This window comes from Lygodium microphyllum, chromosome 13, assembly GCF_053477565.2.
Source record: "Lygodium microphyllum isolate KBCC chromosome 13, Lygodium_microphyllum_v1.1.10, whole genome shotgun sequence".
NCBI lineage: Eukaryota > Viridiplantae > Streptophyta > Polypodiopsida > Schizaeales > Lygodiaceae > Lygodium > Lygodium microphyllum.
In genome coordinates this window covers 62887371-62959459 of record NC_141147.1, presented here as the reverse complement: position 1 = coordinate 62959459, position 72089 = coordinate 62887371, and the positions used below count along the sequence as shown (strand labels likewise).

At 40.5% G+C, this 72089-nt stretch overlaps 1 pseudogene; it reads left to right on the top strand.

Annotated features, from left to right (window-relative positions):
- Window positions 1-65433: 65433 nt before the first annotated feature.
- On the top strand, window positions 65434-67022 carry LOC148026695 (trans-cinnamate 4-monooxygenase-like; annotated as a pseudogene).
- The last annotated feature ends 5067 nt before the right edge of the window (window positions 67023-72089 follow it).

The window sequence follows — 72089 nt, the reverse complement described above, 5'->3', positions numbered from 1 at the left end:
GACTAGCAAAAGCAATCGGGTGGTACCACTTCTCTTCCCAAATTTGGGCTAAACAGCAGCTGATACTATACATGGTGGCTGCTGAGAATATATAAAACACCTCACCTCTCTTAGGTGCTTTTAAAACGGGCGCTCTGGCTAGCTCTTGTTTCACATCCTCAAATGCTACCTTACAAGGGTCACCCCATACAAACGAACAGCTAAAGGACAATAAATTTGTAAGTGGCAACGTTCTTTCTGCTAAGGCGTTAATGAATCTACGGTAGTAACCAACCGAAGACAGAAAGCTATGAACTTCTTTCGGAGTGCGTGGTGGACCCATGGCAATTATAACTTTGACCTTTTCGGGGTCTGTCGCAATTCCTACCGAACTAACCACATGACCCAACAATAGCCCATAAGGTACTCCAAAAACGCACTTCCGTGGGTTTAGGGCGATGCAAAATTGTCGACAGCGCTCAAAGCATTTTCTCAAAATGATCAACTGCCTTTCTCTCACGGTGGCGGCCCCTAAGTCATCAATAAACACCCTCAACTCTTCAGGGGATATGTCACCGAATGTCTTATCGGCTGTTCGTTGCCACGAACCAGGCGCATTGCATAAACCAAAGGCCATCACATGGTACGCAAAAGTGCCAAATACAGTGATGAAAGTTGTTTTCAACTTGTCCTCTTCTGCAATTGCCATTTGGTTGTATCCTGCAAAGCAATCCATAAACGAATATATCTCCCTACCCGCTAATTGATCCAAAATCTGGTCAATAAATGGCAATGGGTAGTAGTCCTTAACTGTCTGCTTATTCAGCTCTCTAAAGTCTACACATAAACGGATCTGATTATTCTTCTTCTTTCTAATCACAACTGGCGAACACCATTCCGTGTGTTGTACAGGGAAAATCAAACCCGCTTTTCGAAGCTTCTGTAACTCTTCAAACAACCCGTCCCTTAATTCGAAAGGCATACGCCTGACTTTCTGCCGTACAGGACGACTGCCCTCTTTCAACGGAATTGTATGAACAGCAAGACTGGGAGGGATGCCTCTCAACTCATCATAACTCCAGGCAAAGATATCACGGAATTCCTGGATCAAGGCCACATAGTCCTCCCTTTCTGCTGAGCTGAGCATAGAGCCTAATTTGATTGGCCGCGAATCATCAAGCGTACCAAGGTCTAGCTCGATAACATCTGCATCTCTTATACGATCTTGGGCCTCTATCGGCTCGTTCAAAGTGATCTGATAGATGTCCTCCGTGGTGGATCCCTCTTTGGACTCATCACTCGATGATGTCTCACTAGCAGATAAATCTTCTAATGTCTCCAATTCTGTAGAAGATAGAGGAGCTCTCTCACTCTGCGGGGACTCAGGATAAGCATCAACCACCACACGCTGGGCACCTCTGCCGAATAACAATCGACCGGCGGGTATATCCACTTGGCAATCCGCTTGCAAGATCCAAGGTCGTCCAAGTAATACTTGGTAACTTGGCCGCCCTGCAAAACGAATCACCCTAAAGTCCAACAGGCATTCTACATTTGCAACAGTGACATGGACCTTAGTAATGCAGCCTTCCGGCTGTCTCAAACTGTCATCTGCCATTCTGAGAATTGTGGAAGTATCTTTCTGAATCGCAAGACCCAACCTTTCCATCAGTTCAGAACTCATAATGTTAACAGATGATCCCGTGTCGACAATGGCATAATCTACTAATATCCCATCGACATAGGCTGCAACCCTTGGGCAATGCTTCTCAGCATGCTCGAACCAGTCATCACCAACTCGCGCAATACCCAAAGGTTCTACAATATACCCGGTACGTAGGATCTTTCTAAATTCCTTACGTACTCCTGGGGAAAGCTTAATAAGCTGCAAAAGGTTCACATCCGGCTTGACTTCGCAAAGAGAGCCCGCCAAATCGAATTCATGATAGTTCGATAGGGCTCGCTTTTCACGCCAAACCATCCGCTCTTTAGGTCGCTGAACTGGCTTCATTGCCTCTTTCCTAACTTTCACCTTCTTCTTTGGTGCTTCCTTATCGGCTTTACTCTCTACGGGCTTCAAAGGTCCCCCTTCTAGGGCAGGATCCAAAACTTGCGTTCCTTTGTCGCCTTGTTTAGGGTTTCCGTCGACAGGCTTATCCATGTCGGCTTCTCTACCCTTTTTACCTCTTGTAAGGACAGCTCGTAGATTAGAGGTTTCAGTATCATTAACGCGTACAGCCTCAATCAAACTAACCCCACTTCCACTTGGTAGCTCTTCCACTGTAGTCTTTGGTCGTTGAAGTATTTGTTTAGGCCCATCCTCTCGCTGGGAATCATTTCCTTGGGCACGATGATTAACAGGCCCTGGTTGCCGACTACCCCGCTGGAGGGAACTGATCTTACTCCAGCAAGTAGCTGCTAGATGGCCGGATTTTCCACAAATGTCGCACTTAACATTTGGGCAATTTCTTGGATAGTGCTGCCCGCCACACCATTTGCAACTAAACCTCGACGGTGCACCCTCCTCCGGGTATCTACTTCCTATCAAATTTTGTTGTTTTTTAAGGAAGTTGACATCAACAGCTATTTGTCGATACTGCTCCGTAATCATGTCGGTATAATGCTTCATCATGTCCTTAACCTCGCCAAGAACATTGGAAGAACTCGACTCATAGCCTTGGTCATTACCATGTCGCTCCATCGGCCTAACAATTCGATTAGGCACTGGTTGTTGAACCACAGGCATGGGATTAGAATTGACCGCCTGGCCTCCACCACTTGGAGCCATTTGACTGCCCGTAGGCATCGACATGCTAGGGGGAGCTGGTAATAAAGGCACATTCTGCATCATGTTCCCTCTCCCATTAGGGTTAGCCATCGCTATCCCTTGGCCACTACTGCCATTGGCTATTGCCATATTGTTTCCCAATACTAGACCCATGTTCGAATTGCCTCTAGAAGCATAGGCTGCTTGTAGTCGGGATTCCACCTCTTGTGCTCGTGTAATGGCAGTATCTATATCCCCCAAGGGAACACTACTCAACTGCAATTGGATATTAAAGTCCAAACCATGTAGGAAATATTGCAATTGGGCAGCTGCGGGGATAGGAATAGAGGTGTCCAACTTACGGAAGACCTCTTTTATCTTCTTCGCATAAGCACGAATATCCTCGTGTGGATCTTGGCGGGTCACGTTGAGTACACGCAACCAATATTGCCCACCCCTTTCAGGGGCAAACTCCCTTCGAAAAGCTCCATAAAATGCATCAATGTTCAATATGGTTCCGGCTTCTAAACCATGATACCATATAGCGGCTCTTCCTTTGAGAGTCATGTTGAAGAACATCATTAAATGCCCTTCTTCTTGAATGCGACAGTTAAACATCAGCTTTTGAAACTCCCTAATGTGGAGTTCCGCATCTTCCTCAACTAACCCATTAAAAATGGGTAGCGGGTAGCCTAGAGCCGGCAAATCCGTCGTTCCTGCTGGAATTGCAATAGGCTGCGCCATGACGAGGATTGGATTTGCACTAGGAATAGGGAACGGTGGGGTTACACCTCCCGCAATTGACGTGGATTGGCTTATGGCAGGAAGGGGAGCACTAGAGCTTCCACCTTCTCCTAACTTACTGCTTGGGGTCCTAAGACCACTAGATCCACTCCCTCGTAAGGGTTCAGCACCGCTCCGCTTAGGGGAATATCTCCTAAAGATTTCAGCACGTCGCCTAGCTCTTTCGTCTCTTTCTTGCTTTTGGATTTCTGCTACACGATGCTTATCACTAAATAACGGATCAAGCTCAGTATCCTTTGGCATAAACTGCTAGTTGGTCCCTAGAAAACCAGGATTCGAGAACCGCCACTTTTAAGCAGCTCCCGGCAGACGCACCACTGATGGACCTAAAAACGGGCCGGCACTGGCTCATGCACTAGCCGGACCTCGTCACTATGCACAAGACAACCCCTCGGCCTCGCGGCCAGGAGCGTCTATCAAAATCTCTGCCTTCCTAATCATTGCGTTTGTAATACGTTGTAGTCCAACTGATCCTAACCCAATATTGCTCCTCAGAGGGAGTCCCTTTCACATAGCCAAAAGGCTCGAATCACACACACATGGGGTTCCTCCTACGGCTGAATGCCGTCAACCCTCTGCGACTCTCCTACACCTTGGGGATTGGCCCCTCGATGCGCCGCTCAACATTTAGACATTTCGCACAAACGTCACTCAAGGTACCAAATAAACGTATCCAGGAATGTACCATTGTCCTTACTTAATTTCCCCTTTAGGATCCCACGACTAGCCTACAGCATAGGAACCTCACACTCTCAACGGTGGGTCACGGGCCTACTGAAAACAATTGCTATGCGTATCCAGGAGCTAACTCTGATACTTTTAATTTCCTCTAAATGATCATGCAAAGAGGTGGATGCCTAGTGCTCAAACATTTTAAAAACCACCAGCGTGCAAGTGCAAAACATCTCTTTCATGCTTTTCTTTCTAACCGCTTTGTGCTTCGCTGCAACACCTAGCACCGAAGTGATCTTCGTGCTACTAGGTTTTAATTTTTATCATTATTATTCCGTCCTAGTTGCAATGCATATAAAATCAGCAAATTATTCCTCATGCTCAACGGCATTTAACCATTTTTCCACAACTCTACCCTTCCCCGTTGATAGTGCATCATTATATTCATTTCTTTTAGGGTTTCCTTGTCATTTTATGTGGAGAAAGGAATGAAACACGCACCAAAACATATAAACAAGGCTGAACTGAAGCATAACTTCATGCCCCAACCTTGCTATACATCAACAAACATAAATCCTATTTTTCTATATTTTTCGTAGCCCCAAATGTATTTTTCCCCTATTTTTCATGGTGTTTTTATCATTTTTCCCCATTTTCTTCATTTTCTTGTATTTTTTAAATTGCTGAAAATGAAAACCAGTTTGTGGGCTGTGGCCCTTAGTTCATTTGCAACAAAATTGAAAGATTAGTTGATGTGTATCGACGGTTTTCCCCATTTATATGCCCAAAACCCTTGTTTTTCCCCATTTTTCATGGTGTTTCGTGTCTCGGTTCCCTATTTTCTGCTATCCCACACATGTTTTCCAGATTTTTAAATGATGAACAGCTAGAAACCAACTCAAAGCACGACATACTCAAAACTCAATCCATATGAACACATTTTTATCAACCAAATTTGCATCAAAAGACCATTTTCCTTGAAAAAACAATTATTACCGTGTCTTGCGGGTTTTTCCATTAAATTTGGCACGTCCCACGATTGATTTCCAGCCATGAATTCTGCTTGGAATCAGCAATCTACAATGGTTTTGCATTGCTCTTTCATCCCGTCAAGAATCGGCATCCATCCGGCCGTCCATCTTCATCCTATTCCTTCAAGCACGAACGGGGGCTAAGAGGAGAGAGAGAGAGGAGAGAGAAAGACTGGTTTTCTCTCTCTTCAACCAGTCCACCATTGCGGGAGCGGAGACCGGCGAATTGATCGGCACATCATCTTCATCAGGCCTGGAGGTCCATAACCATGGCTTCTTTGTGAGCCAGCAATCGATTGTGGGGGGGGGGGTCGCGTTTTTTTCGGCGGCTGTTTTCAGCCGCCGCCCCCCCTCCATATCCACGATTTTTTGAGGGGGGGGTGCCAAAGGTCACCCCCCCTCCTTCACACCTTTTCAAATTTCCATTTTGGACCCCCTCTTGGGCACCCCGGCCGGTTTCGGGCCATCTTCCGCACCCGGACTCGGAACTTCGATCTGAAAATTCCTATGAGCTCGTCTCAACATCCCGGACAGGCCTGCAGCTTCACTGACTGGCACAGGCGCACGGAAAAATTATGAAAATTCACGGAGTGTCGCACGGGCGCCCGTCAAGCACTTAATGCTTAAAATCGTCCTAGGTCGAGCTGCCGCCTTCGTGGTTGAGCATTTTCCCCCGCATTTCCATATTTTTCCCCTATTTTTAGGCATGTTCCGGGGCCTAAAATCCATCCTTCATCTAACACCGTAGCCTTGTCCACCAACTTTTTGCAATTGTTAGGAACCACACACTCCATGGCATCTTTTGCCTTCTTGTCAGCCCTATGTTGCCTTCCTTCACCCCATCAATAACTCCCTCTCCACTTTTGGTATCAATAGCATTTGGATCCCCCTCAATCCCAACGACATGTGGCACCACCTCATCAATCAAAGAGTCTTTCTCAGCCCTAGTGTGCCTCACATTTGGCATGTCATCCTCAATGTTCTTAGGTTTAGCAACACCAACTCTTGGGTCTAGGTCATGCGAGATATCTCTCACCTTCTCCGTGCTGTACAACTCCTCAAATATGGGACTAGTAGCAGATTTTGTAGGCCCTAGCCCATCATATTTCACATTATCTATAATCTTCCCATCTTCGACAAACTCAGCCACATGTTCCTCCTCTGTGCACTAACCACATGCAATCCCAAATACATGAGTACATCGAATCAACATTGTAATCTACATGTAAAATAATCATGATGGATAAATGTGTCAACTTACTCTTCACACTGCAATGCCCAGTGATCCATGCCTTTTCCATGGCAAGTACTTCAATGTTGCACCCTTCTTTCACACAAAATCCACCACTATATAGAACTATGTTGAAGCAAAGGAGGCAGTATTGATGTTGGCACTCCAGCATGAAGCTACCCACACAACATTTATGGGTTCACCCTCTTCCATAGGCCACTCTTCCTCTTCTTCACGTTAGTGATCATCTCGTTGACAAAGTCCATGTGGACCTACCCTTCCTTGCAAACGGCCTCTAGCTTTTCATACTGTGATTGCCAAGTGAAATAAATTAAGGGGATCAAACTTACAAAAATAAAACATCTTAGGAAGCAAGAAACAAGTACCAAAAATTTCAACCATTATACCATTACCAACCATTGTTTCAATGACCACCAATTTATCAAATGTAATAAAGGGCACCCCAAATGAATACCAATATTACCTACAAACAACACCAAAGTGAACCTTTGTACAAAAAGTAGCATGAGAAGTATCAATAAAAATCAAAGGTATAAGAAAACATTTAGTACCAAAGGAACCAAAAGGTACCAAATGTGCCAAATTCAATAGCTTGCTTAATGTACTATAGATCTTTAAGTACATTGAGTAAAAAACCATCAAAATATATCTAAAAGAGACTAAGATAGTATCAATTAGCTTTTTAGTAAAATGAAAACAACTAAAGGGTACCTAGAAGCTCTAGATGGCATTGAAATGGTTTCAAAAGTAACACATGTATCCAAAAATACAAAATGCTACAAAAGCATTAAGAGGAAGTTCCAAAAAGCACCAATTACACCAAAGGTTCAAATACCACCAAAAGTTCTACAAAGCACCAATTGCACCAAAAGTTCCAAAAAGCACAAATACCACTAAAAGTTCTAAAAAGTACCAATTGCACCAAAGGTTCAAAAAGAATGTACCAAGTTAAACCAAATGCTTCAAGTATCAAAGAGCTTAAAATATACCAAAGAGTGCAAGAACCACCAAAATATCCCAAAAAAAGCATGAGACAATAAAAACAAGCTTTTCAAAGTGATGATTACAACCAAAGAAAGCATTAAGAAGCACCAAATGGTACCAAAAGGGTTTCAAGGATTTCAAATGTATCCAAAATAACCAAGTGCTCCAAAACTATTAAGAAGCAATAAAGCACCGATTCTATCAAAGGTTCAATAACCTCAGAGTACCAAAAACCACCAAATGCACCTTATATTTTCATGTGTACCAAATGCAACCCCTAAACTAATGCATAAAAGAGAGCCAAATGTATCAAACAAGACCAAATGTACCAAAGAGTACAATAAATACCAAAATATATAAAAGAGGAAAATTTTGTACCGAGAAGCTTTTTTGTAAAGGAGATCAACCATAGAGTTCCAAGGAGCACCAAATGGTACTCAAAGGATTTCAAGAGTACCAAATGTATCCAAACCACCAAGTGCTCCCATAGTATTAAGAGGTAGTACCAAAGACAAACCAAGACAAAGTACATTGAGTATACTTGCTCAAGCTCAACCTTATAACCTAGCCATTCTATGTTCTCATTGACATCGAGACAATGTAGCATTCATTGGCTCGCTCCTAGGTCACCCTTCACCTCCTTTATCTCTGCAGCATTATTACACAGAATTCATTATTGGAGCTCTTGGAGGCATGCTTCATACACTTTAATGTCGTCCTTAATGTGCTCAGCCACTACATTCAATTCCTCATACCTAAGAAACATCTCCTTCTTTTGCTAGATTGAAGCCTTTGGCTCCGACAACTTATTCAGTGTACTCTTGGTCTTGCCAAACATCCTCTTCATCAATAATTTCTCCAAGTCAACAATGTAATCACAGATTGGCCACCCTACATACCCAAGCCCTAGCTCTATATAAATCTTGCTTGCAAAATTTGTGAAGTAAGGCTTCTTTTAGGAGGGACACCAGCATGAGAGGCACCACTTGCTCTTCACCATGTCTCAATCTTCTTTTCCAACCCCCTTGGCCTACTCTTGCACATTTGAATAACACTTTTCCTAAACTTAGCCCATGCCAGTTTGTGGCCTATGGGGCCTTCCATCCCATCATGGCATTGCTCAAATCCATAGCACCATGCAAACATGTCTATGATCTGACCATAAGATGGAGGTGCTTGATACACCTTGTGGAAAAGCAACATGCAATCTTCCGCCAAGTGAGGATGCACATGGCTCACATAGATCTTTGCACCTTTTTGGTGCTTGTGCTTGAAGACAATTAACCACTGGTCTTTATGGAGGACATATTTGCCTAAGTCCTTTGGAGGCACCCCTTCTAGAGACTCAAGCCATATTCCTGGTGCAATTCCTCTATTGTATATCAAAAATTTCTCTCTTATGGATATTCTTTCAATTGATTTTTCCTTACGAGATGTCAATCGATACTGAGGTTAGACATACCATGGTCCTCTTTTGAAAGTAAAACAATACTTATTGTATATAAATTTGGGACGATGATAGACACACCTCCTTGCCATTATTATTAGCTACTACTGCTCATCATCAGTGAGATTGGTAGCAGTGGCAATGTAGCTCATTTTCTTTATTAGAATTTGGTAAAGATGACTACTAGTCTAGTCAACACTAGTTTCGACTATTTATAATCAAGTGTGTAGAGAACGTTAGATTCTTAAAACCTTTCTACAACTTGTGAACAAACACTTATAACACCATTGGTTGTAGTGCTAGTTATAATGCTACCCACTCTCTATAAGATAATTTTGACTAGAAAAATGGCCAAAATATAGAATAAATAACAAACAAACATTTAGAAAATAAATATGGATCTTCTATTTGATCAATACAACTTTTTGTAAATCCAAGGTGTAAATTAGCAAACTCAACATTGATCCATTTGCAAAGAGTTTTGCAAGAAGTCACATGGCACTACTATGTTCTTAATTAAAAGCATTTTTAGTGATGGATTGACCTACTTTGAATCTCAAGGAACAAATTTTGATGTGCACTATAATAGCCTTGCTACAGTTCACTGCCCTTCAGAAAGTGAACCTTGCACTGCTTGATTCTTACAGGAACATTTTTCATGTTCAAAGATATGAGCACAATTAACATCTTTGACCATATGTGCCAGTATGGCAAAGTACATGAAGTCCTAGCTAAATGTGGAATAACATAGAACAAACAAAGTGAATCATAAACAAAGTAATACCATGGAGGCTCACCTCTAGGTTTGGTTTAGGATTTGTCCCTATCATTAAATCGGATTGCAGAGTGCTCTGTGGAGTAGCTATCCTTGCTTGCATCAGTGGTTGGGGTCCATGTCTCCTTGGACATGGATCATGGTGTCTTGTTGATGTTGGAATAGGGGATTTTGTCCCCTCATTGTGCTTTGTCATTAGGGGCTTCACTGGTTTAATGGCCCCCTTCCTTGATGGAGTCCTCGTGGCAACATGCAAACATGCAAACTAGATGCAAAGCACTAAGAAGAGAGTTTGAGAAGCACAACAAAGACCCTTGGGGGTTGCATTGAAAGTGCAACAAAGACTCTTGTGTTGAGAATTAGGCAATCACACCTAGTGTAGCCGCTTTGTATAGAGTAGTTGGGCCAAGGAAAATGCAAGAAATCTAGAAGAAGGTATTGAATCCCATAAGCATAGTGTTGAAAGGTGCTACCTACCCAAAATACTATAAAGCATTGTACTTGCCTATCATTTGAATGCAATGTCATTGTACTTTTTGTCCTTTTAGTCAGTGTTATTGTATACACACACAAGATTGTGTGTATGAGTCCAAGCTTCCATCTTGGAACATTATTCAATTGTGTGATAGTCATTTTCTCTAAGTCAATGTTATCATGAGTCTTGCCTTTCTCTTTCATCTACCATAGCCATGCTCTAGATCCATGCATTCCAACATGGCATCAGAGCTATGGTGAACATGGCTAAGCTCATCAAAATCTTTCCTCAACTCCTCTTCATCTTTGTCCATCTTAGTCCAAGTTGTTGACTTCATTTCCAACTTCATCTACACTCCCTACCTTCATGGCAACCATAGCCTACAGGACCCTACCTACTTGGAGTTCTCATATCTCTCATTAGAGGCCAAATCTATTGAAGCTTTCTTCTGGAGATTTCTTGTTGGACTCAGGGCGCACCATCCTACTATTTTACTTCCTTCAAAAGCTCAAGCTTGTTAATGCCACTCTAATCTCACTCAGTATCTAGTAAGATTTTCCCATCAAACCAGCAAGGAGGGGAAGATTTATAAAGATTTGAAGGATTCAAGCTCATCAATTTAGTTCAACTAGTATCTCTTGAAATTATTTATCACTACCATTGCTTGTATCTCTTGATACAACCAAAGTCGACACATTTCTGAGAATTTTGGTGCTGATTTGCTATTGTTCCAGTCATTCTAGCATGGGAAAAGACTCTCTAATATGTTGTTTCAAAGGAGTTGGGTTTCATACCTGGCAAACATGCATAAAGCTTGTCTTGATGAAGGAGGGCCTATAGGCCATCACTAGTGGACAAGAGAAGAAGCCCCATGATGCAACTCTTGTAGTTTCATGGCAGAAAAGTGATGACAAGGATCAAGACATCATAAATCTTGAACTGGATGATAGTTATATCCACTATGTGGATACCTATGACACGTCCCATGACACTTGGAAAAGATTGGATATTCTGTTTGGTGCACAGTCAAAAACCTCAAAGTATGGTTTATTAATTGAATTTTTTAGAATGGACATGAAACCTAACACATCTCTTGGAACATATTTGAATTACATGGGAAGTCTCTTAACCTAGCTTGCAGGGATTAACATTAAAATGGATGAAGATGTATGAATTGGTGTCTTGTTAAAAAGCATGCCTCAAGATTATGATAATGTTTCCACCACTTCAATCAACATGCCAAATCCTAAACTTGTGGACATTCAAGCCTCTTTGTTAGAAGAAGAAAAGAATATCAAAAATAAAGAAAAGCCAAGTACCTCTAAGGATGAACAAGTGTTGTATATCAGTAACAAATACAAAGGCAAAAAGGATGAGCTAGTTTGTGATTTTTGCAAAAGGATCAGATATACTAAAAAGTTTTATCATGCAATAAAAAGGCATCAAAAGACCTAACATAAAATTGTGAAAGAAGAAGAAGACCATGGACATGAAGAAGCAGAAGAAAAATAAGAACATCATCAGGATCAGAAGGACAAGCCTCACCAATCCTATTCACACTTCTCTGATAGAAATTTTTGAAGCCTTTTATAGCCTTGCCCTAATATTCCTTTCATATGCTTATGAAATTCTCATGTAACTTTGCATTACAGCCTTTGTACACTTTGCGAACCCCCTGTTATAGCCTTTGGATGTCTACCATGTTTTTGGTACCCACACTTAGATTTGGTTGCGATAGGCTCTAGATGATTACCATGTTTGTGGTGTGCCCACACTTTGCAGGTGAATGCTCACTAAAGCCTCTACATACTTTGTGCCTTTCTAGTTGTGATTGAGGAGGGGTGTTGAGAATTAGGCAATCACATCCAGTGTAGCCTCTTTGTTTACCAACTCCAGGGAGAAAAGGTATTTTCAAATATCGATCTCATATCAAGATATTATCAAATAAGAATTAGGGAGGAAGATATCTCTAAAATTGCTTTTAACACAAGGTACGGTCATTATGAGCTTATTGTGATGTCATTTGGGTTAACAAATGCTCCTACCACCTTCAATGGGTTGATGCAAGACATTTTCTAGCCCTACCTTGATTACTTTGTTCTCCTCTTCTTTGATGATATCTTAACATATTCTAAGAATGAAGAACACCATGAACCACAACTACAAACAGTTCTTGAAACAATGAGAGCCCACAAATTGTATGCTAAAAAGGGGAATGTGCTTTCTTCATGAAGCACATTGAATATCTAGGATTCATAGTATTGACAAATGGCATTTCAATGGATCTTGCCAAGGTCCAAGATGTACAAGACTGGCCACCCCCAATAACGGTCAAGGAAGTGCAAAGCTTTCTAGGGCTAACGGGTTGGTATAGAGTCTTCATTAAAGACTATGCCTCAATTGCCACACCTCTTATTGACCTTCTCAAAAAGCACATTTCCATTACATGGGCATCCACCAAAGAATCTTTCTTTGAGAAGCTTAAGCATAGTTTAGTAAGTGGCCCTATCCTAAGGCTACTTGACCTTGTCAAAGAATTTGAAGTTATAACTGATGCAAGCTCTCTTGCTTTGGGCCGTATGCTTATGCAAGAAGGACATGCAGTAGCCTATGCTTCAAGAAAATTAAAGAATCATGAAAGAAACTATGCCACACATGATCTAGAACTACTTGATGTAATTCATGCCTTTAAACTATGGAGACATTACTTGGTAATAGGTTTTCTCTAATCAGTGATCATAAGAGCCTAAAATGGATTTTTACTCAACCAGATCTCAACATGAGACAACGCTGATGGATTTAGACATTATAAGAATTTGACTTTAAAATCAAGTATCGACCATGCAAGAAGAATGTGATTGTAGATGCCCTAAGCCATAAATCATTCCTTAATGCTCTAATCCTAGAAGAACCCTCTAGATCTGGAACTCTTATTACAATGATTTCAATGCCCAATAACCCTCTCCTAGAAATGGCTAAAAAGAAGAGCCGGCAAAGGAGCCAAGCTATCAGGACTTGTTAAGACAAATTTTTATCAAGGATTCAAAATCCAAAACTCAAGACTAAGTATCAAGATTTTTCCATAAATTAGGACCTTGCCTATTATAGGACAAGACTATGCATTCCTGCAAGTCAGGAACTCGAAATGAAAATACTATGGGAAGCTCACAATTCCCCATTTTCAAGTCATCTTGGTTATGCTAAGAATCTTAATAGAGTCAGAAAAAGCTTCTACTTGGAAAGACTCAAGGGTGATGTACTCAAGTATGTCACCGAATGCTCAAACTGCCAACGAATTAAGGCCAAGCATGTCAAAATGCCGAGAAATCTCTAGCCACTTGACATCCCTTAAATGAAATGGAAGTATATCAACATGGACTTCATAGTTGGATTACCTCGGTAAAAGGAGAATATTATAACTCCATAATGGTAGTCATGGATATGCTGACAAAAGTTGCACATCTTATTCCTATAAAAACAAATTACAAGGCTTTTGATATTTCCAGGCTTTTCATTAAGGAAAATTTTAGGTTACATGGATTACCCCAAAGAATCATCAACGACCGCGATTCTCTCTTCACCTCAAACTTTTGGAAGAGTTTGTTTGAAGCTTTAGGAACCCAGCTTTGCTTTAGTACTGCTTACCATCCCCAAACCGATTGTCAAATAGAGTGGGTCAACCAAGTTATTGAGGACATATTGAGGGCTTATTGTAATAGGAAACCCAAACGGTGGATCCAATACCTACTCTTAATTGAAATTGCCTACAATGCATCATACCATTAAAATATTCAAATGACTCCTTTCCAGACACTATATGGGCAAGATTTTCTTACCGCATTAAAATTTTCCAATCCTACCCTATGGGTGGAAGCATCTAGGTAAATGCTAGAAGAAATGGATCAACAAGTGAAAGCTATAAGGCAAGATATTCAAGCCGCCAAGGATTGACAGAAGGAATATGTTGATCAACGAAGGCAAGAACGCATCTTCAAAGAAGGTGACATGGTTTTCCTACGAGTTCACCCAAAGAAAAGCTCATTATCTTTGGGGGAATTCAAGAAGCTAAGTCCTAGGTATTGTGGGCCATATAAGGTGCTAAAGTGTATAGGGCCAAATGCCTACAAGTGAAAAGACTACCCTGAAGAGGATGCCACTTGGATTGATCATGAATTGCTATATAACCAATATCCCCAGTTTCATTCAAGATGAGGACATCTAGATTCCTCTAAGGGGGAGAGGATGTGATATCCTGACTTTAATTTAAAATTTTTCCAACTTCTCACAGAATGGACTTTAAGAACTTAAAAATCATTAAATAGAGAGGATCTTGAACAAAAAGACTCGAGGATCATTTCTGGATTGACAAAGATTGTAGCCACCCATCACAGAAGTTACCACACCACGTGAATGAGAGTTATGAGCCATATTAGTCCTTAGTGTCAATGTGTATAATATGGATGGTCTAAAAATATTAGATTTTTGGACAAGACTAGCATATTTTAGATATTTTAAATATTTTTTCTTGCAAATATCCTAAAAATATATAAAAAGTTATAGAACAAGATGTCATGTTTAAAAAAAGCAATTTGTTTTTTTAGTCAATTTTGGAGATTTAATGCAAAAAAAAGAATTGACAAAAGCGCGCACGTTGCGATTGCAGCAAACAACAATTTGAATAGGGAGAAGAAGGAGTGATCTAGAAGATTTCTAATCAAGTGTCCTGGGGTTTTACTCCCCTTTCGGAGTCAATGGACCCATCAGATTTGAGATCTGAGCATCAGATTGTTGGTTTTGCCAAGATCCCCTCCATAAAGAACTCTTTTTCTTAGCCACAATCCTTCCTCTCTAATTTAGATATAAATAAGAGACATGGGGACCCATTGAGAGTAATTTGAGGAAGAGGGGAGAGGCCATTCTCATGAGTATAGAGCAAGAGGGAGTGAAGCAAGAGAAGCAAGGGCATGGGAATTTCTCGTCAAGAAACAAGGAGGATGCTCCACGAGCTTTCAAATTCAATTCCTCCATCCCTTCTATCATATTTCTTCCTATGGATCAAGACTCTTCTCGATTTCTCAAAATCTTTGGTGATCTCTTTCCCCCCCCCCCCCCCCTCCCCAATCAATTAAAAAAATCCATCAATCTAATTACCCCAAAGATCCTTCACCAAATTTCCTTTTTTTGCGGTCTTGCGATAAAGACCATGGCCCCGAAGAAGAAAGCTATGAAGGTCGTGGAGGTAAGAGTTTCCAATAACATTGCAAATATGATTACTACAAATGGAATGGCAAGTATAGGGATTACAAATGAAGCCGTGGATGCCATCAACCAAGAACCCATCACGTATCTTCAGGTACTAATTTTCATAAATAAAGGAAGTAACATGCCTTTATTCCATGAATAGGGAACAAAAGCTGCATGCAAAAAATAAGATTTTATTCCATTCATGCATATAATTTCTTTGAGGAATTCTTAACCATGAATTCCAAGGGTTAACTTGGGTCTATACAAGATGAACCTATGTGAAGAAAGATACTATGTCTCAAGCAGATTTAATATTTCTAATTTTTGTGTTGATCAAATGAAATCTCCAAATCACAAATGCTAATCCTTGGTATATAAGAGACCTTGAGATGCAATTGCCAAATGATACTGTTTGTAATTAAATTAATCAAGATTTTCTTTTATTGCAATCAAAGACCAACGAAACTCCAAGGGAGTTATCCTCAAGTATGAAATTCTTGCTTAAATTTAATCCAAAATAATCCCCAAGGAAGAGGGATCCAAGAAGACTATTGGAAAGTATTGCCACTTATGCTAATTTTTCTCGAAGTTATATTGCCACTTATGCTGATTTGTCTCGAAGTTATATTTCCACTTATGCTGATTTGTCTCAAAGGTATTTTGCTATTTATGCTAAATTGCCTCGATGTTATTATTTTTGGAAAGAAAAGATTTGTCTTGGAAATAAACTTATTAAGAGTTTATGTATAATGCATTTGAAATAAGATGTTTGTGATTGTAAGCTAGGTACTGATCTTTTCTTGGGGGGTTCACTATATATATATTCTCTATATAACGTGCATTCATGGCCTATTTATAAATATCCTAATCTGTGGATTTCTCTTGAATAAAAAACAACCCTTTTCTATTCAATCTGTAAGTAACCCCTTTATATGGCACCCTTCTGTATGTAAAAAAAATAACCCCTTTATATGACACCCTTCTGTATGTAAAAAATGAATAAAAATGGTGTTTTAAAAACCCCTTATTTTGAACTCACGTTATATATACTTATATTCATGAGTGACCACCCTCCCCCCCCCCCTGCCGAGGATCTTTTAAAAAATCATCAGGCTAAAAGATGGATGACTGAGTATAGATCACCGATTGAGGCAATATTTTGGTGAACATAGAATGTCGATTGAGGTAGTGTTCTTGATGGCAAGTCTCGATCTCCCCAAGGCCAACGTGAATAAAGCCTACTCCAAAGGGTTTTTCTTTCTTTTTTTTGCGTTAATGAGATTAGACCAATCATGACACGAAAGGTCTTGTCGTAGCAAGAAACGCTAGTCGGCAAGAGAAGGTGAGGATACCAAGGGGCTCTGGTCATAAACTACTTAGGCTCTAATGAACTGCCAACTACCCTTCGATTTCTAGACTGTGTTCTAGAAGTTCCAATACTAGTTGGGGAATGGAACTTGGAGAAAATAATACTTCGAAAGAACAGAAGACATTGTAAAAGTCATTTTTCTGAAAGGAACTATTAAGAAGGAATTGCTTTACTCTGTTCTTGTGTCATAAATTAAAGGAGTGTAACGAATTTGTATCAGGAGATAATTCAAGGAATTTGATTTTCCTAAGGTGGTAGATAATTAAATAACTAAAACTACTCTCTCGAGGAAAGTGGAAGGATGGTATCCAAACCTATGGCTGGGTGGTCTCGGTAAGCTGAGAGGCTTCCTAAGAAGGAATAAAAATTGCACTTGATGAACCATTAGAAACCAAAAATACTGACTCACATCACTTTAGAATCCACTAATATTAATTAGTCACTAGTAATAGATTAGACAAAAAACCTTAAGTTGATCCTCGTGGGAGCGGCCGGAACTTCCACTATAGGGTAGACTCAAGCGAGCCTAGTTAGCACTTCGAGGATTTTATCAAAATCCTGGACATGATGCTTCCTAGGACATCTCTTGATTGGCTACTAAGATCATACCGCCAAGGAATAGCTTGGACGACACATTATAGTTGGTTTTTGTATAATCATTCCTTTTAAAATAATTTTCTAGTAATTCAAATATTAATAAAAATAACTTCTCATTTGTTTGAACATGTTTTTATTTTCATCTATATGAACATACTATATTGTCTATTTTTTCATTCATGAAAATAAGTAAAGTATTTCAATGCATGTGACACACTCGAATGAAATAAAGAAAAGTAAATTAATTTTTCTTTGTAAAAGAGCATTAATTTTTAATAATTTGAGTATTTAACCTAATTTATGGAAGAAAATTAAATAATATAAAAAAAAGTAACATTTCTTAACAAAAAATATATTTTTTACATAGCTAAATTTTTTATACAAAAGAAAAAAGTAAATACATGATTTGATAACTCAATAAATCGTCTAATTTAGGTGTTAAATAGGGGTTTTCTACAAATTCACATCAATTCTAAGTATTTATAATAAATTTGAACAAACATTTAGCTATTTATCAACAATAAAAAATAAAATAATAACCTTGACTATAAAATTTGGCCTCCTGGTTGCTTGAGGGTTGCGCTATGTTGTCGCACTTGCAAGGGGCCATCGTGGATGGGAAGTATGAGGAAAAGAAAGGTTTTCAAGGTAGAGGGATATTGGAAACTAGCACTAGCTCCTTTTACAGAGTTCCCTCTCCTCTAACTTTTGATTATCACCTCCTTTTTCATTCTTAAGAGTTGACTCGTCATCATCGAGTCTTCAAAATGAGAAGAGGGGCCTTACTTTAAGTAATTTTAGATGGGGTTGGGGGGATAGGGAGGTTTTGCCTTTTAGTGAGGCTTTGGCACGAGGGAACTATTTTTGTTTTATTACTTAAGGATTTTCTTTGTTTAATAGAAAAAGAGGATTGCACGGGATAGCTAACTACAAAGACATCACCTCCTTACCACTTATTAACTCTCTTAGCATTCTCTATTAAGGCTTAAGCCTTAGCTCTCTTTTTTTCTTCTTGAATTATATATATATATATATATATATATATATATAGAGAGAGAGAGAGAGAGAGAGATTCAATTACAAGATTGTTATAAATATTAAAAATAGCCTAAAGAGTTTATACGAATTTGTAAAAATATCAAGAAATTGTATTAACTTTCAAAAATTCATTAACAATTAAGAATATTTTTTAAAAAATAATGATAATTAAAAAATTAACATATAAAGTAATTTGAGAAATTAGTTTTGGATTTATGAAAATTTGAAAATAAATCTTTAAATTTTAAAATAATTTATTTTAACATAAAATTTTTAAATAATTGATTAAAATTTACTTTTATAAAAAAATTTAAGTAATCCATTTTGAGTAAAAATAGATGGCGAAAAAAGTTGAATTTGATTATGGAGTTTTTGGGTATATTGCATCCACCCTAGGAGTGCTATCTTTGGTGAAGTCTAATACCATATTATTAGCATGGAAGTTTAAATGTATGACACTGCATGAATGCAAGTCTAAATGTATGACACGAGCATGATGCATGGCCTTCATTCCATCCACCAATGCATGAATAATATTTGGCATATTATTGATGGCACCCATGATCCTAGCCCTCTCCTTTGCCTAAGGCACCATGTCAGGATCAAGTCTGCTCAATGCTATTGATGGCTTATGTAGACACTCAATTGTTCTTTTATATTTACATTCTTGAAAAGAACCCCACACCAATATATCATTTAGCATACCGCCATTGAAGAGGGGAAAGACTTTGACCCAAGGGGACTCAAAAGTAAGGGCAATGCATTGCACAATCAAAGCATTAACCTTTTGCATTCCATGTTGTACTTGATATTGTTGGAGTCCCTATATATTTTGGTGCAATATTTCAAATTTGAATAAGAATAACTAATATTCTCTATGGTGTCTTCCACAGACTGTTCAAAGAAACTTGATTGATAGCTTTTCTTGGCTTGATGGCATCAAAGAGAATGCCAATTATTGGCACACCTAGTGATTTCTCAATGTGCTCAACATAGTTCCTACCCCTGCTAGATCATCTTGCTACCTTTTGGGACCGGAACTAATATTCACACCTATAGTGGTCTTCAATTGCTTTGGCAAAGAGGTTGCACTAGATAAGTCCTTTTCCCACTTTGAGTGTGCCACCTCCTCTCTCCACTTTGTGTTTCACAATGCTAACTTCTCCTTCGCGATGTAGACATTGGTGCTAAGTCCCTAAGATCTTCATGTATCCTAGGTGCATTCCCGAGTAGTATGCAACAAAGATGCAAGTTTTCTTAGGATGCCAAAGCTCATCAGTTGATGAAGTGCAAAAGCCCTTGAAGTTACGACATGGCACAAATAGGTCTATATGCCTAATTGCAAAAGTTAACAAATGCAATAGCATTGTTTTTCATGAGTGATATCCACTCTTCTATGCTACATAATATAGATTCTTTCAAGTAAATGTGGAGTGCTTTGGCAATGTTGAGGTTATCTCCACAAATCCCAAACTCTCTACAATAAAGAAAATCAAGTGTATAAGCATGGCACCCAAAGTTCAACTTACTAATTATAAGTTGTTACATCACTTAAATATAAAGTTGTAATATATGATCTTTCATTAAAAAACACAATTGTATGATATCAATCTTGAGTTAAACTGGTATTTAAATAGAAACCTCAATTGAATTAAACTTTTTAAAAACTATACATATGTTGGGGGTAAAGACACATGTGCCTAGCCGCCCATGCATTAGTTACACTTGCAATACCTACACACCTGTACACTGTAGGTGGTGGGTGCCCATCACTGTCACTTCATTCTTTATTCTTTCAATGATATTTAAATAAGGCAGGTTACACATTGTGACTATTGGAGTTCCCACATCTTGTGTCTCTTGCTCCTTCCACCTTACTCAGAACTCACTCCCTTCAAGTAGTATCAAAGTTGAGATCGAGGACCTTTTCCCTTTAGTTTTGCTTCAGCCCATGAATATCTATAGTAGTCATTTCAGGGAAACCATGGTTCTTTCATCTTGGGGTATACATTGAGCTTCACCTTCTATCCCGACTTCTCCCTACGACTTCTTCTCGACAATTGAGGCTTGCTCCAGGGCTTCTCTAGGACCTAATGGATCTCCCTTGTGCCACATTCAACTTAGCAAGACTAGCAGATGTGATCAACAAATCAACATGATTTGCATCTATTTACAAGACCCTATTCCTGATGAGCCTGATCATCATCTTCAGCTCCTAAAGCTCATAAGCACCCTTGGGCATTAGCTTAGCAATGTACTCAACACTTTGGGCATGAGTTTGGGCACCATTTGAGGCTCCCGGAATCAACCATTGTCTCACAGTTTATGACAATTTGTTGTAATAACATTTGGGACAACATATTTCAAAGTTTGGAGCTCCCATTTATGTCTACAAATGCTCATATGGTACCCCATGCTTGAGGGATGTTATGAATTGTATTGGATGCTTCTTGGCTAATTTGAGCTCTCATTTGGGTCAATTTTTAGATATGTTTTCATTGATGTTATAATAGGGCAAGGAGCTTTTATCAGGGAAAAATAAATACCTATTTCTCTTGATGGCATCCTGGTGCCTCATATAGATGTATTGATGCTTAGTATTGGTCTATGCACTTGAATATGCAATGGGATGATGCTCTTGAGCTTTGATTTTGAGCTTGGAAACATTCATCTTGATTGTGGTGGTTATATACCTTGGTTGCTTTAGTGGCTTATGCAATTAGGCGCTTGAAGAATACATTGGATTTTATGCTTTCGGCTTATGCTTCATGTAACTTGGATGCTTGGAAATCATGTCCTTAGTGAATTGAGATTGCATTGCTCATTTGGCATTTGATTTTTGTTCCAGTGGGAGTTGCTACTTGACACCTATATGTTACATAGAGCACTTGATATTTGCAGTTGAGCTTGAGTGTATTACAGTGAAACAGTGGGATTCATTGTGCCATGCATATCTTCTCTTCATATGTATCAAATGTAGTTATCCTATCGTGGGCTGATTTGATCTCTTTGCCACTTAGAATGGACACTTATGTTTGTTAGGGTGTTATTAGTGGTATTTATATGCTTTTAGGTTATGTATTGAGCTTTACTCTCACAATGGATTATGCATTTGGTAGTTCTCTTCATTTATCCTTAAGACCCACCCTGTGCATGATGTCTATGCCTATTTCATATATGGTTATTAACACACTACAATTGTGACATTATTTAATATCTGTTATTCCTAGCTTCTTTATCTTGATTGCTCATAGTGGATTGTTGACCTATTGCTCTAGTTTATTACATCAACTTGTCATTTTTTATCTATACATTCTTTATGAGAGCAATCACTTGTACATTAATAGTTTCTTGATTGTAGTTTTTGGATAGCTCATTACCTTGGTAGTCTCTCTTGTTTAAAGCTTGATTTGGTAGTGGTTTTGGGGTTGATTTGCATGAAATTACAATAGCCTATTTTTCCTTCTGTGCACTTGCTTGGTCTCATTATGGTTGGTGGTTTTGAAGATAGTGTTATCTTCAATATTGAAAAATTGGATGGGACCAACTATAGCTATTGGAAGACACAGATTTGGTAGGTTCTAGTGTAAAAATTGTAAGTTAAACCACTAAAAAATGAGGATGTCAAACCTAAAAATTTTGATATCAAGGATTAGGCTGAAGTGGATGAGCTATGTAGGTCCACAATTTTTTTGTCACTCTCTAAGCAGGTTCACTATAATGTTATGACTGACAATCAGTCTGCATATCAGCTTTGGACACAGATTAAGAATCTTTATGACAACTTGAGTCCTATATCTAAAATGTATTGGCTAAAATAGTTTATGGACCTTTGCACGAAGGGAAGGACTTCTATGTCTACACATTTGAATGAGTTTCATTGCATTATCAGCCATCTTGCTTCGTAGGAGATTGAGTTCAAGGATCCTTTGCACCCTAGTTTTGCTTGGTACTTTACTTGAGTCGTGGGACACTTTCTGTCCACAATGCCATAAAATACATGAAGACAAATGCAAGGAAAAGGGTAAAGAGAAAGTGCAGGAGAAGAAGAATCATGACCACAGCATTGTGCCTAGCAAGTCTAGCATCAAGATTGAGGAGATTAATGTGGTGCAGCCTGATGTGTTTGATGATCTTATATTGGTAGTCTCTTCCTTGGATGCTTCACAGCTAATAGATGCTTTGTTAGGACATACTTTGTTGGTTGATAGATCCAATAGATTCCTTTCATGTGACTCCTCATAGTAGAGAGTGGTTTCACTCCTATTGTAGTATGATTGGATTTGTCCATTTGGATAATGACCTCACCTTGGAGATAGTTGGTATTAGTGATATCTAGCTAGCCTTGGAGATAGTTGGTATTGGTGATGTCTAGCTCAGGTAGCATGTTCACTCTTCCTCATGAGGTACGTCATTTACTAGCTCTCATGAAAAGCCTTATCTCTGCTAGCACCTTGGATGATGCATGTTATTTTATTCTTTTGGTGATTCTTTATGGTGGATTATCTATGGGAATCTTGTTATTGTACATGGTTCTAAGTCTGCTACCCTCTATCCCTTGCTTATATCTAGGTCAACTGACCATATGTTGGTTGTAGTTTCACATGTATCTCTTTGGTAGGCATGTCTTTAAAAGGAATGAAAATGCTTACCAATTTGCACAGTATCTTTCCACTCCTAGACTAAAAGTGTTTTGAGTCTTGTGATCATTGTTTATATGGCAAGCAGATGTGTAGTATGCATAAGAAATCTGGCATGAATTGCATGGGTGAGCCCTTGGCTCTTGTCCATTTGGATGTATGTGGCCCATGTCCTGTCAATCACTAAGTGGTGTGGAGTACTTTGCCACCTTCATTGATGATTATCACATAAGGTATGGGCTTACCCTATTAAGCAAAAATTGAATGTCTTGCCTATCATTCAGCATTGAATTGCTCTTATTGAGAACTAGTCTGGGTGTAGGCTGAAATCTTGAGTTTCCTATGCTTGATTAGCAGGTGCCCTTGCATTGCTATCAATTGCTAGGTTATAGAGGAGGTATGGACTAGGAAATCTTCATTATATGCTCATTTGCATGTCTTTAGTTGTGAGGAATTCTATCATGTTCCCAAGGACAAGTGCAATAAGCTAGATCCTAAGTCCATGAAATGCATCTTTCTTGGTTATGGAAATGCAAGCAAGATGGGCTATTGTCTATGGGATCTGTAGGCTCGATGGGTTATTTGCAGAGGCAGCCAAACATGATGTAGTTTTCCATGAGGAAAAGATACATAAGTAGCCCGAGCAGGTAGTTGAGATATGTAAGGTGATCTTTTAGGACGAGCCTCCTCCTATACATCCATCTTAACAACTTGTAGCAATTGATGCTCCCATGTCCCAAGATCTACCTATTGTGCAAGATCCACTTATTTTGAGATGCTCTACTATAGCTAGATGTCATCCTTAGTGCTTTCCACCCTACATGGATTATGTTATGGTAATAGTTGCATGTGAGAATCTCTCTTAGGATGAAGCCATTCACAGAGATGATAGTCACTCATGGGACATGTCTATGCAATCAGAGTTTGACTCTTTACAAACAAACCATATGTGAATTTTGGTTCCTTTTTCTAGTAGCAAGAAGGCGTTCCTATGCAAGTGGGTATATAAGTTGAAAAGTATCCTTGGATGCCCCAAGCCCACTTATAAGACCAAATAGATAGGTAAGGGTTTTAAGTAGAAACATGGTGTTAACTTTGATGAAGTTTTTTCTCTAGTGGTCAAAATGATGACCCTATGCTTAATCCTAGTATTGGTTACTCAGCTAGATTTAGACCTTTATTAGATGGATATAAAGATGACTTTTCTACATGGGACTTGCATAATGAGATTTATTTACAATGGCCTAAGGGCTTTGAGGAAAAGGCAAGTAATATCTAGTGTGTAATTTGAGAAAGAGCCTTTATGGCCTTAAGAGAGTACCTAGGGAATGGTACTACAAGTTTGATGCTTTTATGTATTCATAAGGATATAGCCTTAGTGCTATGGATCCGTGTTCATACACAAAGAAGGCTCATGATGGCAGCCTTATGATTGGTACTCTATGTTGATGATATGCTTATTGTTGGGAGAGATCATGATAAACTAGATGCCTTGAAAACTTAGCTCAAGAAAAAATTTGAGATAAAGGAAATTTGGCAAGCCTCGTAGATTCTTGGGATGCGTATCACATATGATCGCTATAAGGGCTCCTTTATCTATCATAGAAAAAGTATATCTAGAAAGTCCTTTTGAGCGGTTTCATATGCATGATGGTAAGCCTATTAGCTATCCTCTACCTTCTCATGTGAAGGTTAGTCAAGCCAATTGTCCATAACTAGATTAGCAAGGCTGAGATGACCAAGATCCCTTATGTATCCACAATGGGTAGTTTGATGTATGCCATGATGACTACTCGTCTTGACGTAGCATTTGCAGCGGGAGTCGTGGCGGCACGCTATCTGGTATACGTGTTAGGAAACATTGGGATGCCATGAATGATATCATGAGGTACTTGAAAGGCATAGCAAATATGTGCATATATTATGATGGCCATGATAGAGGAATCCTGGGATACACTAGCTTTGATTATGTAGAATATGTAGATAGTAGGAAGTCCACCTCTAGCTATGTCTTTACCTTTACTGGAGGCATTTTTTATTAGATATCCAAGGTGTATCAATACACAACCCTCTCTACTACCAAGGTCAAGTATGTTATAGCTATTGAGGCTTGCAAGGGGACTCTATGGTTAGCTAGGTGACTGATGTGATCCCTACACTGCATTCTGATTCTATGAGCGCTATTCAGTTGGCCAAGAATCTGGTCTTCCACGCAAAGACAAGGATCATTGAGGTGTGCACTCTCTTCATCAAGGATTGGTAGAGGACAAGTTTGTTAAGCTCAATTGGCAAGAATCCTACAGATCTGCTCACTAAAAGTCTCTTAGTGAAACATTTTTCCTTCCTTAGGAAGATGTTGGGTGTTGTCAGAAAGACGGATCTAGAATATGGCTATGGTGGATGGAAGAGAAAGAGAAAACTCATGATTGCATTAACTGTAGCTAATGACTTTATAGCTTTAGGATAGGTAGCACTTTCCACCATTGTGCTTATGGGATTGAGCAAGCTTGCATATCCTTAGTCCAAATTCTTCATACAAAGGGGCTATGCTAGGTGTGATTGCCTAATTCTCAACAACCCTCCTCAATCACAATCATAAAGGCACCAAATGTGTAGAGGCTTTAGTGAGAAACCTCTTGCAAAGTGTGGGCACACCACAAACATGGTAATCATCTAGAGGCTGTTGCAAAAACAAAGCTAGGTGTGGGTACCAAAAACATGGTGGACATCTAGAGGCTGTAAGAGGGGCTTCACAAAGTGCAAAAAGGCTATAGTACTAGGTTACATGAGGAGTTTACAAGCTTATGAAAAAGGAGCATTAGAGCAAGGTTATACAAGGCTTCAAACCATTCTATCACAAAACTGGGAATAGAAGGACTAGTGAGGCTTGTCCTTCTGCTCCTAATGATCTTCTTCTTCTTCTTCTCCTTCTTCTTCTTTTTCTCTATGGTCTTCTTCTTCCTTATTCATAGTTGCAAGATAGACCTTCTGAGACCTCTTCTTGGAATGATAGAACTTCTCAGTACGTCTGATCCTTTTGCAAAAAGTCACAAATTAGCCGGTCCTTTTTACCTTTGTTCCTATTATACTGACATACAACAATTGTCCATCTTTTTTAGTTTCTTCTTTTCCTTTAATCTTCTTTTCTTATTCTAATAAGGAGGCCTTAATGTCAACCAATTTAGGGTTTGACATATTGATTAAGGTGGTTGAAACATTATCATAATCTAGAGGTAACTTATTAACAAGACACCAATACATATATCTTCATCCATTTTTAGATTTATTCCTACAAGTTGGGTTAGAATACTTTCCATGTAGTTTCGATGAGATGCCAATGATTTATTAGGCTTCATGTTCAATTTGAAAATTTCAATTAATAGACCATACTTTGAGGACTTTGATTGAGCACCAAACAATGTGTCCAATCTATCCCAAGTGTCATGGGATGTGTCACAGGTGTCCATATGGTGGATATAACTGTCATCTAACTCAAGCTTTATGATGGCTTGAGCCTTAACGTCATTCTTTTGCCAGATTTCTACAAAGGCAACATCTCAGGGCTTCTTCTCTTGTACATTGGTGATGGCTCATAGGTCCATCTTCATTAGGTATAGGATAAGCTTTATGCGGGTTTGCTAGGTATGAAACCTGACTCCTTTGAAGCGACATGTCGACGAGTCTTTGCTCATGTTGGAGTGACTGGAACAGGAGAAAATCAGCACCAATATTCTCATAAATAAGCTGTCTTTAACTATGTCAAGAGACACTAGCTAAATAGTATCAAAACATGCTTGCTTGATTTCAAACTTGATGTTGCTTGATTTCAAGTGGTCTTCTTGATCTTCAGGTGGATTGCTTGAATTCAGGTGGGTTGCTCCACATCTTCTTCCTGAGGTTTGATTTGTTGGAAAACTCAAAGATCTGAGTGACAGAGCCTTCAGTGTGCTAGAACCAATGAGAAAATGAAGTGGAAAAGAGCTTGAAGAGTACTTGGCTATGGAGTCTATGTTTAGGGTTTTCTACACATGTGATTTTTTGCTTGTAGTAGGAGCTGTAGTACATCATTTGAAGATGTTTTAGTAGTCCACCATCTGGAGTCTGATCTAAAAGATGCCGCCTGGCACTCCCATGGAATATCACATGGTTTGTCGATTAGTGACTCCCGAGTCTACTCCTCAACGAAATGTATCGGCCAACCCTCTTAGGATCGACCTAAATCTTCTTGGGTTTCTAATGGTCAAGTCATTCTACAGCCTTCTAAATCTACTTTGTGCAGAGCATCTAAACCAACGGGACTCATATCACATTTGGTTCAAAGAGAATGGGAAACGAGAGGGATGCATCGCTTGACCTCTCTACCTGTAGGATAAAGTCCCATTTTGGTCCCCTGAAACGATATGAGCTAGGATTCTATCCTACATTATCTAAGGTCAAAGCGTCATCGTGATTTGAATGTTGAGAAGCCTCTTGTCTAGTGGGGAGAGAGCTCCTACAATGGGCTTCAAATGCCCTATACTTGTAGGATGTATCGCGACATGCGCAGAGATAGATTGGGCCGATGTACGATAGTAAATAGGTGCAAATATGACAATGAACAAAAAATTGTGCAATGATGGTTTTTTCGTGCATCAATTAGCTCAATTTTTGTGATGGGTTGAAGCGTCTTGGACTGTAGAGAAACTCTCCAGAAGAAATCAAGTTGAGATATGGCTTGTAGAGAGAGTTATGAAAGCTCCAAGTGCTATTGGTCCAATCTGGCTATGGCAGACAAGAAGAGAAAGTGGAGATGGAGGTGAGAAATGAAATCATGAGCTAACAATGAACTAACCAAAGGTAAAGAGAGACTAGAAGAGTAGAGTAGCGCTAAGCCATTCTCAGCTGAGCTCAGATACCATGCTAGAAAGATAGATCTAGAGTATTGCTATGGTGGATGGAAGAGAAAGAGAAAAATCATGATTACATTGACTATAGTTAATGACAATCACACAAGTGAATTAGGTTCCAAGATGGAAGCTTGGACTCATAAACACAATCTTTTGTGTGTAGGCAATCACACTGACACTTGAGTGAAAAGACAAAAATATTATGAAATTGCCATCGAATGATAGACATGTACTAGGTGTGATTGCCTAATTCTCAAGAGCTGTAGGAAGAGATGGTCTCTTTTCCTCATCCTATTGTACTGTATGTACATTTGTACTTTTTCACTTTTTTCTCATTCTCTCCTCACTAGGGCCATATTCGCCTTTAAGTGGGAGGTCATTAGGGGTAAGGGCACTAATGGGACCTAAAACGGGCCGGCACTGGCTCGTGCATTAGCCGGACCTCTATCTCATGCGCTCAACAACCCCACGGCCTCGCGGCCAGGAGCATTGATGACACATACATTGCCTTCCTAAACATCTTGCGTTTGTATTACGTCGTTTGTAGTCCACTTTTCTCTCACCCACTACTCCTCAAAGGGAGTCTCTTACACATTGCCTAATGGCATGAAGCACAGACATAGGGGGTCCTCCAACAGCTGAGTGCCGCCACCCCTCTGCGACTCTCCTACACCTTGGGGATTGGCCCCTCGGTGCATTGCTCAACATATAAACATTTCGCACAAAATCCACTCAAGGTACCAATTGATCGTATCCAGGAATGTACCATTGTCCTTGCTTCTTTTTTCCCTAGACCCCATGACTAGCCTATGGCTTAGGGTGTCCTGTCTCTCACTCAACGTGGGTCAAGGTCCTAATGAAAGCAATTGCTGTGCATCCAGGATTTCTGATACCTTTAAATATTTCCATGATTTATGCATATTGTGGATGCTAAGTGCTCAAACAATTATAAAATCAGTATTGTGCATATGTGGAAAACATCCTTTTAATGGTTTTCAGCTACCGTTCTTATGCGGCGTTGCATGAACCTAGCACCGAGGAAACCCTCGTGCTACTAGGCCCTTATTTTATAATTATTTACCGACCTATATGGTATGCAAAAAAAACCAGCAAGCTTTTCATCATTTCACTCAGCATTTAGACACATTTTAACCACTCTACCCTCCCATCGATCAAATGTTGCATTGTTGCATAGATTTATAAGGCATTTTGCCATCATTTTATGTGTAAAAAGCGGAAAAAGACACACTAGAACAAGAAGGTGGGGCTGAACTAAGGCAAATCCTCATGCTTCAGTCCCCACAAACATTCACGAACATTGTTATTATTTTTCATTAATTTTCGGCACCCAAAATGCATTTTTCCCCTATTTTTAGTGGTTTTTCTCTATTTTTCTTGTATTTTCCTTATTTTTTGCATTATTTAATTACTGAAAATTCAAAATAGGTTATGGGCTGTGGCCATTAGTTCCTTCTTGCAACAAAAATGAAAATTTAGTTGGTGTCCCTATTTATTTTTCCATTTTTATGCTCAAAAACATCATTTTCCCTTGGTTTTCCATATTTTACGTGTTTTAGTTTATTATTTTGGGCCATAAGATGCGTGTTTTTCTGATTTTCTGATTATGATCAACAAATACTCATGGAAAACAGCAACATAAACAATTTTTAGCCCACATGAACAACATTTTATCAATCAAAAGCTATGAAATCTCAAATTTCCTTTGAAAAATTGAATTACCGCTTATTTGCGTGTTTCGGGTTTCATGTCCATGGCTGCAAATCTGAAAATCAGTAGCACTTCATGCTCATGGCGATCACGCATCACCATTTCCAGCCCGTGGAGCGATCCAATCGATGCCAGACAAGCCTCCACCATTCTTTCTTCTTCCTTTCTCTTCCCGCATGAATCCCCCCTTAGAGGAGAGAGAGGGAGGAGAGAGAAAGACTGATTTTCTCTCTCTCTCTACAGGCTGCCATTGCCTGCGCGAAGGAGAGCGATTTGGAGCGAAGAATCAATGTAGTTGCCTGCTGTCATTGGATATATGGCTTACTTGACAGCCATATCTCGCATTTGTTGGGGGGGGGGGGGGGGGGGGGGAGGGGCACCATTTTTCCACGCGACGGCTGCCATGAGTTTGTGCTTTTGCCTATTTCGATTGAATGAGGGGGTGCCCCTTCCCAAAGGCACCCCTTCACTTCTCCTTTTGGGCACCTTCTCAATTTTGACCGTTTCTTGGCCATTTCCCCGTCCGGCCTCCGAATTTAGTTCCGAAAATTTCTGCGAGCTCGTCTTGACATCCCGCACTGACTGACAGCTCCACTGACTGGCACAGGCGCATGGAGAAATTACTAAAAATCCGAAAGTGTCGCACGGGTGCCTTCCAAGCACTTGACGCTTAAAATCATCCTAGGTCGAGCCACCGCCTTTGACATTGGATATTTTTCCCTTGATATTCATAATTTTTAGCTATTTTTAAGCAGTTCTCGGCACCAAAATTCCACTCTCAGGCACATATGCCTAGTGGCCCATATATTAGTCATATTGATAGTGCTTGGACACATGTACACTACATGTGGTGAGTGCCCGTCACTATCACCTCATTCTTTCAATAGTGACATTTAAATAAGGGAAGGTTTGTCATACATTGTGACTATTGGATTTCCCTCATCTTATGCCACTTGCTCTTGCTCTCTTGCTCCTTTCACCATAGCTCTTGCTTCTACTCACATGCTTTCACTTAGGGCTCACTCCCTTCAATATAGACAATGACATGTTTTGGCCAAATATACGACCTAAATGCCCATCTTATCAAACAATACTAAACAATTAGCATATCAGGACATTATAAAGCTTAATACACAACCAAATGCCCATTGCTTATTTATTCATGTGTAGTTCATCAGGACACTATCTAGCCAAATTTACAACTAAATGCCCATCCATACCTGAGAGCTCATTTTAAAGCTAAATTTAAAGTGCAAAAATAGACGGAGACCCATAAAAGAGGCGGTTTTGAAAAAAATGTGTTGATTGTGATCAAGGAGTTGGAGTTTTTGTAAGGTTGGTGTTATGAAGTAGCTACATGATTCAAAAGGTGAGAAGCAAGTGACAAAGGCCAAGATAATAGATTTTGATACTAAGAAGTCACATGTCCACTCAGATCATGAATATGAGGTCGTTTGCCCCTTTGTCCTGCTCAAAACTACTTGCAAGAGAGTGTGAACACGCTAGACTGAACCAGCTTTTTTGCAAGTTATGAGTTAAGCTTGATTAAAAGAAGCTTATTATTCATAAAACATCAGAAATGGGAGAGGGGGCATTCTTTTGACGACCTCAAATTTGATCAAAGTTTGGTTTTTCATGAGTGTTGGAATCATCCTCTTGCATCCTCGGGGTTGAGATGCTACAATTATTCACTCCTAGTCACTCTAGACCACATGCAATTTGACGAAGTTAATGAAAAATTTAGATTCCAATATTTTTCTCTCCTCTTTCTCTCTCAACAGATCTTTGAAAGTCTACTCACAAGGTATGGGTGCCTTTACACTTCTAGTTACACGAAAGGTGTAGTCATTGTAAGGAGTGTATGCATAGGTAGAGCACTTGATGCTCATAGGCTAGATATCTACAAGTCTACTCACAAGGTGTGGGTGCCTTTATGTTTGCAGTTTTGGCTTCCTTGTCATAGGGTAGCCTCAAGATGTCAACTTGCTACTTCCAATTTGAAGTTGGTTTGAAGACTCTACATCACCCTTGAGTGAAGGTCCTTGCCTTGAAAAGAGGTTGGCTCTAAGGATTGCAAGTTGGATGTTTACTTAATAAGAGGGTACCTCTAGCCTGGATTGGGTTCAATTCAAGTATATGTTTATGACTGGCTTGAAGTGGTGTATGAGTGTCATCCTATTGTGAATAGAGGACTTCTTGATTGGTAAGGAGTGACACCTAGGTGCTAAGCTACATTGTTGGGTCTTAAGGCTTGAAACCCAAGGGTTGTTATATTCACTAGGAGACTCCTTGGTTTAAGTATTCCCTTAGTTGTGGATTAACAATTCTTGATGTTAGCCTAGAACTCATTTTATTAAAATAGTATTGAAAGATGGTCCATCTTACGGTGCCTATTGTGTATGATTCCAAGATTCAGTGGGGTTTCCTTTCAGACTATTCCTTTAATCCTAGCAATGCTTGAGTGATGACTTTGTTAGTGATATGAGGTGAGAGTTATCCTATTTTTTATGAGCTAAGAAGCCACTCTCCTTATGTGTTGTGAAAAATTTAAAACTCTAGATAACTTTGTTTGATATAGCATGTCAACAAGGAGGTTTCTATGAGCTTTTTAGCTTGAATGTTTGCTTGAGTGACAAGTTTAGTCAATTGCTTGAGCTAACAAGCATATATCATGTAACATCACTATGGGTTATTCTGTCAGTCCTCAAAGCATAAGGGAGCAATCGTGGCCACTATTTTACCTTCTCTTCACATGCTTTTGCCAATGCCTTCACAATAGGTGGGTGACCTCTCTCACTTTTGTCATTTCCTTCAAGGTTATAAACTGAAGTTAAAGCAAGCTTTATCCCCAACCGTGCGAAGAAATCATGGGCTTCATCTGCATCCATTTCACCTCTACCTGTTGTAATTTTTCCCACACAGCCATACTGACACTCAAGGGTTGTGACCCTCAATGCTCTTTGAGACAAAGAAACTCTTAGTGACAAATAGGATACTCATGCAATGTTAGGATCTTGAGTTTTTTGTAATAAAACATCATAATGTGTTGTAAAATTTAAGATCATTATGTGCTTTATTTTAGGTCCCTAGTCTCATCTCCATTGATAGTACTTTCATGATTCTAGTTGTTATAACCTAGCCTCTAGCTTAGGTATTGCTTGTGCATAGTTGCTATAATAGCTTAGCTACCACACCTACATAGATAGGCTCAAATAGAATGTCCCTATTATCAATGTTTCAAGGATTTTAGTTGTTCTTAGCCTAACTATCCCAAACTTAAAGGTGATGGAGTTTATGCCCATTTGGCTATGTCCATATGCATATCTATATTCAAAATGCTTTGATGCTCTTAGTTCTTGTCATCTAGCCTAGTTGCCATTAATATATATGATACAAGGCTTACTTGTAGGCAATATTATTTTGCAATTAGAAAGGTTGGATTTGTTATATAAATATTTTTTAAATATGGATTTAAAGAAAATAAATAATATGGCTTCTAATATGGATATAAAGGTAAACATTTGTGTTTCTTTCTTGTTTTAAAATAGATATTTAGAAAGTGATCTATCATATGAATGCAATGATTTCTTAAATTAACATGGGGCAAGCAATGCTTGAGATCTTTACTAATCTCATTTTAAATTATAAGATTATTTTATACCAAGTCAAATTGAGCGGAATACATTAAACTTTCCCTAGTAGATTTCATACCCTCTTCCCATGGTATCATGGCATACTTAGTGTTTATATATTCTAGCTTAAAGTGAGAGTTTTTGAAAATAAAAAATGAAATAACATTGTGTATTTCTTCTCATGCAATAGATGCATCTAGCAAATAGAGACACCATCTACAAAGTTTAAACTCTAGTATATCTTTGTTATGATGTTACTATATGAGAAATCACTTTGTTTAGAAAATAGAATATGTAATATATGATGAGAACCATGAAATTCAGTAAGAAAATTAAGTAATGATTTACACTAGACATGATGTCTATGTCCCATGTCTATATGACTTGACACTATAGCATACCATATCTAATGTGGTTATTTTGAAATTGAAGAGATATAAAGATTATATTTTATCATAAAGGAGGGGAAGCTGGGGAGTGTGGTGTTGGCCTTATACCTACATTGAGAATGATGATTGGGTCTCATGTCTTTCAAGCTTCTCCTTTTTTTTCACTACTCACTATCCCATATACAAACACTTGTGTTTTAAACATGTAATGTTTTATGTTGTGTCTGTTTGTATTCTTGCTAATAACTCCTCTTGCCAATTCATTATAATAGTTTTGGTACTAATGTATGACATTGTCATTAGACATATTTATATTTTGTTAATTGATCAACTTCTTGTACTTCTTTTAGCACAATGCTTTCATGTATCAAAACTCTGTGTGTGTGCTCTCATTAGTAAGGTAGTGGTTAATAACTTTTGAAATATTGTATGTAAGACCATTAAACATTGGTTGATATAGGATATGGCCCATGAATATAGTGTGCTTGATAGGACCATTAAACATTATATGTAAGACCATTAAATAATGGTTGTGTATAGTGTGTTTGGTAGTAGATGCCTATCAATTGGCATGCGCCATGAATTCAGTGTATGCATGTCATGAGGTAGTTCTATCTTGCCACATTGTGCATGTGTGTATGTGTGTACACACATACACGTGTGTGCATGATAAGAGTGGCCGTTCTATTGGTATGTATCATGAATTTGGAATATGCATGTCATGAGGACTCATGAGATAATACTCTCCTATCACTAACCATGTGTATGTGTGTATCCTTCACATCTACATTTGTGGCGCAAGGGAGACCACTAATTGGCATGTGCTATGCATGTCATAAGGTGGTTTTACCTTATGTAATACTTATATGTTTGAGTTATTTTGTATGTGTGTTGTGTTGTTACTTGTGGAATACGTGGATTGATATGTGTCATGTATTGGATATATACATGTTATGAAGCCTCTATCTCATAATGGGTGTGTGTGTAGGGACAAAAGGTGCTTGTCAAATAGATATCCAGTCATGAATTCAACAAGTGAGTATCTTTTGGCAAGTATGTTACAATTGACTTAGCACTATGTTGTGAACTCCGCATAGAGGTGTCATTTTGAGTGTGACACATTTCCTTCTTCCCTAGGTATTGTCGATACCTAAAACGGGCTGCTCGCGACACTAGCTCTAGGGCTCTAGTCAAGGCTTATATGCTCACCAAACCACACTCACAGCCTCATGGCCAAGAGTGTCTAGAGGCTACACTTTACTCTAAACAAATTTTGCATTCGTATCTATTTGTAGTCCAACGATTATTTCCATCCCAACTCTAACAGAGAGAGTATCCCACACATACGAGTGACTGACACCTCATTGCACACATACACAAAGAACCCCCTAGGCAATCGATGTGGCTCCTATGGCTCTCCTACCCCTTGGGGATTGGCCCCAGAGGTTGCATAATTTCAAATATAAAATACAATCATAACATTGTCCACTCTCTTAATAGAGCATTCCAGGAGATAATTTTTATTTTCTCACTTAATCAATCCCCCAAAGAAAATTGTATATCCTATATCTCAAGGATTCTCACACTCTCATTGTCGGTCAATAGTTTTAGCAACCAATTGCAATGCATCCAAGAGACTTCCTATTTCTTGATACCATATATAAGAATACAAATGCAAGGTGTAATGCCATATGGTGCTTAAATAAATTAACCACAAATCAACCAGTGTGTCATGTAAAAACATTATTTCATTTATTTCCTTTCTAACAAAGTGTCGCACTACTAAAGAATAGCACCGGACTAATCCATGCTACTATCCCTTCAATTTATCACACAAATCCTATATACTTAGTACAATGCACAAGCACTTATATTTCTATGTAAGATTCTTGATATTTTGACTTCTTTATGTGTTTATTTATTATATTAGATATTTTCTATATTTTATGATTGTTTTAAATAAAAATATATTCTAAATGACCAGTTTAACACAGAAATGGGTGTAGATTGAGACCAATCTCATACTCTACAGCCATTATACACTCACTGACCTTTTCCTAAATTTTCATCATTTTTCTCACACTTAAAATACAATTTTCCATCAAAATTTTATTTTTATTTTAAAATTAATTATTGGTTTTTATATTTTCAAATTTATAAAGCTTATGTGAATTGCAATTCAGCATCATATTTAATATAACTCCATAAGAACACCATTTGAACCATAAAAATCCATGAAGTTATCATTTTTAAATTAAATCTTGCATTGTGGATTATATGATTTTGATTTTTATTACGTGAATCATTGAAATTATTTATTATTCTATCATTTTGGATATATTCAAGCATATTTATTATATTTAATCATTTTTCATAATAAAAATAAAAAATTCATCATAAAATTCAATAAAAGATGCTTATGCTATAATCCACATATGCATGCATCATATTTTGAAAATGAGAAGCTATTGACATTTTTTTTTACAGGCACTAACGTCTCCTTTGCACTTTCTTGATCCATTCCTCGCGTCTCATTAATCACGAACCGACACCCATTCCCCCACATCCTTTTCTAGATGTACTCCTTCTATGACAAGTAAAGGAGCCCCTTAGAGCAATTGCACGTAATGCACATCCTAAGAATATGCAAGGCCTATCCATATCCTTCATGCCTTCATGGGCCTTCTTCATGTATAAATAGGGATCCATTTCACTATGGGTATATCCCTATGAATGCATGAAAGAATCAAAATTGTGCTACCATTCCCTAGGTGCCTACTTAAGGCCATAAAGGAAATTTCTCAACTTGCACACTAGGTGTTCTTTGCCTTTTTCTTCAAAGAACTTAGGCTACTGCATATAAATCTCATCATACAAGTCCCCATGTTAGAAAGTTGCCTTGGCATCCATCACATAGAGGTCTAGATCTAGTTGTGCAACCGAAGCTAATACCAAGCGTAGCATAGTCATCTTGACTACACAAGAGAAGACTTATCGAAGTCAACACCATGCTCATGCTTAAAAACCTTAGCAACTAATTTGGACTTATAGGTTAGCTTGGGGTGTCCAGGGGTACTTTTCAACTTGTACACCCACTAAGCACATTTTTACTAGGAAAAGGAACCGAATCCCATGTATGATTTTTCTCTAGGGATTCATACTTTGATTACCTGGTCCTCTCCTAAGAGTGACTATTACATTTTTGTATGGCCTCATCATAGGTAAGAGGCTCACTAGAATGTGTCACCATAACTTATGCATTTTCTAATCATGGAAAACAACATTATGGATATGAATGACCTTTTGATCTTGTGCATCCCATAAATGATAGTCCATCTCACCTGCATTCCCATAACTAAGAAAGATACATTTAAAAAACTTAGGATCCATCGTATTATTCTTGTCATTTGGGAATATGGTAGAAAGCTTCACAATTAAAGACATGCAAATGAGCATATGATGGAGGTTTTCCAAACTATACCTCCTCTACAACAACCTAATAGTGAAGAGTAGTGCATATGTATCAATTAATCAAATGTACAATAGTAGTAAATTATCTCAGTCTAGAAGTGTTGTAATAAGCCTACCTAACTAAGCATACTATAAACTCACTCTTGATTTTCCCTACTCAAGTGCTCAACCATACCATTCTAGGGTGGGGTGTATAGGGTAGTCAACTAACGCTTAATACCCATCTTGTCACAGATTTCTCAAAGGATTTAGATACATACTCTCCCTCATTATCAGATTGTAGGTATTTTAGCCTATACCTAAATTGGTTCTCAACAAGAGCAAGTCAATGCTAAAATGTAGCAAAGTTTTTTAATTTTTTCTTTATGGGGTATGCCCATAATTTATGCGAGTAATCATCAATGAAAGTAATAAAATACTCCATGCCACCTAAAGAATTACAGGGCATAGACTCACAAACATCATAATGAACAAGAGCCAAAGGCTCACCCATGCATGTAATGCTAGACTTCTTATGTGAGTTGTGGGTATACTTGCCATAAAGACAATGATCATAAAAATCAAAACACCTATAGTCAAGGGGTGGAAGATACTTCAAACGAGTAAGCATTTTCATTCCTCTTAATGACATGTTCCCAAGGCGATAATGCCATAACAATATATGTGGTACTACAACCATTGCTAAAACATGGTTGATAGACAAAGATATAAGTTAGGGATAAAAAGTCACCAAAAGAGACAACATGACTTGCATCATCCAATTGTCTAGCCAAAAGTAAGCTTTTAGTCAAAGCCTAAAAATGGCATACATCATACAAAGTAAAAATACTACTACCTAAAAGAAACTACATCTAGACATCTCCAATATCAACAATATACAATGCCAAGTCATTACCCAATTTGACATATCTTGTCATGCTGTGGTAGGGGTGACGTGAAATAAAGCCCCTAAATCAATTAGCCAAGACTAAGCATAGGTGGACAAGGTATGAATGGACTATGAAACATCAAGAGAAGAAGCTACAAGTATGTAGTCATCATTAGAATTAGTGTGCATGACATAAATCTCTTCAACCTTGTTAGAGATAATGCTACAATCATCATTCTTTTCCTGCACTTTACAATTTTCCTTTTCCTTGCCCTTGATAATGTATTTTACAAAATTTTTGTCAAATATGACCCTAGTAGTGACATGCCAATGCGGATTATGGCCATGGGACTTACTATGAGACTGTCCATGTGACCGAGAATGAGACTTTTGAGAGTCTCTCCCATGGAAGCATTACTGCTCCTACCATTATTGCCTCTAATTGTCAAAGCATGAGAGGTATTGGAAGCATCTATGTTCTTTTTATTAACATCTTCATTCAAGAGTATACCCTCTGCATCCTATAATTTAAGCCCATCAGAGCAGGCATATTTGCACACATAGCAATATGAAATGTGTCCCATGACTTAGGCATTATAACTGGTAAGAATAAGGGAGAAAGATTATCCTTAAATTCAATCCCCTACAAAGATAAGTGGTTGAAAATAGAATGAAACTTATTTAAGTGGGAGACATGGAACTTCCCTCGTTCTTATGAAGGCCCATGAGTTGTTTTAGCCAATACTTCTAAGAGACAAGGCTCTACTTATCATAGACATTACGAATCTTATCCCATAACTACTAGGTGGTCTACTTGTCAGAGATAACATTATAGTAGACCTACTTAGAGAGTGACAAAATGATCGTAGATTAACATAATTCATCTAATACAGCCAAATCCTTTGTATGAAAGTGTTCGGGCTTTACATAGTCATGTCTTGATGGCTTAATCTGCAATTTTTGTACTAGAACTTGTCAAGTTTTTGCCTTCCAATAGCTATAATTGGTGCCATCCAAATTCTCAATATTGAAAATAGACCTATTATTTGACCCACTAGCCATAATGCAAGAAATGAAAAGCACAATCCAATACAAACAAACTATTCTAAATTATAGTAAGGTAATGTCTAACAAATGAAAATTTGCAAAGAGTAACTTGTCAAAAATTACGGTCAAGTAAAAACATATGCCCTCATAATTGATGTATAAATGTGCAATTATAGCAAGCTGAAAATAATGAAAACAATAAAAACCCAAAGCTAAGTGTGAGCAATCAATCGATAAAATCCTATATGCAACCGCCAAGTATATTGTGCAAGAAGTGGGATATATACAAATGACTACTAGTCATCACTGAGGATGCAACCGATGTATCGAGAATTATCAAACTCAATGTGTTAGAGAGAGCTACATCCAATAGGCTTAATTATCATGTATTTAGTAGAATAACAGAATAGAACTCTCAAATACACAACAAATTGAGTAAGTGTAAAGAAGCTTAATATATAACCAAGCAAGATGAATACATCAGTGAAAATAACTTGATAGAGATAGGGTCCAGCTCAAATCATGAATCAAATAACATTGGATGGGGCCGTAAAATTTATTACAGGGAGGTGACGTCTCATTCCAAGAAGGAGTGCACCCTTTGCGGCCAGTTAGAAGGGTTCGTGGGCATGCGATGAATGGAGTGCCTGAGCCAATCCACCACTTGGAAGGTACTACCCAATCTATACCGTCAATACCAGAGGAGACAGGCAACCTTCCAGAAATTTCTACAATTTTGGAGCTTGAGATGGAGGCAATGATCGATGCATTGATGCCCATGGATGTCGAGACATCTGATTGGCTTAGAGAGGAATCATCCATACCATTATATGATGGGTGACGAGTATCTCGCCTCAAGAAACTTCTTGCACTCCTAAGTGTGCAAGCAAAATATGGGTGGAGCAATGCAAGTGTGACCGAGTTGTTCAGGTACCTTCTACGTATGCTTCGAAAATTTCTTTTCGGCACCATCATGAAAACAATTATTATTTTTTAAGGTGTTTTATGATTTTTTTTTCAAGTTACCAAAGTATTATATATTACCACTTGCAAATACCATGCCTGAGTCTCGTGATGATGTGCGACATGTTTGATGAAAGCTTGGCATGGACTACAATAGCATCCATGCATGTATCAATGATTGCATACTATTTTGAGGAGGAGAATACGAGACTATGGAGACATGTCCAAAGTGTGGTGCTCATAGGTATCGACAGGACTTGCAAGGGCAAATCATCCCTAAAAAAGTTCTTAGACACTTTCCGCCTATCCCATGTATACATCACGTGTTTCGTACATCCAACATGGTGAGATTGACAATGTGGCATGGGCAGAATAGATCCACGGATGGAGTCCAATGAATATCAACAAATTCACACACATGGAGCCACATTGACTCTACCTTTCCAGGCTTTGCCAGAGAGCCAAGGAATCTTCGGCTTGGTCTTGCTATGGATGGTGTGAACCCATTCGGTCTCCACTCAACTTCTTACAGTGTGTGACCTGTAGTCCTTGTTAATTACAACATCCCTCCATGGCTTTCTACCAAGAAAGGATACCTCATCCTTAGCTTGCTCGTTCCCAGCCACTCCAAAATCAAGAATATGGATGTGTATCTTTGTCCATTATTCGATGAGCTTAAGATTTTGTGGGAGGAGGGGGTCACCGTGGAAGATATGAGCAAGCGCGATGGTCGACGGTCCGCCAATATTCTAGCCATTCTCATGTGGACCATGCATGACTTTTCGAGATTTGGGGAGTGCTCAGGTATGTAGGCTTCCATTCTCATTGTGGTAAATCTATCATAGCTCGTTAAAGTTTGTATTCACTGGATAGAGATGTTGAGACAGGTCTGGTTACCTCAGGTTATCATGCATGTCCATTATGTGGGCCACAGTTAGACTCCCGAAGGTCAAGAACCATGAAGAAGATGGTATATCAAGGACTTGCCGCTTTCTTGTTGGAGGGTCATGAACTGAGGGAAGGTTTTCTTGGACGACCTCTAGCACGAATAAATGCCCAGAGCTAGTACGAGAAAAAAATGGTCCACACGTAGTCACATTCAAACGGAATGCGACGGTTCTCAGTTTTCTACAAGTTGCCATATTAGACCCACTTACAGATCAAGCACGTGTTGGATCCCCTATATATTTTCAAGAATGTGACCAGCTTACTATGGGACCTCATCATAGGAAAGAGGGACATTGCACGGGCACGAATGGATTTGAAGAAGGTAGGCAAGATGGAGGCAGTTTGAGTGATAATGGTTGCTTGCAGCTGCCTTGCACTCTTTGGGTTTTATCCATTAAAGAAGAGCACCTTGTGAAGCAAATTATCAAGTCTATCTGCACTCTAACGGGTATAACGCGTTCTCTCAGGTCCACATTTTCTAAAGACGGCCAGTTTATCAGGATAAAATCCCATGTTTGGCATAAGATATGTCAGGTTTGTACTACGAATGGATTGTAAGCATATTTGGCTATTTGGAGTGTAGTCATTGTTCGTAATGCATGTTTATTTGTGGCAATTTGTACTATCGATTGTGATCGTAGGATACCTTACTCCAAAAGTACGCGGGGTGATTTATAGGTTGCCAAATTTAGTGCAATGGATCTCACAGAAGGAGATCAAGACATCCTCTATTGAATCTGCAAGGCGGGGAGCAGTGGAGACGGTCTATCTCTTTGAGAAGTACCTGCCCACCAGCATGCTCACAATACAAACCCACCTTCTGGTGCATCTTTTAGATGAAGTGGAGATTGCTGGACCTGTCCATACGTGATGGATATTCTTCTTCGAGTGCTTCATGAAAACCCTGAAAGGCTTTGTGCGACACAGGCTCACGCCAGAAGGTAGCATGGCTGAAGATATTAGTGCATATTTCACAGTGGCTACCAACGGTGGATTCAGACAACAGTATGCTATGGTTGCTGAAGGATGATGATAGACTGATCGAAGATGTGGTGGTTGGAAATGGGGTGGAAAAAAAATGGATGTTTCAATGGAGGAGAAAGTGAATCGTTTTTGTATATTGCAACATGCCTCCATGGAGATGTGGCTAGCTAGGTATGAGCAAGCTAGGAAAGATTTGAAAGAAGCACGATCTGAATTTCGACGTAGTATGCACAATCAACCTTTTCTGTGAGAAATGCGGGATCTAGAGCATGGCAATGAGTTATGGTGGATGAAAGGAGAAGTGTAGACTCATGATGAAGAAGATAAAGACATTGTTTGTTACACAAGTGAATTAGGTTCCAAGATTGAGACTTGGACTCATAAACACAATCTTGTGTATGTGGACAATGACATTGACACTTCACTGAAAAGAAAAGAGTACTATCATTGCATTAAGAAAAGGAAGCAAGTATAATGCTTTATAGGAAAGTAGGAAATTGCAGTAGGCACCATTGTGCATATGGGATAGGTTAGCCTGCATGTCCTTGGCCCTAAAGCTCCATACAAAGAGGCTGTTTAGTGAGTGTGATTGCTGAATCTCAACACCCCTCCTCAATCACAACTAGAAAGGCACAAAGTGTATAGAGGTTGTAATGAGAACCACCTGCAAATTGTGGGCACACCACAAACATGGTAGACACCAGAGGCTGTCACAGAAACGGCTAAGTGTGGGCACCAAAACATGATGGACATCCAGAGGCTGTAACAGGGGCCTCACAAAGTGTACAGGGACTGTAATGCCAAGTTACATGAGGAGTTTACAAAGCTTATGGCAGGAAGCATTAGGGCAAGGAAGTACAAGGCTTTTAAAACAGTCTATCAGAGTTATGAGAGTAGAAGGACTGATGAGTCTTGTCCTTCCGATCCTGGTGGTCTTCATCTTCATCTTCTTCTTCCTTTGCTCCATTTTCTTCCTTTTCTTTGACTGCGACTAGATAGGCTTTTTGGGATCTCTTTCTTGCATGGCAGAACTTCTCGGTGTGTCCGGTCCTTTTGCAGAAGTCACAGAAGAGCTGATCCTTCTTGCCTTTGTACCTGTTGCCAACATATAATGCATGCTCATCTCTAGAGGTACTTGGTTCTTCCTTAGTTTTTAGCTTCTTTTCCTCTTCTAACAGTGATGCCTGGATATCAACAAGTTCAGGATTTGGCATGTTGATTAAAGTTGTTAATACATTATTATATTCAGGAGGCAAACTCTTAAGTAGAACACCAATGCAAACATCTTCATCCATTTTAATGTTGATTCCTGCAAGTTGGGTTAGGAGTCCTTCCATGTAATTGAGATGTGTAGCAAGTGATGTGCTGGACTTCATTTCAAGCCTGAAGAACTCAATCAGGAGACCATACTTTAATGATTTAGATTGTGCACCGAATAAGGTGTCAAGTCTTTTCCATGTATCCTGTGAGGTCTCACAGTTATCCACATGGTGGATATAACTGTCGTCTAGCTCTAGTTTGATAATGGCCTGGGCTCTGTCATCATTCTTTTGCCAAGTAGTTGCAAGGTCCGCGTCTCGAGGTTTCTTCTCTTTGCCATTTGTGATGGCCCAGAGACCCTTTTTCATCAAGATGAGCTTGATGCGGGTTTGCCAGGTGTGAAACCCGACTCCTTTGAATCGAGCATTTGGAGAGTCTTTTCCCATGTTGAGGTTGCAAGATCAGCAGCAAATCAACACCAGAATTCTGAGATTTTATCAGTAGAAGAGCAGAATGCAGTGTGTCAAGAGACACAGTTAGTGAGTGTGAAAATACACTATGTCAGTGTTGATGTTGAGCTTGATTCTTCTTGTTCGGGATCGTTTGGTCGTTCTTCAGGTGAAAAAAGGGGTCCATGCTTGTAAGCTTTTGTGCAAGGAATGACACCATGATGTGGATATTGACTTGTGTGCTATGGTGAGGTGTCCTCTAATGATGGTGATAGATTCCAAATCTTAGTGATGCAGACGGAGCCCATGTGTAGTTGGAGGCTAGTCCTTTAAAAAATCTATGCACTCACTCAACTCCTAGATGTAATCCATTTCCATCTTCACTAAGATAACCATCCCTTTTACCCTTTACATTGACATGCCTTCTAAGAACTTGTTCCCCCCATTTGCTAGAGTTATCATAATCGAGAAGCAATGTAGCATACCTAGTGCTTGAAAAGTAAACCCAAAGTGATATGGTAAGCTCTTGATAGGGGCTTTGGCCAAATTTTGTGGTAATAATCCGGGTTGTAAAAAACCCAGATCAAGGGCGTAGCAATCTGGTCAATTGATGTGCCAGGATGAAGCGCCTTGAGTAGGAGAACAATCCCCTAGAAGGAATCAGGAGCTAAAGTGGCCTGGTTGAGAAGTTATGGAAGCTCCAAGTGAGGTAGGTCCTGTCTGGCTATGGCAGACACAGAGCAGAGATTGAGAATTTTCACAATGCTGAGCTTCAAATAGCCAAATTTTCATGGATTGATGTGATACAGGGAAGCTTTATGAGTTGGAGAATACTTTTCCAGAAGGAAGCTCCAAGAGATTTGATGTGTGGAGTGAGATATAAGCAGCTCAATCTGATAGGGTGCTGCTGGCTATGGCTGCCATGGAAGCTTCAGTGAGGGTAGAGTTGGGAGATGAAGTGATGGGATGGAACTAAGCTGACTAGAGATTATCATGAGCTGAGAGAGAGCAGAGGAGAGCTAAGCCGAGCTGAGCCATGCCCGATACCATGTGAAAAATGCGGGATCTAGAGCATGGCAGTGAGTTATGGTGGATGAAAGGAAAAGTGTGGACTCATGATGAAGAAGATAAAGACATTGTTTGTTACACAAGTGAATTAGGTTCCAAGATTGAGACTTGGACTCATAAACACAATCTTGTGTATGTGGACAATGACATTGACACTTCACTAAAAAGAAAAGAGTACTATCATTGCATTAAGAAAAGGAAGCAAGTACAATGCTTTATAGGAAAGTAGGAAACTGCAGTAGGCACCATTGTGCATATGGGATAGGTTAGCATGCAAGTCCTTGGCCCTGAAGCTCCATACAAAGAGGCTGTTTAGTGAGTGTGATTGCTGAATCTCAACATTTTCAAGATCCCAAGGGCATGGAGGAGATGCCGCAGTTTATGTCAACGCATGGTTGCATGGAACTTTGAGCGCAATGTCTCGCGAAGGGGCGGAGGTCTAAACTGAGGAGTGGGAATTCTTGAGGGGATGTAGTCCAAAGGTGACGACGTGTTTAGGGTTTGTCATATCTAGATTTTATAGGCGACAACTAATTGACAGTTTCAATGTACAATACAAAATATACAACGCAGTGTGGTCGCACGGGCGGCATTTTCGTGTGGAGCATATCGACAAAATGAGCTCCACAACAAATTGTGGTATCATGGCAAAGTTTGAGCAAGAGAGAGGATGACGAGCAACGGATCCAAACACTGTTATAGATAAGATGGATTATTTTGGGAACTTGAAAAGTATTATCATGGTTGATTACTGTAGCTTCTTTATGATCCTATTCGATGTGCAGTGGTTCAAAGTGGTACTTGAAGGAGCTGGGGCAATAGTTCGACAAGGTCCATCTAGATTTCTCAAAAAAGATTCCCAAAAAAGATGGACGGATTTTCACGACATGTTTGTATTGTCGGCCCATTGTGAACATGTGTATGAACTCATGTTTTTTCAAATTTTATTACAATATGGTACATGTCACAAAAATTAAATCTCTCTTGTACGTGATTTTGAACATGTAATTTTCTATCCAAACCCTCGACAACCTCGATGGCGGTATGTTGTACCTTTAGCTCCTCAAAGTGCGAGAGTATATGATCAAAGCAATGTTCCCAGCGTAGATGAGGATAGTATGCAAATAGAGGGGTCGATATTGCAAGGGGTAGAGGCCGTCGAAAGCTTGGAGCATGTAGAGGAGCCAGAATCGGGTAACAATGATGGAAATGCAGGAGTTCAAGAATTCTTTGAGAATGAGATTGACTTATCCTTTTATGGTGACCTGTCTATCGACCTTCCAGTGTATGCAGAGTTGTGTCAGGAGATTGACATGGGATCATAGGGTATTTCATACTTGGAGTATCCACCTACTCAATTCGTTGACAAATCGCTTATAAGGATATATAATATATGTGTTTTAAGTAAGATCATTTTTTGAAGATTTATATTACCATGCTTTGCTTGATTTATATTGATTATTGCACGATGAGTCGAGGGATGAGCGACAAGGAGCTATAGGAGATCTTCACATGTATGTCTCCAGATCAGATGGCTCGATTCAGAGATATGGCAGACTAGGAGCTGTCTCGGACACCATCAGGCCATTCTGTTAGATCTACTTTGATGTGCTCTAATGCTTCAGTTTTCAATAGATGAGGTCAATGCTCCAGACTTGGGCCGCCGGACGGAGGGAGTGGTTTTGGAGAATACTGCGAAGACATGGATACAGTGAGCCCGCAATCAGCTTGGGATATAGGTACTACTCCTCGCTCTCATGCAGATTCGAGAGAGCATGGCTCAGGTGGTTGTTGTGAAGGTACCGACACAATGTCTCGGCCTCGTCATGCTGCATCACCTATGGGATTGTCATACCTATGGGGACGTCTACTCCAGTCACTCTAGCTTTTGCTTAGCCGCATCCCTATGGGTACTACTTCGAGAGATACTACTCCCGTAGGTACACTAGATGTACAGGGGTCTCCTAGATATGCCCAGGAGTGTGGTCGAAAGTGGGAGAGGACACATCTTAGGCATACCCCTCTGATACCTTGTAAATAATAGTACAAGAGCCATCATCATGAATGATGAGGGGGGGAGGGTAATGGCTTATATGAGAGAGTTGTGCCAACAAGTTTTTCGGCACGTCTTGGATCATTGAAAAAACATACTAGAGGGGAGCAATGTGGGAGCTTTCACTCAACCGCCAAGACCCACGGACTGCTTATTGATTCAAGCGTTCCAAGCCGAGCACTAATGGCTACCTCTCACATAGCTAACGCGCCATCCATATCTACGGGTGTAGTGAGCTTACCTTGATGCCGTTCGAGTTACCTCCTCTCCCGCGCACTCCGGTAGCTCCACGATCCAAGTGCGAGCTTCAAGCAAGCTCCATCCTCGAGCTCCACCCTCCAAGCTCCATTGCTGCGAGCAAGACAAGAGAAGAGAAGAGAAGAGAAGAAGAGAGGAGAAGATGGAGAGCTTCTCCTCCTCGGTCCCTCACCCTCACACACTCACTCCCTCACACTCTCACACTCCCTCTCTCAAGCACAAGCTCAAGCAAGCAAGAACAAGAAGAAGAAGAAGAAGAGGAGAGCTACTTTTGGCCACACACAAGAATGAGCTTCTCATTCACTTTTCAACTTTATATACAAAACCCTAAATCCCTTTTGGGTGGTCATCCCCCTTTTTCCCTTTTTACATGGCCGGCCATAGCCTCGGCCCTTTTTTCCATTGTCCTTCTATCTTCCTAGCTTCCTTTCCACCCCGTCTACATTTACAAATTGCACGAGTGAGAGTCCGGCGCTCTTTTACAAGATTTCAGGGTGCGCCTTTTTATTTTAAAATGCGCCTTTCCCCTTTTGCCTTTGCCTTGGACTTTTAAGGTTGCCCTTGCGCTTTTGGCCTTTTCTCCTTTTCTTTCTTCAGTCGGGCTACCTTTTTTCTGCATTTTCCCTGCGTCTTTTCCACTTCCTTTTGCTTTCTTCGTGTTGCGGTTAACATTACCCTCCTCCTAGAAGAGTGCCAGTCCCATGGCACTTACCGTCGTAGGTAGCAGGCTGTAGCATGCACCGAAGACGTGGGTGACAAGGACGCCGGTTGTTTCTGTGGAGGAGTGTTGGTGGTGGTGTGGTAGAAGGTCCTGGGGGCCTGTTGGTGTCCAAGGTGGCTGGTGGAAGGTTGTTGGAGTTGGCGGTAGGGCTATGTTGTGTTGGGGATTGCATTGATGGCCAGCACAAGTGGCAGTTTGTTAGGGATTCTACACCTAACGATTCTTGCGGGTTTGTCGGATGGTAAGGGATAAGTAGTCAGAGTTTGATGAAGAGCGAACAACACCGTATACCTGCAATTGGAAAACCTCGCATGTGGTCTCTCCTTAAGGGGTAGTGCTAGTCTTCTTATCGTGCACAAGACATATTTTGATTAGTTTGGGAGACAGGTCAAACTCTAAGCAAGCCTGGAGTATTGTCCTGCACTTGAGGACCCAAACCGTGTATAGGTTATAGTGTGAATATTAAGTGTGTACACGTGCATATTTAGGTATTACTTAGTTAGAAGACTATCGGCCTAGTTCCTTGTATAGCAATCAGTGAAGCAAGGGGTTAAGTTGATGGAAAAATTTGTCGATGAAGACGGGAAATACACTTGAAGATTGCTTGAGACATCATTATGGTCTTGTCAAGGCCATGTAGCATAAGTGAGCTCCTTGATGTCTAGCGCTTGGTAGCTAGTGACTACCTATAGTGCTTGAAAGGTATGGTGGACTTTTCCATTGTCTTTCATGCCTTGCGTACCACTGTGGATTGTAATGGCATTGAGATTAGTGCAAAAGAATTGTGCAAGTGGTTCAGGGTGACAGGTCTAGCCATAGGCAAGGCGAGCTCCCTAGGTATGCCCTGCCCTTAATGTGCCCTGAACAATTGTGGGGGATGTGCAAAGGGCTAGGGGATTAGGAACGGAGCCAGCCGACCAAGGTCACTAGACGTACCTAATTTGAGGACCCCTAGGTACGGTGCCGTGATCGTGTGTGCTTTTTTTTCTTTTTCTTTTTCTTTTTCTTTTTCTTTTTCTTTTCTTTTTTCTCCCCTTTTTTTTTGCTTTCTTTCTTTCTTTCTTTCTTTCTTTTTTCTTTGTTTTTTTTTAAATGGAAAAAATGAATACAATCAATGCCATACATTGAGGCTGTTAGCCTTTCATTTGGATTGAGAAATGTTGGGGTCCAAAGGCTATGAAGGATGGATATTACAGAGATGATTGTGTCACCAGCCTTGATGCTAGAGGAACTGTTGTTGAGATGAAGAGATACACTTGAGATTTTGCAAACCTCCTTGCGACGCACTCGATGTTGGTACAAGTGAGGTAACGACTGTTGTGAGCCAACTATTGAGTTTTACCCAGAAAGAGAGCGTGTCCCATGAATGTGCTTTGGACCATGCGATGGGGGCGGTTGGCAAGGGTGCTTTCGGCAGCGTGGCTTTGCCACGGCTCGTTGTGGGGTTGTGGGTGTTGCGGTGATTGGGTATTGAATATTGTCGCACAAGGACCTGTATTATCCTGCATCCACTTGTCGCTTCATGAGAGCATATGCATTGTGTATGCCGCAACTATAATAAACCAGTGCAATGCAAGGAGACATCACTTATTTGAATTCTATGGTGTTGACTAGACATTTATCACCTGCGCTTGATTAGCTTTTTCTTTTGCTCAAGGCGTAGCATATATTAAACGCAGATATGATGAGTTCATACAAGTCAGGAACATGTCAACACTTAACAAGTCGGGAACACTTAACCATTTAAAACAAAAAGTCCTGGCCAGTTATCATTTGATAAGCTTTTTGTGCGTTATGGGCTACTCGATTTGTACGAGGCCGGGCGAGTTTGGGTGGCCGGGTGATTGGGGCTCTGCTGGTGTGGGGCTCCCACGGGGGTGAGCAGGGAACATGTCGGCCGGGACATGAATGGTGTAATCCCGGCCCGCTACCGTTTCCAGAATATCTTTAAATAGTTCATTAAATTCTTCTCTTTCCCGAGCTGCCCTTTCTGCCTTTGAGCGTCTGGGGCCCGAGCGGGAGCTGGAAGTGCGCGCCACTAGTGCTGCCACCTGTTGCGCATTTCGAGTTTCGACTTTCTTGACTCGAGGATTCTTCGGCCTTCGCCCTGGGCAATGTTGCTTAGGGCCTCGCTTCTTGGCATACCTCTTGATGGTGGGCACATAGCGCTCCGGTGGAGGGGCGCGTGCCACATGCTCCCGTCTTTTGCGAAGAGCGTCTTTGCATGCTAGCTCTCCATGATTCTCCATGCGTTCCGCCACAAAGGGAAGCCTGCAAGATGCAATCCAAGGGTCAGACCTGGATATAGGATACAACTATTTGCATGGAAGGGATTTTAGTGTGGTTTATCAAGCGCATGTGACAAGAAGGGGAGGGGTGAGGCATGCGGTGTTTGTTGTAGGGGAATGGTCCCCATGCTAATGTTCGCATTGCCTCCAGTCATTAGCGGATATTAGTTTATGCTAAGTCACGTGGACTGGTCGTCGTGGAGTGGGATAGGGTACATCCTCGGGAGGATAGACCAAAAAGGGAAGAAGGTGTATAAGAAGGGACTACATCTTGTCTACACCATCAGAGTTGTTGGTCAAGGCCTCCTATGGCGGCAATATGGGTTGCATGCCCTTCACTTGGAGGTGGGGCTGGTCACCCGACTTGTAAAAGTGTGATGTGAGGAGGACCTGAGGAGCTTAACCCGTCAAACCCGACTCTTCTCCCTGCACTTGACTATCATTGCTTGTGTGTGTTGATATTGTTTATACAAGGTGACACAAAAATCAATGTTTATTTATATACATATCTATGAATCCATGTCACATCACGAGGATAAGAACCAAGTGTAGAACTCGGGGTTGTACCGGAGCATGGCACACACATCTAGTATTCATGGTAGCTTACTTAATACTGATAGATATTTTGCCACGTCGAGTAACATGGAACCTTGACCGAGTCTACTGGCAATATGTAACTCCTCTTCGGTGAGAACCGTATCAATCAAAGGGCCTTGTAGCCTAGTCCCAGCCAAGTCCGCACCCCGAATGTCAGTGAGCACTCGAAGGAAGTTGGTGCCACGTAGGTTGGGTCTCTTTGAGACCGCCATTTGGCCAATCGCTCTTCTAAGACCGTCATGATCTGAGCCCCTAGTTCGGCCATTACAATGGGCTTTCGCACCAACGCCGCTCAAATTGACTCTGGCCTGCTGACAGTCGCTTTAGTAGCTCTATGTCTACGAGATTCGGTCGACAGAGCACTTCATTGAATGTGACGGTTAAGCGTAGTTCGTCAGCCTCCTCGTCAGGGATGAGTCGCATCTGTTCATGTAGGAGCCTGTCGTAGTGCCCGTTAAGATGTTCTTGTTCTTCCCACGATAGAGGAAAGGTCAAGTACTCTCCAAGCTGCTCCTTGGGGATCGTGCCCACGTCCGCAAGGACGTAGACACACGCGACCACTTTGAGCTTAGCCTCCAACTCAGTTAAGCATTCTGCGACACTTCTATGTTCAACGAGGGCTTGCTCGGTTGCTATCTCATGCAAAGTTCTAAGAGTTTCCTTAGGCTTTAGCGTGGCTGGGGGCTCAGGCCTAGATGAGCAAGATTGGTCCACACTAGGTTTTCTTATGCTCCTGGGGTTCTCACGTTTCTCCTGAGGTTTTGCTGTTACTTCGTCCTGGTTCTTCTCGGATGTGACTGGTATAGATTTGTCACCCTGTTGTGACAGCATGGCATCCACTCTTGATTGATCAATGCGAGTTCTATTGTCAGTGGATAGAGTGTTGCAAGCAACTGTTGATGGCAACGGTTGCTTTGGTTTCTCAGAATACACATATGTGTCTGAGATTTCACCGCTATTAGGAGAGGCATCAGTGGATACATTGGTGGGTGGACTCGATGCTTCATTCATCAGCTCTCCAGTGCCCTTCGTCTCAATGTTCTTGGGGTCCACAACCACCTGCATCTGTTGTTGTTTTCTCTGCTTTCTCCTCTTTTTCTTGGTCAATGAAAGTGCCTCTCTCAACAACTCAGGACCCTGGGCTATATCGACCGTTGATGCGCTTGGTCGGGCTTCAGCATTTCCCTTCTCTAGTGTGTCCTTATGGGACATAGCCATGGTTTGCTGAATGGCCTTGCCCGGTTGTGAGGGCACAACTGCCGCCCTTTTAGGAGAGTCTAGCTTCTCAACCAACTCCCTTGCGTTTAACTCCTCCAACCTAGGCTTTAGGCCCTTTGAAAGTGCTGGAGTTTTCGAGGAAGTTGGTTGCGACACCTCTTCCATAGGTGAACTTCTAAGGACACGTTCCACAAGGGGCATTATCACGGCCAAGGGCTGTGACTGCTGTGATCCCGGATTAGAAGTAGTAGCAACTAGTTCAGTGGGCTGGCTACCCTTGGTGGATTGTGGTGTCAGGTCCCTAGGGCGATCAGAAGTGGGTGTGTCTTTTGTTGGCCTTTGAGCACTCATTTGTGTAGATCGAACATGAGCTGATCTAGTCGCATTAGGTTGCTCAGGCATATCCTTGGGTCGAGAGGTACAGATGGCATTGACGGTTGGAAGCTTAGATAGAGGTAGAGATTGGAATTGAGCAGTCGTCCTTGACAACTGCTGTGGTGCTTCCTGTGTCCATTTGGGAGAGGGTGTAGGAGATCTAGGACCCTTGGGTGGACTTGGCACTCGTCATTGAATGATCTGCTCGCGGTTACTAGACGATTGTGCCATTTGCTTTGTTGAGTGATCAGCCTCGCCATGAGCAATGTTGTGCCTATGATGTTTGTTCTCCCCTTGGGACATCAAAGGCTCATTGGGCACTAATGGCTTTTGTGCATGCTCAACATATGACATCTTTTTATTCAGCATGCTAGGTTGAGGCTCTTTCTTTCGAACACTCATGTCTGGTTTCTTACCTCGAGACCTAGGGTTTCTCTTAGATTTCCTCCTATGCTTCTTTGCTTTCGATGCACTCTGGCCTTCAGTCGACCAGGGAGGTTTAGCAAGGTGTTTTGGCACCCAAATCCATCGGTTGCCTGCATAATACCCTTGGGCCCGGAGCAATGCCTTGGATATCCATCATGGCGTTGTGCTGGCTCTCCATCGACGCCTCCGTCCATAAGGCTTGGGCTTCTTTTGGAGTCTTCTACGATATTTGTAAGTCCAAAGCCCGTCCTTGGCATTATCTCTTGACCTTCTTGTTTTCGGCATGGCCTCACTCACTGGTCCTCGTTGTTCGACCTGTGCTTGTATCAACTCTTTCAACAACTCCTTGCTCTCATTACTAGGCTTGCTTGGTATGTCAGAATGCTCCTTCCCCTTCCTTCGAAGTTTGGTGAGGTCACCCTTGCTAAACGTTGTGATTATCATCATACCTGGTAGTGTTAGGTGTATCCTCTGTGCTATATAGTCGGCTTCACACTTCGTTGCCTTTTTGAAGGGCCTTCCTAGGAGGATTTCCTTTCCACAATTCTCGCTATTTGGAGGAACATAGAACAGGACTGGCAAGCTTTCTGTTTCAATAGTTACAAGGATTCTACACTTCCCTAGAAGTGCTTGTGGGTGTTCCCCATAAGGGTTAAGAGTTGCATCAGTCGGTTTGAGCTCTGGTTGACCTAGTAGAGTCCATGCTTCGTAAGTCAAGATATTGAAATCTGCTCCTTCATCAATGAGAGCATCAACACTATGCTCTCTTTCTGCGGTGAGTTTGACCCTAAGATAAGCAGGTGGTACTATGTCTTCATCTTCCGGGTCCTGGCTTGTAAATTTAAGCCTTCTGACAGATGCCCTTGAGTTATCGACTGCACGACCAGATGTGGATTCTCCACTGCTGTCTTGGATTGTCAGTGCAGTGCTATTCAAGGTACATCTCTCGTCAAGAGTGTCATGTCTAGTCATCTTGGCATTTGTAGCTTGCTGATGTTGCATTTCGCTCTGACTAGACATGGTATGAACACAATGTCTTTGTGTTCTAGTGATGTGGCCTTTTTTCCCTTGATGGCTAGATTGGCCCGTTGAGGTTCTAGGGTCTCTGTTTGTCTCTGTTCGGGTATGGGCTTTTGGTTGCTCTTTTGCTCGTGAGAATCCATACTCGTGTAGAGCCATTACTTCACTAGGGTCCAATTTGGGAGGCCTGTCACGGTGCGCGTTTTCTCTCCAACCTACTCGGGGGAGGTGCGGAGGGGGCAGAGCCCCCTCTGCGGGGGTCCGGGGGGGGCAGTCCCCCCGGCCTGCAGGGCCGTTACGGTAGACGCCATATGCAATTTGGAGGACCGTTTATAGCCAAAATTTGAACCACGTGCTCTAAATTTTAGCCTAGTGAGGATCTGTGATGTGCCTTTAGCTCTACGTAGCCTTTGGGGTCAATTTCGGGGTTTAGATGCGTCAGAACTTGTGTTCTGGATACCTGTCCAATTTTGACAGTTTTTTGGTCCGATTCCAAGATGTTCGATTTTCAGGAGTCCGATTATCAGAATCGGACGTCCGATTTTGGGTTGGTCCGATCGGCCAGTGGTCCGATTTTGCTCACGTCCGATTCTAGGAGTCGGATCAAAAAGTGGTCCGATTCTGGGAATCGGATCGGATAGGGTGGTCCGATTCTGGCTGGTCCGATTCTGAGTTGGTCCGATTCTGGGACTCGTCCGAGTGTCCGAGTCTGACGGATTGGTCCGAGTGGTCCGATCGGACAGGATGGTCCGATCGGACGAGCGTCTGAGTCCGAGTGATCCGAGCGTCCAATTCTCAAAATCGGACGGGTTGGTCCGAGTGCCACGTGGCACGTCCGATCAGGCTGGTCCGATTCTGGGAATCGGACGGTCCGACTCCCGAACTCGGGTGGTCCGATTCTGGGAATCGGACGGCCTGGTCCGACTACGCGGACGACGGCCCGCGAGTTGCACGCGATGCCTCTAGGCTGATGTGCACTACACCGAATCATCTAGCGCCTTCCAGATAGGTGCAAGACACTACAAGGGAATGCCAGACATGCCTGGAACCACTGTGGTGCTTGAATCGAACGGCACTCCAAGGATCTGTGCCCCTATTTCCCTGTTTTAGCCTGTTATACAGCAACAGAGGACCCTACTGTTTGTTTCTTTTTTTCTTCCTTTTCTTTGTTTTTTCCTACCCTAAATGCATCCAAATCACAAAATAAATACCTATACTACTCCATTCCACAACATAAATCACAGAAAGCAAAAAACCTACTTGCCAAGGAGATCAAATACCATCTTCAACCCCCTCGCTTCCTACCTATCTCAAGCACCAGTTCAGGGAAACCCTTACTTTGATGCTCGATTCAAAGCGCGCAAGCGCTCAAGGCTTGAATCCGTTGGTCCCGGCAACGGAACCAAAATGTGGAAGCTTTCACTCAACCGCCAAGACCCACGGACCGCTTATTGATTCAAGCGTTCCAAGCCGAGCACTAATGGCTACCTCTCACATAGCTGACGCGCCATCCATATCTACGGGTGTAGTGAGCTTACCTTGATGCCATTCGAGTTACCTCCTCTCCCGTGCACTCGGTAGCTCCACGATCCAAGTGCGAGCTTCAAGCAAGCTCCATCCTCGAGCTCCACCCTCCAAGCTCCATTGCCGCAAGCAAGACAAGAGAAGAGAAGAGAAGAGAAGAAGAGAGGAGAAGATGGAGAGCTTCTCCTCCTCGGTCCCTCACCCTCACACACTCACTCCCTCACACTCTCACACTCCCTCTCTCAAGCACAAGCTCAAGCAAGCAAGAACAAGAAGAAGAAGAAGAAGAGGAGAGCTACTTTTGGCCACACACAAGAATGAGCTTCTCATTCACTTTTCAACTTTATATACAAAACCCTAAATCCCTTTTGGGTGGTCATCCCCCTTTTTCCCTTTTTACATGGCCGGCCATAGCCTCGGCCCTTTTTCCCATTGTCCTTCTATCTTCCTAGCTTCCTTTCCACCGCACGTCTACATTTACAAATTGCACGGGTGAGAGTCCGGCGCTCTTTTACAAGATTTCAGGGTGCGCCTTTTTATTTTAAAATGCGCCTTTCCCCTTTTGCCTTTGCCTTGGACTTTTAAGGTTGCCCTTGCGCTTTTGGCCTTTTCTCCTTTTCTTTCTTCAGTCGGGCTACCTTTTTTCCGCCTTTGCCCTGCGTCTTTTCCACTTCCTTTTGCTTTCTTCGTGTTGGGGTTAACAAGCAAGGACTACATAGTAGCATCCTTGCATGAGGAGTTTTTTATACCCGCAGCAGGTTTTTCACAGGCTGGATGATGGATGCATGCATACATGTCACACAGATGATCGGACACACGCAAGGCACTTAAGAGTGGGGCCTCAAATCCCGAGTGGCTAGATGTAGATGACTGTCGCCGCCGACTCAAGGAGGAGGCTACAAATTCTCCTAAACATTGGAGATAGCAGCATGAGGTGGTGAGGGCATGACTGGAGGCAGGAGTAGTCCATCATCTTAGGAGTGGCAGCCACAGGACTTATTTGGAGAACTTTGTAAGTTTTTCTTTTGTTGTGCTTGCTTATTTTTTTGCAATATCCCTTGTACTGACAATCGTGTTTCTAACAGCTCTATTTTGTTTTCTTTGCAGCACTCCATTACAAACCGCGATCACACCGGCCTAGAGACTTGAAATGCAGAGAGACACGGTCTTATTGCATTGATCAACCGATTGTATAGACGCGGTGGCCCAGTAAGTCACTCATCTTTCTTATCCATAGTTACTAATTTTAATTAAAATGCATTATTGTATGGTGGACTGATGTGTAGTTATTTATTTTTTTGCAAAGTCCGTTTGATGCTCCTTTGTGGCGGGACGAGCTTTCGAATGGTGAGGATCTATAGCTCGCCCTTAGATCCGTGGAGCGCGCTTCCTCTTCTTTTTGGTCATGTGATTTATATAGGCATTTTCTATGCACTATCTTATTATCATCCTTTGTATCTTGCCATGATTGTACCGTCGCTTTCATTACGTGATCTTGTATTTATTTTATGTATCAGTCTTATGGATTCCAGTATACTTTGCCTTCATGGAGATGAGCATTGTACACTTTACTATAACTCTTTTGTATGGACCAAATAAAGCACATAATGGGTAGCCACAATTAGCATCGCAGTTAGTGTCACAAATCATTGCTATCAGCGTTGCAAATAGCGATGATAATAATAGTGACTATTTCGTGGCATTGCTAATACCGACGTTTTTTGTGACGACAGGGGCAAATTTTTTTATGAACATTTTCGTCACTTTGAACGTCGGTATGAGGCCTGTATCTTATAAAGCATGCCACAAATTTTATTTTTTTTTGTTACCATCACTGCTAATTTCTCTACACACATCGTTATTGCCGTCATGATTTATGTTGCAAACCGTTGCTATTTGCGTCACAAAAGCAACTCAAATAGCGACGCAAATAGCGATGCCAATAGCATTGTATATATAGAGATGCCTATACTGATGTTTTTAGTGACGACGAGGATAAATTTTTTAATAAACATTTGCATCGCTTTGAATGTCGATATGAGGCCTATATCTTATAGTGGTCCAAGCAAAAATATTTCAAGATAGCCAAAGCTAAGGGAGTGTTGCATGAAGCGAAGCAGCTTCACCAAGTGATGGTACCCAGGAAAATAAGCACAAGAACTACAAGTGTGGGAGTGAAAAATGAAGCAGTAAGTATCAAAAACAAACCATCTCCAACCAAATCAATCTCAAGCTCTTTCCTTTGATTAAGTTGGTAAAAGAAAGATACATTTAGATATTTTCATCATTGAAATGTTGAAAATCTCATAAAATTCATAGTTAAGTTAACGAAATGATCTAAGTTAGATAGGCTAGACACGACGAGTAGAAAAACCTTTAAAATTGCATAAAATATTCAATTATATAATATTAATTGAATATATTCTTATTTAGCGTGAGTTCTCACATAACCTTTATTCAAAGCTAGTTCTTGTATCCTTATTTAAAGCCACTTCTCATAACTTTTATTCAAAACCAACTTTGACCAAAATATTCATCTTATCTTGCAAAATTAATGAGGTATGATATCAAATGTCCTTTTTACTAAAATAAATAAATATCCTTATAGGCGATGCCTAATGACTTCGTTGAATATTTTTTCTCATCTTTTTTCACATTTGCATGAGTAAAACAAATACGTATAAAGCCCAAAGGCTTTGGTTGGTGAAGATTAAAGTCTATTCTTTCCTAATTTAAGGCAATGCCCTAGTGGCTCTGAGATTGATCCCACCAAATCAAAGTGAGAAAATTTGAATGAAGTGAATGACTCTTCCAATTTAATTAGTATAAAAGACATTTGGAAAATACCAATTCACACATAGAATGGTGGGCAACATATGCCTTAACAAGGGCAAAGGGTCTTCTCGAGCGGTTAATTATGTTTGAATTGAGGCAGAAGTTGAATTAAAAGCAATTTTCATATGGCTAAACATCCAAACTATCTGAGACTATAGAGCTATTAGTAAATAAAGAAGAAGATCTTAAGGGTGCGTGATCCTAATGTGAAAGGTAAGAAGTAAGGATAAAGTACCTTTGCATATGATGTTATTACTTATGCTTTTAAAAGATTACCTATGATGCTATCAATCCTTTAAAAAACTCTTTGGGAGTTACTTGGCAACCTGTACTCTTTTGCTATCTCCAATTACAAACATGTTGCACCTAACTTCATATTTAGGAGGAAGCAAGACAATTATGCTAGAAACGTGGTTAAAAATTATGAGTTTTCCAACTAGAAAAAAGCTAATAAGAGGACTAACCATACTTTAAAAAGCTAATAAAAGGGCACTAATTGTACTAGAAAAAGCTAATAAGAAAGGGACTAACCATTTTGGTAACCACTAATAGACTTAAAGGAAGGATCTATAATTGGATCTTTCCTTCCAAATACCAAGGTTTTAGATGCAAATTCTTTAGAGAAAGATCTTGGTTAAACGTTGTCACACGAGCGGTGAAATATGGAAACACACTTGACAACCCAATGATGAGACAACAAGGAGTGCCAATAGGGATGTATGACTTAGCTAAAGTAAAGAACTTAACTAGATAAAAGGACCAAACATGAGCAAACCAACAACATCAATGCCTCTTGTAGCCATAGAAGACATGGAATGTAGAGCATGCCTTTCCATAAAAACAAACTTGAAAGTGTTAAGTTTGATATTTGAAAATCTCTACACAAGGATTTCTAAAAATATATTTCCTACCTCTTCAACAAGGACCTATCTCCAAAATTTTTGCATCGACTTTTGGGAAAATCTCCACTGCTTCAATAGGCCTTAGGCCACTCGTCTCAGACTTTAGATTGGGTGTGGCCCTCGTCTCCATTTACACAACCATGTCTCCCTTGCCTACCAGCAAGATGTTGCTTACAACATTTTGTAGAAGTCATCTCCTCCCATCACCCTCATCTTTGAGAAGAAGTCATCATACAACTTGAAAATACCATTATCTCTAACTTTGTGAATATATGAGATATACTCTTATTTTCTCCTACTTAGATGCTGTTGGAGTCCCCGTGATCAAAATTGCAGCCCCAGCAGAAAGAGCACAGGCCGCCCAAAATCATGATCGATGATGCCATAGCTTTAAGAAGCTTGTCAAACAGACAATATGCAGTGGCCTGCAAAGACAACGATAGTAGCTTGATTCTGAGACTTCCTCCTTTACCTATATCACAAGGAACTTTAGACACTAAACTAGATAGTAAAAAGACTCATATCTAGTAAATGTATAAAATTTTCTAGTTAGCAAGTAGGGAATTTTAGATCTCAACTAGGTTTTTAATTCTACTATATAGAAATGAAGTTAGAACTAGTAAATAGACTAGTATCTACCAAATGCGTGTATTTTTCTAGTTACCATATAGGGAGTTTTGGATTTAAACTAGGATTTTAATTTTATTAGATAAATATAAAGGCATCTATAACTAGTAAAATAAGTGTTTACTTAACAAATAAATCTTATAACTTATAAGTCATAGAAAATAGTCATTATCATAATAAGCTAAGTAACACTTCTTAAAACCATCTTATGCTAATGTGTTGGACCCGAACCTATGTTACTAAGTCTTGGACACCAAGTTCTTTGTAATAGATGGCACATGTAATACATCTGAAAGACTCTTTGTCTTACCATCATGCAAGGACAAGGGAACTTTTCCAATGTGTGAAATTGGGTGGCATGAGTCATCACCCGTCTGCACATAACCTGCATTCTGTAAATCCTGCATCTCTCCAAACCATTCTGCATGGCTGGTCATATGATTGGATGCACCTGAATCAACATACCAAACATCTTCATGTGTTCCCTTTCCTGTAACAGCATTCAGCATATGTTGCATAACGAACAAACGTTCATTTTTGTCTTCATTCTGTCGTGAAGACGATGCATAGTTTCCTTGCTGCAACTTACCACTGCGGATATCATCTCTCTTAGCATAACATTGGGCTGCAATATGACCTGTTTTGCCACAGTAGTGGCACACAATACCAGAGTTGTTAGAACCTCTGTTCTGCTATCCACCTCTTCCTCTAAAGCTCCCCCTGCCTCTAAAGTTACCACGACCTCCTGAAACCTGCATATCGCCAAATTGCTGATTCAATCTATTTTGCTGGTTGTCACTACCACGTCCTGTACCACGGCCTCTTGAAGAGAACCTGCCACGTCCCCTTCCTGAACTGGAGTAGAAAGCTTGGACCTGTTCACCGCTTCTTTCAGATGTCTCACTCTGCATGTTGATCTCTTCAGTGATCATAAGGGAGACCAACTCATCAAAATCTGGAAATGGCTTTCTGACATATACGGAAGTTACAAAAGACTTCCAAGCCTTTTCATTATTAAGTCCACCCAAGGTAGACGACACCAAATCATCATCATCGGGCATTGCATCAATTGATGCCAAGGCATCTGCAATGCTCCTTACCTTCAATGCATACTCATTGATAGACATCTTCCCTTTCTTCAATGTATTCAACTCTTGCTTGAGTTGAATCTTTCATGCCTTTGTATTTACAGAAAACATACTTTCAAGTATGGTCCAAGCTGCATATGCATTCTCTGCATTTCTAATGTGTCCCAACATATTATTGTCAATTACTGCAGACAACCAATACATGACCTTCTTGTCTTTTGCATTCCATTCCTTTCGTGCCTTTGTCTCTTCTGCAGTTGGAGGATCACTCACCTCCAGCTCCTTTTCTTCACCTGAAACGAACTCGTAGAGGCCTTTTCCAATAAGAAAGTTCGTGACACGGAACTTCCATGAAGGGTAGTTGTTCTTGTCGAGCTTCTCAATGATGGGGCTTCCACTATTCTCTGCCATTATCACAAGAATAATACCAAACAGCAAGCAAATCTTCTGCAACCCTCGACCTGTAGTGCACAGCAATACACTAGACAGCCTTTTTCACTGTCTGCTCAACAATACATGCAATCTGCAACCCTGAAACTGCTGTCCGCAACCTTGTGGCTCTAAAACGAGCCCTGAAACGTCCTCAAATGCCCAAAATAACTGCGGGCAAGCCCTAAAGGGCTTATCTGCAGAATATACAGTGCTCTTCGCGCACACCAAATCTCACTGCAATCTGAGATTTTTGCTCTGCCTTGCTTCCGGTGCCTCCACAGGCACTATCTAAGAGAAAGAGTGGAAGGATGGGAGAGCTTCTTACCCGTGGCTTGCTTGCTCGAACCTTGCTTCTTCTCCTTTGCTTCAACCTTCGAAATCAGCCTCTCTCAGTGGTGTGGCTTTGATACCATGTCAAGAATCGTGTGGTGGGGGGAGATGCTCAAGATGCTGCACCGAACACACACAGAATGCACAAGGAGAAGCTCACTCAAGAGACAAGAAGAGAGATGGAGGCCAAAACGTTTTCTTGCTGATTTCTTCTTCTTCTTCCACACTCTTTACAATGTACACAAAGTATAGATTAGATACAACATAAAAGGAAAGTGGCCTACTAAGTCAAACAATGCATAACCGACTACACTAGTCGACTGGCGCTATAACTATGCCAGCTATAAATAGGTGTAACAACCTGAATATAATAAGTAATGAGTCAGTGGCCATGTGAGATACATAATGACCACCGACATGCTAAGTGTAGACGTGTGGACCCATCTAACCAGGCGGTCCATCATCAATGTCCGCATGTGTTGAGCTTGTCATCTCAACATTAATACCAAATTTCATTAAGATGGTCTTAGCATTGTTCTCCAATGCATTGGTCTCTATGATGGTTAATGGTTTGGCTCCCCCTCCCCCCTTCCCCCTCAAGAGGTTGATACGACAAGGATGCCCATTGGCCCTTCTATTGTTTGCCCTCATCATCGACCCTTCACTTAAAAGAAATGATAAGGCAATGGCTGATGCTGCTATCCAGGGCCTACCCATGCCTAACAAATAGCAATGCATGGTGCAATTTTTCACTAATGACAATGCTATACATATTGCAAGCTAAGAAATCATAGATCCATTTACTGGCTATCTATAAGGATTTTGCAACTCTATCGGCATTCAAGATTAGTTTTAATAAGATTGAACTAATTCCCCTCTCTTTTGTAGGACAATAGTAATGGTTGGAAGCATATGGTTTTAGGCTAATAAGTACTAGGTAGATTGTTAGGTATTTGGGATACCCCTTAGGTGTTGGGATCAACATCAAATAAAAATTCCAGTGTCATAAAGATAAAGTGGAGGCGAAGGTAGCTAAGTGGAGAGAGAACCAACTGATGCTGATAGGTAGGTTGATGGTGGTCAAGTCAATCCTCACATCGAACACTATATATATGGGCTCTCCTTCCAATCAGGACAAGATTGTGGAGCAAGTAGAAACAATGTTCAAATAGTTTATATGGAAGAGACATGATGGAAATGGTGGCCCAAATATCTTGGGATACCCTGACAATTGATAAGGAGGATGGGGGCTTTGGATTACAGTCCCTCCCAAACAAGGCTAATAGATTGCTCTTTGATCTACTTAAGAAGGTTCTTTCTGATTAACTATGGGTACACCTTTTAAGGGATTGGATTGAGTCCTCTCTGACTACGAGGCGCCGTTGGCCACAATCCAAATGGTTTGATATTCTTGGCAATAGACTGTCAATTAAAACCACACAATTTACCACAACCCAAGAATGTGATCTTGCAAGAGGGGACCTTCCCCCCAATCACAAAAAACCTGAGGCTATCCAAAGCAATCCATATCAAGGGCTTGAAGACTTAGATGGATGTTAGGGATGGAGGAACCTAGAAAGAACTACATGTGATCAATTGCTGATCAATTGGCCTTACAGAGAGAGAGTCATTGGCTTTGTAAGGTCACATCCGGACACAAAACCCAATGGTCAACTTCACCAACCCCCAAACTCATGCACCTAACTAAGCTTATAACATCCCCCATAGGCAACCCACTTTGGGTGTGCAAGAAAGAAAGGGATATTAAAGACCCGTAGTGACACATGACAATCAATAGGCTACTTATTAGAGCTAGGATCTCCAAGATTGTTAAGGTACCTTCATGGTGTGTATCGTGTAGGAATAAGAAGGAATGTACCAAGCACCTATTCTGGGGTTTCCCCTAGTTCCAAGTAGTTTGGAATGAACATAGAGTGCCAATGACATGGTAAGAGTGCACATGGAAGTTTGTCTTATAAAGAAATAAAAATGGGAAATAGATTGAAAAATGGTTATATAAAATGCATTGGTGCCTATATCCATAGCCCATCTAGTTGTCCTTCATATTCTATAGCACACACAATTTACTTGCAATATTTTGCAAGTAGCAACCAATCATGTGACAATAGCTATATGTTTCAAGGATAGATTCCATCATGATCCTAAAAGGTCAAAGTTTGAACCTGTTACTGCAAAAAAAGTGGATTTAAGCAAGTTAGAACTCATTCTATTAGATAGTGTGGAAGGAAAATGGAACTAATATAGGTAATGCTTGTTCTAAGGGAAATATTTTTGGTGAGATTTCTTAGATAGCTTTCACTCCATTGCCCAAATAAGTAATATCACAGCTTATTTTACATCATGCCATAATTAAAATGTGTAGGTGTCCCAAAAGATGTCACCCAAAAAAAACAATGCATGATCATAAGAAGGGTGCCTAAAGTGTCTCTTTTGGAAGATGAGAGGAACTACACTGTCCAAATAAATAACATCATGGTTTATTGGACATAATCCCATCACTATAATATGTAGGTGTCCCAAAAGATTACCCACAAAAAAATGCATGATCATAAGAAGGGGACCTAAAGTGATTCTAATTAAAGGTGGTTTATAGGACAAGTGTTACCAAGGTGGAGAGAGAACAAGATAAATCCATATACTTGGGAGTTTGTTGCTCATTTAAAGGTCCTACATGAGCAAAAAGATAAGTGTTGTATTAATGCTTTTGGGGTGCATTTTGTGTTAAGTTTGGATTCTTTGGCCACAATTTCCCTATTTCTAGTCTCCCCACAACTCTTAATGATTCTTTCTTTCACAAGCACATAAGTCATTGTGGGGCAACTCACGTTAGTTTTCCTTGTTTATCTTTGGTATTGATTTTTAATGGTGACTTTCCATATAAGTAAGTTTAGCTTGGGAGAGAGGGTACTCAACCACACAATTCTCATCTTGTACTTTCAAGTCCCCGATTGAGTCCTTGAGACCTCCATTCTGTTACTACCTTCTTTCACTTCTTGAAATTCTTTCTACTTTTGGCAACTTGCTCTTGTTTATTGTTACATATGACTAACTAATAACTAACTATTAGCCAACATTTGAGTAGCTAAATACATATAAACACTTATAGTAGACATGATAGTTTGATTAGTAGAAGGGGACAATTTATTGTCTTCAACATGAACTCAATGAAATTGGACTATCAGTGAGCTTATAATGAGGATGAGCTATATGTTAGTTTATTGCTATTACTCAATTGAATTTGGTTCCTTTTTTGTATTACAAAATATATTTTGATTGAGTGAATTGTCTACTTTAGTTCTTAATAAGAATTAGTGGAATATTAGACTAACATAGATTTGTATAATTTATTATTTTTACTATGAATTAGAATTTATATTGAATATGTACAAACATAAAATTGGGTGACATGGCTAAGCCAAAATGTTTCAACTCTTAGCTGGGTCTTTGAAGGTAAACTTGAAGACTCGGTCGATTTTCCTAAGTAACCTTATAAGTAGAGCCAAAACACTACTATATATTTTTAAATTCTATATCAATGGTAAGTTACCAGCTTAAATTCGTGTATCCTCATTGTGAAATCCATTTTCTAGCACTATGTAGGTATCCAAATACATAAAATATTTTACTATATGGTTTGAATCCTTATAGGAAACAATGCCAAGCCAGACCATGTAGATTGGTTAGCAACATTGTGAGGTATAATGTTGACCTGTGTCAATGTGAAAGATAGCAAACACCATTGTCAAAATTAGATGCCACCAATAGTCCAAGAGATAGACCTTGCTATCAAAGAGATCAGGAACATGCCCAATGTGCTCACCACAGGTATTGTCATCCACGACCGTCTGTAGCTCATGATGTACAACATTGTCTATAGGATGATGTTCAACACAAGGTTCAAAGGGTTTGATGACCCCCTCTATGTGAAGCTCATGACCCTTAACAGGGACAATGGCCTTCTTGTGCAGAGCTTCAAGTAAAACTATGGTGACTTTGTGCCTTCCTTCAAGCCCCTCCTCTGCGGGTACCTCAAGCAGGTCTCGGACTCCAACCAGCAGAGGCTCGCATTCCTCCGTGATGCGTTTCTTAACGAGCACAAGAAGTAAGAGTTACTCATCATTTGATGCTTTGTCTGTAGATTCCGACCATCTATTGTATTGTACCAAAGGAAACATTACTTAACCTAAATGCTATGTATTGAGGATTTTGAGACCCATGGTGCAATGCTTTAATCTACAAACAGGTTACGATGTTGTATGGGTGCAATTCCTACCATTCTAGAAGACCTGTAATTTCTTATGTATTCTTTTAATTGGCTTTGCAGGTAGAAGGGGGAGAAGATTGGAGTGAACTTCTTTCTGGATGCCTTCCTCAAAGGAGAGATCAGTGAAAACAGTGTGCTGTATCTTATTCAAAACATGAATGTTGCAAGTAGGCTATTCGTATGTATCTTGCTGTAGCAAATTCAATCTTTTCACTTGGAGAATTGAACAATCTTCACTACTTCTGGGGGCCTTTACAAACCTGATCTGTATATAGATAGGGAGTTCTCCTCACTCATGGTGAAAAACAAATGTCTAATAATGGATGACACTCTACTCAGTATTGTATACCTGCAGGCGCTACAAGGAATCACTTTAGGGAAAATTGATTCTATAAAGTGCTTAGATTCTTCACCTTGTCAAACATTCATGAATTATGTTCTTATATGATTGTTTGGACTTATTTTCATGTGCAACAATTGAGACCACATTGTGATCATCAAAATGGGGCATTGCAGAGCTAGTGAACAATCCATACATCCAAAAGAAGATAAGGGATGAATTGAATACAGTGTTAGGAAAGGGTGTACCGATAACTGAGTCTAATGTCCCAAATCTACCCTACTTACAGGCAAGCTTCCCAGATTTGTGCATAATTTTTGGACCCTTGAAAATATTATGCATGTATATGTGGATGAAATGCAAGATGTGTGCAAAAGATTATTTGGAACTGTAGCACTTCATGTGTGCAAAATTATCTTAAAGTCAATGAAGATGAAGAAAAATCGGTACCCAACATTGGTGTTGTTTGTATCAAGCCACAGTGAAGGAAATCCTCCAAACACACATGTTCATTCCCTTGTTGGTACCCCATATGAACCTCCAAGCAGCCAAGCTATGAGGCTATGACATTCGAGCAAACACCATAGTTTTAGTAAATGCATGGGGCATAGCAAATGATCCCAAGTATTGGGACAAGCCAGAGAAGTTCATGCCGGAGCGGTTTTTGGAGTGGAAGATAGAGCTCAATGGGGCTGACATCAGGTTAATCCCATTTGGCTCAAGCAAGAGGAGCTGTCTAAGGAGTATTATAGCTTTGCCAATACTAGCACTAGTGTTGGGCAAGATGGTGCAGTCCTTTGAGCTTCGCCTCCACCTGGCATGGATAAAGTGGGCTTGAGGTCTATTGGAGGAGGGCAGTTGAGTCTCAGTATTGCAGTGAGGTCCACTGTGGTGGTCAAGCCAATGGAAGAGAGAGAGAGAGAGAGAGAGAGATGATGATGATGATGAGCATCTGGGGTGTTGTGCTTCTACTGCCTAGAAGCCCCTACAGCTTGTACTTCCTCCATAAATTGGACAATGGTAGTCTAATTGTAGGTGCACCAACAATTACTCCACAAGTACCTATGATGCACCTCAATTAGAGCCAGCTCAAATTGGGCCGACTCAATTCATTAACAGAGGCTTAGTGCATTGCTAGAGTCTTTGTGGCACTATATGCTAGCCACATCTTGGGCTAGTGATAGCTCAGTTCAAAATGTGTGCTAATATTTCAAGGACTAATATGGTGTGAGGTTTTCTCATCTAACGTTCGCTATGTGTACTGATATTTGCTGCATATGTAGGTTTCTGTTTCAATAAGCAAAGCATCATCATCAAAGGATGTTTCAAAGAAGAGTAAAGGCTCCATGAAGGAACCAAAAAAAAAAGAGAGAAAGGTGTATAGTTTACCAGGGTAGAAGCATGATGCTCCATATGAGGTGGCATATATTCTCTCTCTCTCTTTTGCTTGGGTCTTAATTTGTCAAAGCTATTTTGATTACTTATATACATCATAACTTTATTGGCTCTTCTTTCACACAGATTCTCTCAGGATTTTTTATGAGAGTTTGTACAAGGAAAACCCTAAAAGGGAAATCATTTCACATGCATGTGTGCAAGCACATACAAGCATGAGAGTTAGAAGGTGTTGAGATATCGAGCTCCACTCGTGATATGCCAGGGTGACCGTTGTGCATTTATGTCACCGACTTGTTAGCTGCAGATGCGGTTGGTACACCGCCCATGAATAATAACTAGATGACAGCTATCCTTATCTACTCTAGCTCGTGACTTAGTTAGTATGCCACCTTAGTTAGTTGAGTTTGGTTTGAGACCCATATATAGGATTCTTCTATTTCTCTGTACTAGAGTTCTTTTTGTCTTACACAATTAAGAAGAGGAAAACTGTTTCAGCCTCCACCTTTGTGTGTATTCTCCCATTGTGTAAGTGAGAAAGCTACAAGTGAGACTCCTTCCTTCTCTCCCATAACCTTGACATGGTATTAGAGCCTGGTTCGTGATAAGGAGCTCAAGAAAGCAAACCAAGTTCGCGGTGTTCTGGTAAGAGGACCAGTGTTGCTTTCATTTGTCAAGTTTGGGAGCAAATCTCTGCAGGTAGCATAGCCAGAAAGTGCAAGAGTGCATTGTCTCAGATTGAGACGCCCTTCGTGGTGTAGCAAGAGGGCAATATATGCTCCAGGAGAGGGCTTTAGCCGATGCTTGCCATGAAAACCAGTCCTATGGAGGAGGACGTGGTAACTCTAGAGGCAGGGGGAGCCAAAAAGGTCGTGGTGGATGGCAAAGAGGGCAAAATGCAAATGGCAATGTTGAATGCTACTACTGTGGTAAAATGTGTCATATGGCTAAAGACTGCTATAAAAAGTAGAAGGACATCATGAATGGAAATTTGCAACAAGGAAATTATGCATCTTCTAGTAGACAGGGTGATGACACAAAAGGGGCATTTGTTTATGGTGCAGCACATGACCAATTCTGTGACAAGTGAAGAAGAAAGCAACGATGTGTGGTATGTTGACTCAGGTGCATCAAACCACATGACAGGTCATACAGAATGGATGCAGGATGCAAGGAAAATGGAAAAACCAGGATTTTTGGAGACTGGTGATGATACTGCACATCCTATTGTGCAGATTGGAAAAATTTCTTTGTCTATGCAGGATGGGCAAAAGAAATACCTATCGGATGTATTTCATGTCCCGAATATCACCAAGAACCTGGTTTCTGTTGGTCAAATGGTTGAGCAGGGCTTGCAGGTCAAATTTAATCCTCATGGATGCTTTGTTGAGGATATGAAAAATAAAGGTCGCTTGATAGCAAAAGGAAAGAAGAAGGGTAGAATGTTTACGTTAGATGCAAACATGCCTAAATTGAGTGCAGCAATGTTTGCACATGGGACCGGTGTAGTTGCAGATATTGATATCTGGCATAAACGCATTGGTCATGTTAATATACAACGACTTAAATCAATGCAAGCCCAAAATATTGTTGCAAGATTGCCTAAATTTAAGGTTTCAGAAATGCATAAGGTATGTGAAGCCTGTCAATTTGGAAAGCAAGCAAGGAAACCATTTCCTAGACATGTTCAAGAGAGTAAGAAGCCATTGGAATTAATCCATTCTTATGTGTGGACTACTAAAGCTGCATCTCTTGGAGGCTATCATTATTTTGTCACTTTTATTGATGACTATAGCAGAAAAGTTTGGGTGTATTTTATGAAAAAGAAAAGTGAAGTTTTTGGGCATTTCAAAACTCTTAAAGCTATGGTTGAAAAAGAAACAGGCCTGCAAATAAAATGCCTAAGGTCAGATGGAGGGGGAGAGTACCTCTCAAATGAGTTTGCAAGGTTCTTGTAGGAACATGGCATAAAGTAGCAATATTCATGTAGTCATACCCCACAGCAAAATGGAATTGCAGAAAGAAAAAACAGGCATATTGGAGAGGTATCTCGTACCATGCTCAGTGAAAAAGACCTGCCAGATTTTTACTGGGCTGAGGCATTTACTACAACAGTCTACATAATGAACAAGACTCCTACTGCAGCAATACATGGCATGACTCCAGAGGAGAGGTATACTGGTAGGAAACCACATATTTCTCATTTGAAAATTTTTGGTTGCATTGCCTATGTTCATGTGCCAGATGAGTTGAGATCCAAGTTGGATCCAAAAGCTGAGAAGTGCATCTTTATTGGTTACTCTCTGCAGCAGAAAGGGTATAGATGTTATAACCCTTCTACTCGTAAGTTTACAGTGAGCAGAGATGTTGTTTTTGATGAGATGAGTAGCTGGTATAAACCAGTAAATGTGATTGATAATGTAGGTGCACAAAATGGTAATGCTACACAGAATTCACAGCAGCAGTCACAAGATATTAGTGGACCTGGAGTGTCCTCTAGCAGTGGTTCACATTCTTTGCCATGGACAGGCAGATTGAGATCAGGAAAATCTTCCCAAAGCAATGCAGATAGTGGTATACAGGTATCACGAAAAGGAAAAGAGAAGGTAGATCAACCCATGTTTGATGTGAATGCAGGTCACTCTTATGTGGATGGTGAATCCAGTGGCTCAGAACAGAGCATTGATGATGAGTTGGGTATTCCTTCTGTTGTTACACCTGGAGTAAGGAAGACCAAGGATGTTTTGAGAGCACCCGGAAGTGAGCCTACTTTGCGCAGGTCTACCAGAGCTAGGTATCCTGTGGATAGGTTGAAATATGATGGATTTACAGCCATTCACTATGCCTATATAGTCAAAGTGATACAAGAACCAGAACCCACTTCTTTTGAGCAAGCCATGGGAAAAGAAAAATGGGAGAAAGCCATGGATGAAGAAATGGATGCCTTGGAAGAAAATGCTACATGGGAATTGGTACCTTTGCCTAAAGATAAGAATGCAATTGGTTGTAAGTGGGTTTATAAGGTGAAGCACAATGCAGATGGTTCTGTGAACAGATACAAGGCAATATTAGTAGTCAAGGGGTATGCACAAACATATGGCATTGATTATGAAGAAACATTCGGTCCGGTTGCAAGGATGGCAACCATAAGAGCAGTCATTGCTATGGCTGCATCAAAGGGATGGTCTTTACATCAGATGGATGTAAAAAATGCCTTCTTGCATGGTGATTTGCAAGAAGAGGTCTATATGGAGTAGCCACCAGGTTATGTGCATGATGTTCATCCTGATTTTGTTTGCAGGTTGAAGAAAGCCTTGTATGGCTTGAAGCAAGCACCTAGAGCATGGTCTGACAAGATAGGACAGTATCTTGTCGCTATTGGCTTTCAGATTTCCAAGGCAGATTTCTCACTTTATGTGAGAAGAACATAGAAATGTATTATGCTGCTAGTCATTTAGGTTGATGATTTGATTATCACAGTTGATAGTGATGAAGATATCCTTCATGTGAAAATGCTATTAAAGCAGAAGTTTGAGATAAAGGATTTAGGAGAGTTGCGTTATTTCTTGGGCATTGAGGTGATAAAATCACCAAGTGGGATACGGCTCTTGCAGAGGCAGTATGGATTGGACATGTTGTCCAAATATGGGATGACAGGCTGTAAGCCTATTTCAGTTCCTTTGTAGCAGAATGTGAAGCTGAGCGCAGATGCAAGTGAGCTTCTGGAAGACCCTACTATGTATAGATGCATAGTAGGAAGTTTGATTTATATGACTATTACCAGGCCAGATTTGAGCTATGTTGTTGGATTGGTAAGTCAGTTTATGCAGGCTCCAAGGAAATAGCATTTGGATGCAGCTAGACGCATACTCAAGTATGTGAAGTCCACATTGCAGTATGGACTATTTTATGAGACTGGGGTTCAAATACAGTTGCATGGATACACTGATGTTGATTGGGCTGGTAGTATTTTGATAGATGATCTACCAATGGATATGTGTTCTCTTTTGGGAGTACTGCAATCACTTGGAGCAACAAGAAACAGCCTATAGTTGCCTTGTCGAGCACAGAGGCTAAGTACAGGGGTGCAGCAATGGCTGCATGTGAGGTAGCTTGGTTGCATAAGCTACTTTATGATATGCATCAGCCTATAGATGGGCCAGTTGTCATTTATTGTGACAACATGAGTAGTATACACTTGGCAAATAACCCAGTCTATCATGCTAGAACAAAGCACATTGAGGTGCATTATCACTATGTGCGGGAGAGGGTTTTACTAGGTCTTATTGATCTAGTTTATGCCAACACAGAGGATCAGGTAGCTGACATATTTACGAAGGCATTGGGCGCAGAGAAGCTGCGCAAGTTCAGAGACCTGCTTGGTGTGTAGGAATTGGGATTGAGCTCGAGGGGGAGTGTTGAGATATCGAGCTCCACTCGTGATATGCCAGGGTGACCATTGTGCATTTATGTCACCGACTTGTTAGCTGCAGATGCGGTTGGTACACCGCCCATGAATAATAACTAGATGACAACTATCCTTATCTACTCTAGTTCGTGGCTCAATTAGTATGCTACATTAGTTAGTTGAGTTTGGTTTGAGACCCA